This window comes from Andrographis paniculata, unplaced genomic scaffold, assembly GCF_009805555.1.
Source record: "Andrographis paniculata isolate CXL003 unplaced genomic scaffold, ASM980555v1 Contig66END, whole genome shotgun sequence".
NCBI classification, from domain to species: Eukaryota; Viridiplantae; Streptophyta; class Magnoliopsida; order Lamiales; family Acanthaceae; genus Andrographis; species Andrographis paniculata.
The window spans coordinates 3,294,117-3,355,064 of NW_026137602.1; the positions used below are offsets into that span (position 1 = coordinate 3,294,117).

The 60,948-nt window shown below is 32.3% G+C and overlaps 5 protein-coding genes across 5 annotated transcripts; 1 reads left to right on the forward strand and 4 right to left on the reverse strand.

The window, feature by feature from the left end:
• Nucleotides 1-5,126: 5,126 nt before the first annotated feature.
• On the reverse strand, nt 5,127-10,285 carry LOC127262980 (4-coumarate--CoA ligase 1-like). Its single transcript, XM_051291870.1, has 5 exons — nt 9,230-10,285; nt 7,993-8,191; nt 6,982-7,195; nt 6,281-6,383; nt 5,127-5,310 (listed from the first exon to the last, which is right to left on the reverse strand). Exons 1-5 carry the CDS (start codon nt 10,226-10,228, stop codon nt 5,188-5,190), a joined length of 1,638 nt encoding a protein of 545 aa, XP_051147827.1. The 5' UTR covers nt 10,229-10,285; the 3' UTR covers nt 5,127-5,187.
• An 18,994-nt stretch (nt 10,286-29,279) lies between these two features.
• LOC127263079 (uncharacterized) lies at nt 29,280-30,978 on the reverse strand. Its single transcript, XM_051292021.1, has 2 exons — nt 30,868-30,978; nt 29,280-29,759 (listed from the first exon to the last, which is right to left on the reverse strand). Exons 1-2 carry the CDS (start codon nt 30,909-30,911, stop codon nt 29,495-29,497), a joined length of 309 nt encoding a protein of 102 aa, XP_051147978.1. The 5' UTR covers nt 30,912-30,978; the 3' UTR covers nt 29,280-29,494.
• Nucleotides 30,979-35,626: 4,648 nt separating this feature from the next.
• On the reverse strand, nt 35,627-38,856 carry LOC127263063 (ACT domain-containing protein DS12, chloroplastic). Its single transcript, XM_051291999.1, has 10 exons — nt 38,480-38,856; nt 37,369-37,426; nt 37,169-37,294; nt 36,736-36,830; nt 36,570-36,654; nt 36,432-36,491; nt 36,302-36,357; nt 36,128-36,233; nt 35,876-36,031; nt 35,627-35,770 (listed from the first exon to the last, which is right to left on the reverse strand). The coding sequence occupies exons 1-9, from the start codon at nt 38,626-38,628 to the stop codon at nt 35,900-35,902; spliced, it is 867 nt and encodes a 288-aa protein (XP_051147956.1). The 5' UTR covers nt 38,629-38,856; the 3' UTR covers nt 35,627-35,770; nt 35,876-35,899.
• A 15,021-nt stretch (nt 38,857-53,877) lies between these two features.
• Nucleotides 53,878-56,279, forward strand: LOC127262863 (uncharacterized). The gene is made up of 3 exons (XM_051291704.1): nt 53,878-54,044; nt 54,117-54,221; nt 56,032-56,279. The coding sequence occupies exons 1-3, from the start codon at nt 53,976-53,978 to the stop codon at nt 56,071-56,073; spliced, it is 216 nt and encodes a 71-aa protein (XP_051147661.1). The 5' UTR covers nt 53,878-53,975; the 3' UTR covers nt 56,074-56,279.
• Nucleotides 56,242-60,553, reverse strand: LOC127262862 (chaperone protein ClpD, chloroplastic). Its single transcript, XM_051291703.1, has 12 exons — nt 59,546-60,553; nt 59,268-59,428; nt 58,944-59,173; nt 58,733-58,841; nt 58,523-58,653; nt 58,340-58,441; nt 57,996-58,277; nt 57,841-57,911; nt 57,451-57,745; nt 57,131-57,364; nt 56,816-57,052; nt 56,242-56,746 (listed from the first exon to the last, which is right to left on the reverse strand). Exons 1-12 carry the CDS (start codon nt 60,247-60,249, stop codon nt 56,435-56,437), a joined length of 2,868 nt encoding a protein of 955 aa, XP_051147660.1. The 5' UTR covers nt 60,250-60,553; the 3' UTR covers nt 56,242-56,434.
• Nucleotides 60,554-60,948: the final 395 nt, after the last annotated feature.

Below are 60,948 nucleotides of genomic sequence, written 5' to 3' on the forward strand. Positions count from 1 at the left end.
ATTTGTTTTTTCATAAATAATAATAATAATAATAATAATAATAATAATAATAATAATAATCCCTTCATTCTATTATTAGGTATCTATTTGTTTTTTCACGTAGTTTTAAAAATAATACTCCCTTCGTCCCAAAAAAAAGTATCAATTTGCTTTTTGCAAGTAGTTTTAGAAATATTAGTATTATGTTGAGATATAGTAGAAATAAAGTAGAAATGACTAAAATAACTTTGTTAGAATGTGTGATATAAAGGTAATGGCATTTGTGTAATATATTGTAAGTTGTAAGGGAATTTGTAATGTTAGATAGATAGTACAGTTACTAAAAAAAAAAATGAATACTTTGATATGAGACGGACTAAAATAGAAAAATAGATACTTTGCTATGGGACGGAGGAAATAGTATTATATTGGGACGTAGTAGAAATAAAGTAGAAATGACTAAAATAACTTTATTAGTATGGTGTGATATAAAGGTAATGACATTTGTGTAATATATTGTAAATTGTAAGGGTATTTGTAATATTAGTTAGATAGTACAATTACTATATAAAAAAAAAATAATTGGTGTGTTTAATTTTGATTTCAAATCCAAATCATAATTATACGTTATATATACGATTTTTAATAAATAATCACATCATAATATTATTTAAACCAAAAGTAAAAATTTAATCTTAAATCAAATCAAATAAATCCAATATATTTCAATATATATATATATATTAATATTGATTGTATACATATGTATAAAAACAAGATTGAAATACAAAGAATATGTTATATAGAAGTTTAGTTTAAATTTTTTTACTAATTAATAATCGCATTTTTTTACAAAAAAAAAAATTATATATTTTTCTCAGGTAAAATATAATATTCAAACCATTAGACAAATTAAAAAATAAAAAAATAAAAACAAAATAAAACAAAACCAACAGAAACATTAAACACACTAGATAAAAAATTTTGGTTTTGAGTTTTGATTTTGTTAAAAAGAGAAAAGAGTATATATTTTTTCTTCGAAAAATACAAAATTTAAATAATAAAATTTGAAAATTTTTGGCAAAATAAACACATCCATAGTTCCATAGTAAAATTATGATGATAATGACACAAGTAAACATACCCTAAAAATATAAGATAATGATTTACTGTATATTTTTTTATAACATTAATATTCTCTCTATCCTACTTAATTTGTCAATTATTTTTATTTTCGTCTTAATTTGTCAATTTTTTATATTTTCGTCTGTTCACATAATTTGTCATTTTTTTTTAAAAATATAATTATACACTTTAATTATATTTTAAAATTCATAATTTATAATTTTTTACTTCAATTAAACTATTTAAGTAATCTTAATTTTAATTTATAATTTTTTTATTAAATCATAATTATTTTTACTAATATATTTCTTAACTATTTACTAATTACACAATACCTAAAACTTCGTACCATTAACTTGGACAGAAGGTGTATAAATTATAATACTCTAAAAAACAAAAATAAAAACAACTTAGCTTGTATTCTTCTTGCGGAAAAAAAAAATATATATATATTTATTATATTTATATTATTTATATAATTTCTTATACCTTAAATAAAAAAATATTATAAAACAAACACTTTTGTTTTAATAACACTAAAAAAATTACTAGTATAAGTCTATATGATAATGATTAAGTGTATTTTTTTAGTATTAATATAAAGGGTAAACTGTTTTTTTAATCCCGTAACTGGACCCCGTTATCATTTTAGTTCCGTAAGTGGAGTTTGTCGCAAACTAGTTTCATAAGTGAAAAATTTTCCCTGTTTTAGTCCTCCGGCGCCTGAGACGTCCGTGTGGCTCGCCGGAGGTGACGTATCCGCCAGGTGTCCCGCCAGGTCAGCGACACATGGCGGACACGTGGATTTATATTTTTTTTTCATTTCTTTTAATTTTTTTATATTTTTTTTAATTGGACCAAATAAAAAAAATTAAAAAATACAAATAAATTAAAAAAATTTAAAAAAATAAAAATAAATAAATAAAATAAATAAAAGATCCACGTGTCCGTCAGGTCAATGACACCCGACGGACAAGTCACATCCGGCGAGCCACGCGGGTGTCTCCGGCGCCGAAGGACTAAAACAACGAAAATTTTTCACTTATTGGACTAATTTGCGACAGGCTCCACTTACGAGACTAAAAAAACAGTTTCCTCTAGTATAAATTATACTACTCCCCGAATCAATTATGTACGTTTACCTTTACTTTCTGTTCACAATATTTTTATAATTCTTTTTTTTAAAAAAAATTATGTGTCTATAAAGAAAGATTTGTAGTGTTTTTAGGATATTTTAAACTTAAAAATAATAGCAAAAGTTTTTTAAATTTTGGTATAAATCTTAGGAAAAAAAAAAAACATTGGGGCTATGTTTTTTACCCAAAACTTCATAACATGTTTTCAAAAAAAAAAATTAATATATTATATATATTTATTATTTTTATATTATCTAAATAATTTTTTATAGTCATTTTAAAAAAAAAATAAATAATAATAATAATAATCTATCGAACTAAATAAATTAGTAGGCCAATTAAGTTTGGGCTTTAGCCTGCATTATAAGATAATGTTTTCTGGAACTTAATAGGGATCCAATAATGATTTAAATATGTATATTTTTATAATTTCAATTTTTTTTAAAAAAATACTCACTCTATTTAGGAATAATTGAGTGTTTAATTAGTGATATAATATTTAAAATAATAAATATTAACTAATAAGTTAATAATAGTTTTATCTTATTAGTTGTTTTTTTTTAATTATTATTATTTGAACGGTGTTGTTAATATTTTTAAAATAGAAAATAATACATATGATTAAAAAAAATTATAATATGTGATTCAATATTTTAAACACTATATTTTAATAATATATATATATTATACATATTATTTTTCAGAAAATAAAGTTTCATAATATAAATAAAAAAATATTATTTTATTTATTTATTTATGATTCATATATATTAATTTTATAAAAAGTTAGACAGTTATAAATATAGATAAAAAAAATATTTATTTATTGTAAAAAATAGTAGAACAAATGAATTTTGAGTGTATCTTAGATGTGAGATGGCAAAAATTTAACTAATTTGATTTATATTTATTAATTATGTTTAAAATGAATAAATTTATCAAAATTAAAAAATATATCTATTGTTATAGATTAGATTAAAATATAAAGTGTGCCAACTATTATGGAAGTATATAAGAAGAGATTAATATGATCTATATATTTTATTTTATTCTTTTAAATATAAATTATATTTAAGTAGAAATATATTTTTTCTACTATAACACATTAAATACTTAATTTTTTTTAATATAAATTTTATTTATATAATTTTTTTTTAAAAAATTATCAGACCAAATATATTTCTTCGTTTGTAGCATATATATATATATATAAAACTTCACCACAAGTTCTTCAAAATTCATCGCACAAGCATATATCACACACATACGTAGATCCAACGGCTAGAAACAAATCATTTCATCCAATGGCTCATATTTGATCTCATGATTTAATGGGCCAATATTATGCGGCATGGCTTTTTGATTGGGCTTTAAAATACATGGGCCTCAACATAAACCATAGGCCGAAACCCGATAGGAATAAAAAAAGTTAAAATGACATCGAAGCTAGAGCTGTTAACGATCCGATCCGATCCAAGCCGAGCCAAATTTTAAGTGTTCGTTAACGTTCGCGAACAAGGTTCGTGTTCGTTCGTTAAGCTTTCGAGCTCGTTCGTAGTATTCGAGCTCGGCTCGTTAAGAATTTTTGTTGTTTGAGCTCGTGTTCGTGTTCAGCTCGTTTAGGCTCGATTAAGCTCGTTCGAATTCGTTCGAGCTCATTTGTCTTATTTTTTAAAATTTATATATAAATTATAATGAAAATTTAAAATTATTTTATTTATATATTTTAAATTAATATTTTATTTATTTATAAATTATAATTTTATATGTATATATAATATTTATAATAAATATATTATTTAAACGAATCGTTCGCGAACAAAGCTCGGGCTCGTTCGTCAACCAAACGAGCCTGTTTATGTCGTTCGGCTCGGCTCGTTAACATTCGCGAACGAGCTTTAACCGAACCGAGTTCACGAACGGCTCCATTCGATTAACAGCTCTAATCGAAGCGTTGAAAGTGAACAAACAAACATGTTCTTATAAAAAACAAAAATCACTTACAAAAAAGTCGAACTACTGATTCAAATAAAAAATCAATAATTCTCTTCATAGTTTAAAATAAGTTAGAAACTAAAATCGAGCATTAAACAAAATAGAATTGACAGGACAACTTTGCCCGACGGAGTTTCGAAACTAATTCCGTCACTAAATATCCATCAACTTCATTAATTTTGGATCTCCTAGAGCTACTACCGTCAAATCATGTGTTCTTTCATAAAAAAAAAAAAAATTAAAAAACTTCTTACCATTTAGATTCATTAGGGTGTGTTTGTTTGGAGGTTTGAATTTTAAGCTGGGATTTGAATAGTAAAAAATTTTGAATTTGAATAGTTGTATGATGAGAATAGTACTTGATTATTAGTATAATATAAAAAATAAAAAATAGGTGTTTGATTTGATATTTTTTGAAAGAAAAAATTGGATAAACAGTAGAAATCTAATCCAATCCCTCAAACAAAGACACCCTGAGGGACTTACGTCGTGCATGCTGAAATATAGATAGCTTATCATGATATATTATTATGTGCTTTGTTCAACATTTCATTTTGAGATTGTCTATTCATTTTTCATGGATTAGCTTGCTCGTAATAATCAACAAAATTTGATACTTCTTGATTAAATACTTTTTGAATTTGATACTTCTTGATTAATTTTATATCTAAAAATTTTACATTAAGATATACAGGCATACTATATACTGACTGTTGCTTTGTCATATATTATCACAAATATATTTGAATTTTTTCAATCAAGACAGCAACCACCATATATCAAATTCACATTTAATGAAAAGATTATATTTTTTTTAAAAAAAATAAAAATAAAATCCAGAAATAAAGTTACAGTAACCCTTTGGACATAGTATGTAATATAAATAGTAAATTCTGTTTATCGTTTTTTTTTTTTTTTTTTTTTTTAAAATAAAATTATATAAAATTATTTGTTAACTGAGGAACTCGCCAGCTGACAATCTTGTCCTCAAGTCTTTTCTCAATATTTTCCCTGATGGCGACTTCGGAATCGCGTCAATGAAGAAAACACGATTTATCCTCTTGTAAAACACCACCTGCACCAAATTATGTATAACAAATAAATAAATAAATAACATTTACTAGAAATAATAATAATAATAATAATACAAATATAATATAGGCCAAACTGTTTGTAATTTATATGTGATTTAAAAAATTGGTACCATACTCCTTCCTAAATTTAAAAATTGCATAAAATTATTTCATATTTTTAAAAAATATTGCACATAATTCATTAAAAATTATATAAAACTATATTGTATTTTTTAAATTATTGTATAAACTCCCCTCAAAAGAGAATTCTGTGTAATATTTCGAAAAACACATGCAAATTTTAAATTATAAGAAAAAATAGTGCCGAATTTTCGAACCACAAAGAAATCATAAATAATTTATCTATAATATATAAACTAACACATATGATAATAATATACTCCATCTATCCCAATACAATAATCCTGTTTACTATTTTTATCTGTCCCAAGACAGTAGTCTTATTTCTATAAATAATCATCTCACTGTAAAATTACCCTTACTTTTTCATTATTATTACACAATTGCCACTACTTTTTATGTTAATACACTCACAAAGACAAAAAAGTCTTTTACTCGTACTTTTTATCAACTATCAATATAATATTAATATTCCTTAAAAATCCCGTGTCAAACACAACCCAAACTATAATTTTTTGTGACGGAGGGAGTACAAAATAACGTTGATTTAAATATAGTCGCTAAGTAGTTGCAAATATATTGACTATGACTAATGCAACCGCACATTTTAAAAATATTTTTAAAATTTCATAAAAAAATAAAATTTTAATGTAAAGCAAATATTTGTTAAATATAATATTTTTAATGTAAAATATTTTTTTTTATGTAATAAATTTTTTTTTATAAGTAATCAATTAATAGTAATATATATATATATTTGCAAAATAATGCCAAGAAGTGTTTGAAAATATATGTAAATTGAGGAAGTATATGACGTTGACTTTTCATTACCTGTTTGGACACAAACTGTTTGACTTCATCTTCAGTGATGGTTGACCCGTTTGACCTTACAACAAAAGCCACCGGCACTTCTCCAGCTTCCTCATTGTTCATTCTGCAAGTAATTACACACACAATCATAAATATTTGATTTATTTACTTTTAATAAATTTCTATATATAATTTTAAGAACATTTTACTGTTTTTTTTTTTAAAACAATTTTACAAATTATATTTAACAAAAAAATATATATATATCACGCACATCCATTATTAACAAAAATATTAATATATTGCGCATATTCATTATTTTTATATTTTTTACACTATTTTTTATACCTCACAAAAAAAATTATTTATATATAGACTTATCATGATTTTATTTTTTTAGCATTTTGAATCAAAATTAACATTATTTATCATGTATAGCTTTAAATAAATAATTATTATTTTTTCTCACAAAATATCGTATCAAAATATTGTTTAAACAAAAACTCAGATCAATACTTTCTATTTTAAATTAATTTCAAACTATAACTAAACAAACCCGCTTATGCACATTCAAGTTATTTTACAATTTGATGAACATCATATTAAATATTAGTATTTTTTATATTTAAAAATTTTAAAATTTCAAAATTTATCTAAATTGAACCTATATATTTCAAACATTTTAATTATTTGATTTAATTAAAAGTAAATAAATGGCTTACGGGACGACGGCAGCGTCGGAGATATGGGGATGGTTGACGAGAAGGGCCTCGAGCTCGGCTGGTGCAACCTGAAAGCCTTTGTACTTAATTATTTCCTTGAGTCGATCGACGATGAAAAGCTCATCCTCGCCGTCGATAAATCCAATGTCGCCGGTGTGAAGCCACCCGTCTTTGTCAATTGTGCTCGCCGTCGATTCCGGATCGTTCAAATAACCTGTACACGAGTACGATCAAAACTTTATTACATAAAACCATAGTTAAAGAAAAAAAAAACTCGTTTAACTCAACGCAACTAAAATTCCTTTTAAGACACTAGCGGATCATACCACGGTGTGTATTGCTTTAAAAAGCCGCCGCGGTTACTATACTAAATTTTTATAATTCAGTATAGTGCTGACAACGGATATAGATCAACTGTTGATCCGAGTCGGCATGGTGTTGATTTGACCGAACTAACATATATTATAGAAATTATTAACATACATTTATACATATTCATGGTACTTATAATACAATATACTCTCTCCGTCCACATACAAAGTAAACATTTACTTTTGACGCGGTGTTTAAAAAATAATAGTATTTTAATTACAGTGAATAATTAAAAGTATTAAAATGACATTTTTGCCCTTGTTTTTTTTTTTTTATGTAAAAGTAATAATGTGATATAAAGTAAGGATATTTATGAAACAAAAAATGAAGTATTTAATAAAATATTAATTATATAAATAAATATCATGTGTTTTTTTTTTATGTAATTATTTATTTTATTTAAAATAACAAAATGTATAATTTAAATATAGTTGGTGGTGGAGGAGTCGAACCGCATAAGAAATTAAATAACGTTGGGACAAAAAAGGACGCCTCTATTTTAGGTGACCAAATTTAATGTTGGCCTAACTCTAACGAAAATGTGACATTTTCATTTCCCAAAATAATTGAAATATTATTATAATCACAATAATTATTATAATTTTAAAAAATATATGTATAATTGTGGTTCTCACGTACCTTTCATTATTTGGTCACCTCGGATGCAAATTTCTCCGGTCTGATTCCGGCCAAGCGACGCGCCGGAGTCGATGTCGACGATCTTCATCTCAGCGTTGCGGACCACTGTGCCGCATGCGCCGGATTTTATCTCGAACGGTTCTTTTGCGAATGCCAAACACATCGATAGCACGGGCCCCGCTTCTGTCATCCCGTATCCCTGTATAAATTTGCATCGAACAATTATTTTATTTTTATTTTTTTAAAATTCAAATTTGAATTAATTGAAGAAAATAAATATGTTTCGAAACATATGTTACATTATTGTTTGTCATTTCTCTGAAAGACAATTAAATAAATTTTTTTTTTTTTTTTTTTTTTGTATAGATATACAGCATTTTTCTATTATTATTAACTTAAAAAATAAGGCTGAGATTGCCTATGAAAGTCAGATTTTGATTTCCCAGCAAATTGGAGACGAGAAGATTCCAAATTCTCTTGGAAATTTCACTTAATAATTATTTTTATAATTCAAAATTTAAAGTTTACTTACTAATATTATATTTGAATATAATTTAATTTTTTTAAATATAATTAAAATTAAAAATATTTAATTTGTTTCTATACTATTATTTTTTTTATTTTTTATTTTTTTTATAAATAACAGAAAAAACAGTAAAAAAAATTCGAATAAAAACATCATTCATGTTTTCTAATGTAATTTTACATTAAAATAATAAGGAAAAAAATTCATCCGTTGAATAGACCATAGTTTGTTTGTATTTTTTTTTATACGCTTTACAATTAATTTGAAGCTAAGTTTTGATTTTAAATTTTCTTTGAATAATATTTTGTAAAAAATTATTTCCTTCGTCCCTTTTGAAAGGAACTATTTTGCAGTAGATTAAGTAGTAACAGAAGGGTGTAAAATATTTTGATATTTTTGTCATTTATTTTTTTATTTAAAGTAATTGTCTATTTGTAATTTAAGTAAAAATTAAAGGTATTTTGATATTAATATATCATTATTTTTCTAAAATTTGAAATATACACTTTGAAATGAGACAGCCTAAAAATTGTAAAATTGATACTTCTAATTAGAATGAAATGTGTAGTATATTTCTATTTGAAATTATATAAAGTGAATAGTGTTAATTTTGATTACTAAGGGTAATTATTTATAATTTTTTTTAAAGGAAAATAATTTAAAATTATATAAATATTTAATTTTATTATGGTAACAAAATAAAGCAGTTACCTGTCCAAGCTTAGCTTTCGGAAGTTTACTTCTAACGGCGTCTTCCAACTCCTTTCCCAGCGGCGCCGCGCCGGACATGACCGTACGGACGGAGGAGAGATCGTAGCGATCCACCGCCGGACTTTTGGCGATGGCGAGGACGATCGGCGGCACGAAGGGAGCGATCGTCACTCTGTATTTCTGAATCAGCTCGAGAACGCCGACGATGTCGAATTTCTGCACTATCAGCACCGCCGCGCCGGCGCGTAGGCCGCAGAGCAGTACGGAATTCAGGGAATAGATATGGAAGAGCGGCAGAACGCAGAGGATGACGTCGCCGGAGTGAATATACAGGTTAGGATTCTCGCCGTCGACCTGCTGAGCGACGCTGGTGACGAGTCCTTTGTGCGTGAGCATCACGCCCTTCGGCAGCCCCGTCGTGCCGGAGGAGTACGGCAGCGCCACCACGTCGTCGGGGAGGATTTTCACCGCCGGCGTCTCGCGCTCGTCGGAATAGATCAGATCGGAGAACGGAAGGCAACCTTCCGGCGCCGGCGCGTCGACGCACGCGATTTTGATTCCTTTCTCTGCGGAATATTCTAGAACCTTCTCGACGTAGCAGGTTTGGGTTACGATGAGCTTCGCGGCGGAGGCGGCGGCCTGTTTGATGACCTCGGCGGCAGTGAAGTACGGATTGGCCATGGTGGCGACAGCGCCGGCGTAGGAGGCGGCGAGGAAGGCGAAGACGAATTCCGGCGAGTTTGGGAGGAGGAGCATGATCGTTTCGCCTTGATTGATTCCGAGCTTGTGCAGGCCGGCGGCGACTTTTCTGGCCGTCAATTCGACTTCTTCGTAGGTGAAGACCTCGTCGGTCCGGCCGTTGATTAGGCAGGGACGGGAGCTGAACTCCTGGAGATTCTCGAAGCAGTAGGAATGGAGAGGGTAGTGTTTGGGGATGTAAATGTCTGGAAGCTTCGATCTGAAAACGACGTCGTCTTGCTTCTTCATCGTCTCCTCCATTTTTAGGGATTTTGAAGCTCTCTGCAAATTTTTTTTTTTTTAAAACAATAAAATTTTAAAAATGAAGCCGAGGTTGTCTGAGTATAAATACGTGGGGAAGTTGGTGGAGTCGATGGGCGGCTTTGGTTGTTCAGGGGTAAAATAGTCAATTCATAATTGATTGATAATTTTATTTTTGTAATATTGAATATTATCTGAGTGTGGTTGGTGGGAAAAAAGAGGTAGCGTGGGTGGGGCCCACTGAGGGGTTAGGTTAAAATGAAATAGGAGTTGACCTTTTAATAGAAGTTTTGTTATAATTATAGGGGTGCGAGAAATCTTGACCGTCGGATTTTATCTGGAAACAACTGGATTGACGGTCGTGATCTCGCCTGGTACATATCATTGCATTTTTGTTTAAATCACTGTTGGATAATAATTAAAAATATTTTTTATATTTAATATTTTTTTATAATTTTAATATATATAATAAATTTTAGTAACTAAAATTTATATGAAAAAAAATACATTAGATAGGAATAAATTAGTCGTATTTTAATAAATATATATTTTAAAAATAAAATAATATTAAGATAAATAAAAATAATTTCAATTATTTTAAATTTGTAAACTCAAAATTAGATTTCGCAGAAATAGAAATATACTCAATAGTATTTTAATATTTTTGTATATTTTACAAGTAATTAAAATCATTGACATATAAAAGAAAAGACTTTAATTACTTTAAATTTGCAAAATTAAAATTAGAATTTCAAGAAAAATAGAAATACATTAAATAGTATTGTAATAAATTTATATATTTTACAAATAAGATTACATATAAAAGAAAATATTTTAATTACTTTAAATTTGTAAAATTAAAAGTAGAGTTTCAAAAAAAATAAAAATAGAAATACATTAAATAGTATTGAAATAAATTTATATATTTTACAAATAAGATTATTTACATATATCAAAGAAAATAATTTCAAATTTTTAAATTACTAAAATTAAATTTTTAGCAAAAATGTAAATACATTAAAATACTTACTAATGCAAAAAAAGTTATCACATAATTATTATCACTATTTCTATGTTATGAGAATTGAGAATTACAATTAATATATATTTCCATATATATATATATATATTTAAAAAGCATAATATAATAAATAATAAAGGTAAAGTGCAAGGACAATTAAAAAAAAGAAACAAAAAAAGAAACAAAAAAAATTAACGAAAATCAAAATGCTAATGTAAAATATTGGTATATACTAGTTTTTTAAAAATTAATTTTCAAAATTAAATAAATTTTCTAAAAAAAAAAAATTAATTCATCAAACACAAAATAAAATTACATATTACTTTTGAAAAAATTAAATTACATATCACTTTCTAAAAATAATTTTGCACACTATTACTTTTGAAAAAATAAAATTATATTTAAATTATTTTAAAAAAATAAAATTACACATTATTGTTTAAAAAATAAAATTACCACAATATACTTTGAACAAATAACAAAATTACAAAAATACAATTTAAAAAATTGAGTAACACTCTACGATACTTTATTTTTAGAGTAGGAAATGAGGTTGGTTAGAGCCTCAAATTAACGCCGGCAACGGATCGATTCGTGTCGGGTTGAGTACTTTAAACGGGTTAAATTATTCAATTTTAACCTGACTCGTTTATTATCGTGTCGGCTTCGTGTTAATCCGTTTATTATTGTGTCGGGTCTGGGTTGATTTGTGTTGACCCGTATACATAATTAAATATAATTTTTTGATTCAAATTAAATAATTTTTTATTTTGTTGTCGTGTTATGTTAGTTTTTATTGGTTTGAACGTAATTTAAGTTGAATTATTTAAAATTGAACTTAGTTTAAATTAATTTATGAAAAAATTATTAAATTATGATTATTTTATATATATAATAAATATATTAATCAATATTAATATATTATAACCGGATTGTCGTATCGAGTTCGAATTAAGAGCCTCAACCCTAACTCCACCCGTTTATTATCGTGTCGAGTTCGTGCTAACCTGTATACATAATCAGATTGAAATATTTGACTCAAACCCAACTGAGGACCCAAAGATTGTGGATCAAAGTCTGCTCTGTGAAGCTTTATAGGCACTTTCATGCCACCTACTCATCGGCTAATTTCAAGTCATTTAACCGCATTAAGCTCTGCTCCGGTGATGACTATCAACGCTTCAAATATAGAAGATCAACTTGCAGCATTGGCCAAAATCATTGAAGGGATGTCAACAAGACGCTCTCATCGAAAAACTTCTCATAAAACTGGACAAGCATGAAGAAGCTGGCCATGCAACCGAAAAGCAACCATCTTCCCCAGTCGCCCAAAATAAAACAGAAACATCCGCGGAGCAGCGTCATGACAAAGAAAAGGTGGCGGAACCAAATCCATTTCAAAGATCATCCAACTCCTTCATCCATGTATCTCAACTTGACAAATACATCAAGGGGGCAATCAAAAGAGAATTCGAAGGGAGTTCAAGGCCGACGCACACTTACGCAAAGCCTTACACTGCAAGAATTGACGCCCTCAAAATGCCAACGGGCTATCAACCACCAAAGTTTCAACAATTTGACGGCAAAGGCAACCCAAAGCAACATATAGCGCACTTTGTCAAGACATGCAACGATGCTGGAACATATGGAGACCTCCTAGTCAAACAATTTGTGCGGTCACTAAACGGCAACGCCTTTGACAGGTACATCGACTTAGAGGCTGGTTCCATCGAAAATTGGGAACAACTAAAGTACGAGTTCTTGAATCGGTTCTACAGCACAAAGAGAACCGTCAGCATGACCGAACTCACTAACAGCCGCCAATGGAAAGATGAACCAGTAATTGACTACATCAACCGCCGGAGAAGTCTAAGCCTCAACTGCAAAGACCGTCTGTCCGAGGCTTCCGGCATAGAAATGTGCATTCAAGGGATGCAATGGGGCTTGAAATACATCCTACAAGGGATCCGACCCCATACTTTTGAAGAACTCGCCACTCGCGCTCATGATATGGAATTGAGCATGATGTCTAGTGGAATGTATGGACCGCCTACTGAAGATTTCTCAGAAGACGAAAAATACAACACTCCAAACAGTGGTGGCAGTCATACCTTCAGCCCTCCTAGAAACGAGGATAAACTTTTTACAATCTCCTGAAAACGAGGATAAACTTTCTTCAATCTCTGGGAATCCTCTCTTCAATCTCCTGGGAATGAGGATAAACTTTCTAACAAGACTCCTTAACATAGAATAAACTGTTTACAAAAACAAAAAAATTCAATTTGTTTTGAACTACGTTATGACTTGATTCCTTAACCGGATATGTAGGCAACTTGGAATATAACTCCGAGTTCAGTCAATTATGCCAAAAAAAAAAAAAAGTCCTAAAAAATAAATTGGACAAAAAAAAAGTCCAAAAAAAAATCGAGCTTTAAAAAAAATCAATTGGACAAAAAAAATCTCATCAAAAAAAAAAAGAAAGAAAGAAAAAAAAAAGCCATTTGAAAAAAAAATATTGGCTAAAAAAAAAGGATAGCCATAAAAAAAAATCAATCAAAAAGAAAAATTGACTTATGTTTCGAGATTCATTCACGCCTTAAACGCTTTGCGTCGGCTTAAAAGAGTCTCGAGGGGGCATTTTGTAGACACTAGAGATATATGTCTAAAATCAATTAAATATTATGTATTTTGGAAGAAAATAAAATTCCAATAAAATAAATATATGGTATTTAATATGCACATATGTTAAAAAATCAATCAAAAAGAAAAATTGACTTATGTTTCGAGACTCATTCACGCCTTAAACGCTTTGCGTCGGCTTAAAAGAGTCTCGAGGGGGCATTTTGTAAACACTAAAAATATACGTCTAAAATCAATTAAATATCATGTATTTTGGAAGAAAATAAAATTTCAATAAAATAAATATATTGTATTTAATTATGCACATATGTTAATTTTTGTACAATAAATATCAAGCATTAATGCAAAAAATATGCTTAAAATGGAAGATATCGTACAAATATTACGTGCATAAATAGAGCCATAATAAATTTGGCAGCAAAATAAATTAATATTGTCAATAAAGGAAGTATATAAATTAATATCTTCCAAAAAAGACAATGATATAAAGATTTTGGCGAGAAAGGAAGGTGCACAATCAAATCCGTCAAAAATGGAAAACAGCATCGGATGGAAAATGAAAGATTATAAAATCATTCCATACACGTGGCACCATCTGAAAAGGAAGCCAATGCCACCCATACCCTATAAATAGGAGTCATGACCAATTCATTTGAAACACCGAAGTTGCATCGAGGATTCAACCAAAGGGGTAAGCCTCTAGACTGTTTCTGTATTGTTCTTCATGTTCTTCATGTCCTTCGAAGCGTTCTTCGTCGAAAGTCACTAATTTGGACAAATGATCCAATATTGGTTGACGAATTGATGAAGGTAACGTTCTTCGTTGTATGTCCAAGCCGGTGGAAGGATCAAAGCTCTCAAAGCCGTCGAGGAATCTATCAAAGCCAAGGAAGAGCATCCAAAGTTCATCCCAAAGCTTCGAGGTGTTCATCGCATTATTCACCAAAGCAACAATTCGGCCCTCTTCGATCCAAAAGTCAAAGGGACATGCCGCCAAAAGCGTTACGAAGCACCAAATCTACCTCCTCAAAGATCAAAGTCCGGATCGTCGAAAGAAGACATCAAATCCAAAGCCGACGATCGAATCGCCCACGCGGAGACCGAAACTCTCCAAGAGGCGAAAAAGACAAACCAAAGATCAAAGTTGCGGGTCGTCTAAAGAGACATCAAATCCAAAGTCGACGATCGAATCGCCCACGCGGAGACCAAAGTCCTCCAAAAGTGGCAAAGCCAAAGCAAAGGTCAAAGTTGTGGATTGTCTCAAGAAGACAACAAATCCAAAGATGATGATCAAATCGTCAATACAGAGACCAAAGTCCTCCAAAAGCGACAAAGCCAAAACAAATGTCAAAGTCGCGGATCGTCCAAAGAAGACAACAAATCCAAAGATGATGATCAAATCGCCAACACGGAGACCAAAGTCCTCCAAAAGCGGCAAAGCTAAATCAAAGATTAAAGTCTCGGATCGTCTAAAAAAAAGACATCAAATCCAAAGCTGACGATCAAATCGCTTGCACGGAGACCAAAACCCTCCAAAAGCCGGCAAAGTCAAACTGAAGACCAAACTTCTTCGGATCAAAGAAGCCATCGAAAACCAAGTTGGAAAATAAATCGACCCGGAAGGAGAATCAAAGGACCCATTTATAGAATAGAACCCCGTTTTAAATTCAAATCAAATACAATTTGTACAAATTTTGTGTTTATTAAAAATAACACAATTTTTTGTCCATAATAATGTATAATTTTAATTTTTGAAAAGTGACATATAATAATTTTTTTTTTTTAAAAAAGTAATGTATAATTTTATTTGTTTAAAAGTGATATAATTTTATTTTTTACAAAGTGATATATATAATTTTATTTTTAAAAAATAATGTGTAATTTTATTCTTTTGGAAAGTGAAAGTATATAATTTTATTTTTTAAAAAATAATGTATAAATTTATTTTTTGAAAAATGATATATCATTTTATTTTTTAAAAAGTGAGATATAATTTTATTTTTTTGAAAATGATATGTAATATTTTTTTTAGTAACGTTTTAATTTTACTTTGTAAAAGTTATGTGCAATTTTTTATTTTGAAAAACAAATTAAAGTTGAGGTGAAATTTATGAATAAATTCTATAAAATTATATAAAAGAGAAATATATATATAATACTTTATTTGTCTTAATACAATAGTCTTGTTTACCATTTTTGTCCGTTTTAAAATTATATAAAAGTATTTCTGCTTCACTACTGGAATTTTGGGCATTAGCCTTGAAAATTTGTATCGGAAATTGTATGTAAATCCGAACCTATTTTTATTTAGCATTGGACATTGTCTCGGATTCTATTTCGCCATGTCCCACATAATTTATTGTTTTTTTTTCAAATTTTTTTTAATTAAACTATTTTGTTATATTAATTTTAATTTATAATTATTTTTATTATATAATAACTATTTTACTAGTATATTTTCTAATTCTTTATCAATTATATTTTACCTAAATTTTCGTATATACAGTAAGATGGACAATTTAACCGGGAGATGGAGTATTTTATAACTAAACAATTACTCCCTCTGTCTCATATCTATATATCAATTTGCTTTTTAAACTGAGTTTTAGAAATATTAATATTATATTGAGATAAAATAGAAATAAAGGTAAAAATACTAAATTAACCCTATTAGTATTGTATGATATAAAGGTAATGACATATGTGTAATATATTGTAAATTGGAAAGGTATTTGTAATGTTAGGTATATAGTATAATTACTAAAAAAAATTGAATACTTTGTTATGTAACGGACCAAAATAGAAAAATGGATATATTGTTAAGGGACGAAGAGAGTATATTATAAATTTTACAATGTTTATAAAGTTATAGGGTCTGTTTGTTCAACTAAACTGATTTTTCAATTCCCACAATTGGATTATATTATCATTTCAGTCTCGCAATTGAAATTTTTTTTGCAATTTTAGTTCTCCGGTGTCAAAGATGTTTACGTGGCACCCGCGTGGCTCGCTGGAGGACGCGAGCAACACCTGGCGGAGACGTTGATTTTTATTTTTTTTGTAATTTGAAAAAATAATTAATTTTCAGAATCATTTTGAAAATTTTAATGTTTACAAAATAATAATAATAATAAAATTAATTAATTAATTAAAAAAAAAAACTCCTGGTGTTCATTGGGTGTCACTGACTTGGCGGAAACATGTCCTCCGGCGAGCCACGTGGGTGTCACATAGGAATCTCCGGCACTTAAGAACTAAAAGTGCGAAAAGTTTCCACTTACGAGACTAGTTTCCGACATGCTCTAATTATGAGACTAAAATGATAAAGGAGTGTATAATTACGGAACAAAAAAAAATTAATATTCAACACACATTATTAATTTTTATATTATTAACACAATTTTATATACCTTACATGAGAAAACATCTCAAACTAAAAAATTAAATAAACAAACTCTAAATTTTTTATACCGAAATTTTCAAATAAACTTGAGGAAATAATTTATGGATATTATTTATTTTACTATTTTACTATGCAAATTTATATTCACTCCAGTCCACTTAAACTTTAAGTTAGACACAAAGTTTTAGGTATTGAGTAATTAGTAAATAATTAAAAAGTATATTTGTAAAATAATTACAATTTAATTAAAATAATTATAGATTAAGATTAAAATTAAGATTAAGATGACTAAATAGTTTAGTTAAAATAAAAAAAACACAAAATTATAAATTTTAAAACATAATTAAAATGTATAATTATATTTTTAAAAAAAGAATGAACAAATTATATGAGACGAACGAAAGTAAAAAAAAAAAAACAAAAAAAAAACAAATTAATTGAGACAGTGGAATATAAAAAAAAATACCGTTTTTATTAGGTCATCCACGAGATAGACATATAACTTTTATTTTTTTAAATTAAAACAATATTTTATGCAAATTTTAATTTAGCAAAATAGAATTTTATGTAATGTAGGAATATATTTTTATTAAAAAAAATTAATACTAAGGATGAATTATATGTCATTTATATAATAATATTATTTGTGACAGTTTTTGAATCGTGATTATTTTATTTTATTGCTCTTAATCACACTATATTTTAATCTATTGGTACACATTAAGTCACGTATTTTAATATTATAATAGTGATTAAAAAATTTAAATCTATAGATAATTAGTCAGTGGCATTTGTATAATGCAATTCATTATTGGACAAGCTTGTAGTTGACTATACAAAATATTTATTATTATTATTATTATTATTATTACTATTATTATTATTATTATTATTATTATTATAGTAAATTATAATATTATTATTTATATATATAAATAGTGTTATTGGTACATATTTTTTAAGGGTAACCTGTTTTTTTAGTTCCGTAACTGGACCATTTATCGTTTTAGTCCTGTAAGTGGAGCCTGTTGCAAACTAGTCCCATAAGTGAAAAATTTTGCTGTTTTAGTCCTCCGGCGCCGGAGACGCCCGCATGGCTCGCCGGAGGTGACGTGTCCGCCAGGTGTCCTGCCAGATCAGCGACACCTGGCGGACACGTAAATTTATTTTTATTTTTTTATTTTTTTAATTTTTTTTTAATTGTATCAAATAAAAAAAAAAAAAAAAAAATTTAAAATAAGTTTTAAAAAAAAATTTAAAAAATGAAAAATAAAATAAAAAATCCACGTGTCCGCCAGGTCAGCGACACCTGGCGGACACGTCACCTCCGGCGAGGCACGCGGGCATCTCCGGCGCCGGAGGACTAAAACAGCGAAAATTTTTCACTTATGAAACTAGTTTGCGATAGACTCCACTTACGGGACTAAAATAATAAAGGAGTCCAGTTACGGAACTAAAAAAAACAGTTTACCCTATTCTTAAAATAATAATTAATATATATGATTAAAAAAATTAAAATATATATTTAAATATTTTAAATATTATATCTCAATAATATAGAATAGATATAATTTTACAAAAACTAAAAATTTATATAATATAATTAAATATAAAATATATTTAGTTATTTATGATGAATATAAATTAATTTGATAAAAATATTTATTTATTAAAATAACTTAAAGATCATGTAAGAGTTTAGAAATTTAAGTAAATTAATTTATATTTATTAAATATATTTACGATAAAGAAATTTAGTAAAAATAAAAGAGTTGGTGTCAATTCTTATAGGACATCCTGAAATTAAAAATACGTTAATTATTATAAAACAAAGAGAGTAATATTTTAAATATTTATATATTATTCGTAGGATGATAAGAATTTGTTTGTTTTGTATTTTGCTTTGAAGATAAATTTATACTTAGTATAAAAAATTGAGTAAATATAAAAATAATGAATAAAAAATATATATCACTATAAAACTACTATTACTTTTTTATTATTATCACACACAATTGCTAATATTTTTTACACTAATATACTCACAAGGGCATAAAAGTCTTTTACCCGTACTTTTTATCCACTACAATATTCCTTAAATTTCGCATACAATACAACTCATACTATAGTTTTGAAAGTGAGGGAGTATTATAATATAAAATATGTTACATTATGTAGAAATACATGTTGATTATCTCTATGACATATGCTGATCTTGATCGGATCGTAATGCGATCCGAGCCCATTTTTTATTGTCACATCTAAATGATTGTTTAATCACACCTTTAATTATATTTGGTTGACTATATAATTTATATATATATATATATATAATGTGAGGATTTCTATATGTGTTTAAACAGTGATTCCAAAAAATATCATTTTTTAAAGAGATTTTTTTGTCTTTAAATCCATTTTTTCTGTTACTAATGATATTAGAGACGGAATTAATGATGGAATTACGTTAGCTACGTGATCTTTAGAGACGGAATTTCGTTACAAATATATTATTTTTTTTTGTAGTGATTTTGATCTTTATAAAAAAAATAAAAATAAAAATAAAAATAATAATAATGTATTATAATATATTGTTATAATAATTACATAATAGTAATAATAATAATAATAATAATAATAATAATAATAATAATAATAATAATAATAAAAATTAAAAAATCAAATAAAAAATTATAAATCTTATTTACTTATTTACTAAAGAGACAAAAGAATACAACATCGTAACTAATTTTTATTTTAAGAAAATACTGAAAGTATGTGAGAAATTTTATTTATTTATTTATTTATTATTATTATTATTTTCTTGAAGGCAAAGTAAACAAACCCTAATTAATAATGAAGTTGTTATGTTTGGTGTAATTCCTATGTCATCATTTTTTTTGTCACAATAATTAAATAAATAAAAACTAAAATAAAATAAATAATTGTGGCTATATTTAGATGAATCAAGTTGTCAATACATTTATTTAATTTCAACTAAATTTTTTTGCTGCCAACTTCACTATGAAAACTACGTCGACTACACTACAAAAAGAGACTCTCTTTCCAATACAATACTCTTATTTACTATTTTATCTGTTTTAAAACAGTAGTCTTATTTTCATAAATAATCATATCACCGTAAAATTATCAATATTTTTTCATTTTTATTACACAATTACCACTACTCTTTACACTAATACACTCGCAAGGACAAAAAAATCTTTTATCCATATTTTTTACAAATTACCAATATAATATCAATATTCCTTAAATTTCGTGTTCAACCCAATTAAGACTATAGTTTTAGGAGGGAGGGAGTATAAAAATTTGGTTTTTTTGTTTTTTTTTTTAATTTTAAATATTATGTTGTATTTTTATAAAAATAAATTCAAACTAAACTATTATTTAAATAAAAACATAAAATACAAATGCAAAACCAAAATAATCAGAAAATAAAAAGGTTATTGTCGATTTATGTGATGTATTTGTATTATATTAATATAAATCATGTATTATTTATTACTGTGTCTTGTGTGTTGATGTGATCATATCCGTTTTGTTCTTTCAGCAACATTTTTCAATTTCGATTCTCCAAATATAATAATAAAAAATACAAAATATATTATACAAAATTTAAAGAGTTGAATTTAAAAAATTTCAAATAATCATTGTAAAAAGTCAATAAGTCATTATAAAAAATCAAAAATTTAACATAAAATAATATATTTTATATTTTTATACAATTGATGGTATAACACATCAATAATTATTTCATTAAAAACCAGTGGGTGAACAGAGCCATATATGTATTGAATTATGTCAAATTTCGAATGTCTCATTTGTATTTTTCTTCTCCAATTTATTACATCCAATTTATTAATTTCATAATTTTTTCACTCATTTATTTGTGATATATGATTTTGTGTGTGAGCTTGTGTTTTATTATTATTAATATTACTTTTTAGAGTAAATTTTATGTATAACATTTGTATGTAAACTGTTTTTTCAGGCCGTAACTGGACCGTTTTATCATTTTAGTCCTGTAACTGGAGGCTTCTTAAACTAGTCTCGTAAGTGAAATTTTTTTTCAATTTAGTCCTCAATGCCTAGGTGGCATGTCCGTGGCAGACTGGCCGACGCATGTCGGCCAGATCAGTGCCACGTGAATTTTTTAATTTTTTTAGTTTTTAATAGAAATTAAATAAAAATTAAATTAAATATATAAAATATATAAAAAATAAATTTTAAAAATATAAGAAAATAAAATACAAAAATTAAAATTAAAAAAGTAAAATTATCCACATGTTCGTTAAATCAGCGCTACGTGGCCGCTATGTGGATACTTTATATTTTTCATATTAAAAATAAAAATAATATATAAAAAATATAATTAAAAAATATACTAATATATAAATTATTAAAAGTTACATAGTGTTGACTTGATGTACATATGGATAATTTTATTTTTATTTTTATTTTTATTTTATTTTTATAATTGTAATTTTTTTATATTTAAAAAATAAAAAAATAATCAATATGTTAGCCACGTGGCGCTGATCTGGCCGACATCGCGCGGATGGCACATAGACATTGAGGATTAAATTGAGAAAAAAATTTTTATCTATGAGACTAGTTTAAGACAGCCTCCAGTTACAGAACTAAAATGATAAAGAAGTTAGTTACGGGACTAAAAAAACTAAAAAAATTTACCCTCCAATATTACTAAAGAAATAAAAATAAAATAATAAAATCAAACTCCAAAAAAATAATTTAATTTTTTTCTTAAACTTGATGAATTGTTTAGTAAAATCATCATAGTAATCTATATTTAAAAATAAATATTTCTTCTGTCATCTAAATTTATTATTTTTTTTATTGTCATTAAAATTTATTCTTAGTTGACTTTCTTTTTACTAAAAAAGTAAAAGTTTTATTTCTACATATTTTTTCTAAAATTCGTGTCCGATCAAATAAGCACACAATTGGACAATTCGTAATATAAAAATATTTGATATGTATTGCGAGAAATTATACTACTACATAATTTATTAATAATGTATTAGACATTTATTTATTTATTTTTGGTTACTCATTCACATTATATTCACATTAATATTTAAATTATTTTTTTTAATACTTATATTATTAATACCTTCACCTCGTTACATATATTATTTCATTGAATCCTCGATAATTTATTATTCTCTACATATTTTTAGTGTATATTAATACATAAATAATGTTTATTATATAACTTCAATCAACACATATATAATTGAAGATGGCAATGAAAAAAACATAGTACAACTTAAATGTATAGTTAAATATATAATTTTTTTAATTGAAACGTTTTCTTATAAATATTATTAAAATATATAAAATACATAATTATTTTAAAAAAAAATAAACAATTCAACAAAATATTATTTTTATTATTATCAGTACAATGTCTCATATTTAACATAAAAAACACATTCATCCAAAAATATAAAATGAATAAACCCGAAGTGAACAAACCTTTCGTTTGCTTAAATAATTTTTTATTGATACAATTTTCAATATATACCATATATATTTTATTTTTTCATTAAAAATCAAATTTTAATATAAAATATTAATTTTTTATATTAACAGTATGATTTTCGGTACCTTAAATAAAAAAAAAAAGTATGTCAAACAAAAATACTAATAAATATATATTTTTATTCAATTTTAGCTTAATAGTATACTAATTGATATCTTGTAAGAAATAATAGTTTATACTCCCATCAACTAGTAAAATTTTTATTGAACTTTTGCAATTGAATTAAGGTAATTTAATATGTTATAAATACATAATATAATAAAGTAATACTGCATAATACTCTCTTCGTCTCCATAAAAAATAAATATTTTTTTTGACATGATGTTTAATAAATAATATTTTAATTATAGTGAGTAGTTAAAAGTAGTATAATGATATTTTTTGTTTTTATTTTTGGTGTAAAAATAATAGTGTGATATAAAGTAAGGGTATTTGTGAAAACAAGTGAGATATTTAATGAAATATTTACTTTGTAATTAGATGTCCTAGAATAAAAATATGTATATTTTCTAATTGGACGGAGAAAATATTCATTTTATCCTTAAAAAATAATATATAAAAAAATGAAAGTATTTTGATATTTAAATTGATAATTAATTTTACTAAAATAAAAAAAAAATTGACTTAGACAAATATATATATATATATAAAGGTAGAAAGTTTTAAGTGGAGAAAGAGAGAAAGTATTTACACCATCCGTCCCATAATTATGTATCAATTTATTTTTTATACGAGGTCTTAAAAATATTAGTATTATATTGAGATATTTTAAAAATAAAGTAGAAATGACTAAAATAATTTTACTAGTATTGTGTGATATAAAGGTAATGATATTTGTATAATATATTGTAAGTTGTAAGGGTATTTGTAATGTTAGATAGATGGTATAATTATTAAAAAAAATGAATATTTTGTTATGAAACGAATTAAAATAAAAAAATAATAATTTATTATGAAATAGAAAAAATATTATAAATATACGACTAAATAATATATTTTTATTTAGAGTAAACAAAAAACATTAAATATCTCAAATAAGCATATGTAAAATGTGAATTTGTGGAAAAGTGGCTATAAATCTGCCACGAATCTCAACAAATAAATAATGTGTTGGAGATGTTAATTAATTTGGACATATTATTGATTTATTGTCAAAGGATTTTAATTGAATTTATTCATATTTGAGCTACTGTACTGCCATGCAATTAATGAAATGCACGTTGTTGTATAAATATTTGAATGGTAAACTGTTTTTTTTTTATTCCGTAATTGGACCCCTTATCATTTTAGTTCTGTAAGTGGAGCTTGTCGCAAACTAGTCCCATAAGGTGAATTTTTCGCTGTTTTAGTCCTCCGGCGCCGGAGATGCCCGTGTGGCTCGCCGGAGGTGACGTGTCCGCCAGGTGTCGCTGACCTGACGGACACGTGGATTTTTTTAATTTTTTTTCCATTTTTTTAATTTTTTTTTAAACTTATTTTTAATTTATTTTAAATTTTATTTGTATATTTTTTAATTTTTTATTTGGTCCAATTAAAAAAATAAAATAAATAAATAAATCCACGTGTTCGCCAGGTGTCGCTGACCTGGCGGGACACCTGGCGGACACGTCACCTCCTGCGAGCCACGCGGGCGTCTCCGGCGCCGGAGGACTAAAACATTAAAAATTTTTCACTTATGGGACTAGTTTGCGACAAGCTCCACTTACAGGACTAAAATGATAAAAGAATCCAGTTACGGGACTAAAAAACAGTTTACCCATATTTTAAGGACCCTAAAAAATTTCACATTATTCGTGGCAGGAGTGAATTCGTGATAAAAAAAAAATTATACTACCTCCGTCCGGCTCTAAGGGTCTCATTTACTTTTTGCATGTTGATTTTTTAATATTAATTATTAAAATATAATACAAAATTAAAAAAAAATAACAAAAATATTTCTACTAATGTCTTATAATACTATTATAATGATATTTGTGCAAAATATCATACAAATATCAAGATATTTTTAATATTAAATATAATTACACAAAAGATAAATGAAACTCCTAAAACCGGGAGAGGGAATAATTTTTAGGTCATAAAATAAAGCCCTAAATAGTTATGTTCAAATATATGTTGAAAATATTTTACTATTAAAGTTAAATAAAATCTAAGTTTATGCTTTTTAAGAGTAAGATTTTATTATTATTATTATTATTATTATTATTATTATTATATATTCCTTCCGTCTGGATCTTTAGATTTTATAATAGAATTAAAAATAATACTTCATCCCTCTAACTACAAAGTATACATATTTCTATTTTGGGACGTCAAATTACAAAATAATCATTTCATTAAATACCTTCATTTTTTTACAAATACCATTACTTTACATCACATCATTACTTTTATACTAAAAAAGCAATGACAGAAGTATCATTACATTACTTTTACCTACCAATTATAATTAAAATACAATTATCTCTTAAACTCCGCGCCAAAAATAAATGTATACTTATTGCTTGGACGGAGGGAGTACTAATATTTTATTAATTAGTAGAAGTTTGTATTTATAATGGTATATTTGTAATTTAGTTTAAAATTAATATTATTTTGATATTAATATATAATTATTTTTACTAAAATAGAAAATAGATAATTTTGAGTGAGACGTATAATAGTGGTAAAAATGATACTTTTGGTTGAAACGAAGGGAGTAATAATTATGATTTCTTATAAAAATTATTTTTGATGTCACTTAAATTTATGTATTTTCATTTTTTTATCTATCATCTAAAAATACTACTCTATCCGTCTCAATACAATAATTTTGTTTATCATTTTTGTCCGTCTCAAAATAATAGTCTTATTTTCATAAATAACCATATCACTATAAAACTACCCTTATTTTTTCATTATTATTACACAATTGTCATTACTTTTTATACTAATATACCCACAAGGGCAAAAAAGTCATTTATCCTTACTTTTTACCAACTATTACTTAAATCTTGTGTCTAACACAATAACACTATACTTTTGGGACGGAGAGAGTATTATTTTCTTACTTAGTAAAATATTTATATTGTTTTTTTTTTGTAAATTTTATATTATAAAAGGCAAAAAGTACACACTATTAAAATTTGCATAAAAAAATTTCAACATATTTTTCTGTGACGGAAAAAGTATTATATTATCTCACAAAATATTATATTTAAATTACTATCCAAATAAACATTTTTTAAAAAAATAAATCAAATTCAATCTTAAAGAACATACATATTTGAGGTGATGAAATACAACATACAATCTAATAAAATAAACATTTTTGATGTGATATACATATATATATATATATATATGATATTTTGAATATAAAATATTTTTTATAATATATATTGAATACAATGTATTTACTTTTAATAATTTTAGATTACTTATTATAATCCTTATATTAATTATTATGTAATATATTTTTTTTTTCTACAAATATCACGTATGGTTAAAGAAGGGATTCGCACATTCAACTTAAAACTAATTGGTGATAGGTGGACTGACTCTTCACCTATATATATACCAATGTGAGATAACATTTAACACATATAATCAATATTATATAATTTTGTAAGGGATGGCCCGGTGGTGTGGGGATTGGATGTGTGATCTTGAGGTCATGTGTTCAAACCTTCGGCGCCGTAATATATTAATTTTTTAGAAGAATTGTTTTCTTATATACTTTATAATTTTTTTTTTTGTCTGTCTCGTATACTTAATTGTTGACTTTTGTGGGTAAATAAAGTATACATATTATATATATTGAGTGTGTTCACTTCGTTTTTTAGATGAATATGTCTTTTAAATTAGATATGAAGAATTGTATCGATAATATAAAAAATAATATTTTATATTGAATTGTTAACTTTGTTGAAAACTCGGTTAATTATTTAATCGATGTAATTTTATTTTAAATTAAATTTATAATTTTCGAAATTGATTATTCTGTAAGTTAAAATGGATGCGGACTGTATGATGGTTATTGATAATATGATTAGACATATGAATATTGGTAAGCCATAGACGTATGTGTCACTTGCCTGAACCAGATAATGACACAACTACACGACCAATAGTGACTTGAGCTTGAGTTTGGTGAATACTATACGTGACAAAGTCTATTATGCTTCAAAGTCAAATCGGAACAAAAAATATTTTGTTGAAACCCAAGAAAATATACTTTTGTATAATAAAAATATAGTCCAAAAATTATAATTACATGCATATATGATAAATAATTATATAAAATTTGAAATTCAAATAATATACTTATGATTGACATTAAATTCAATGCTTATGGCCGAAAGTTATCGAAATTATGATTGGCGGTTACCGACCATTAAAACGGCAACGATTTTGACCTAAAAAATTTATTTCCCAACGAGAGTTTTCTCTCTAGCTCCCTCTCTAATCCTCTCATCTCCGGAAAAGTTTTCGGTGATTTATGCGGTTAAGTTTTTCGGCATCTTTTATAGCTTTAGTCTCCCGATACTGTGTGTGTTTACCTCATTTTAATTTGTCGGAGCTCTGAAATATTGGGGTGCTATCTAATTCGGAGGTGAATTTCATTTTATTGGGAACGTCGCGTCACAAACTGGAGATACTGTCGAGGCATATTCGTTTTTACAGATAGAGATTCTACTTTAACTCGACTTGATTATCGAATTTATTTTGATAAATTATTTGATATGCTTGTTATATAAAAATTTTCTAACAAAATGAATATAATAATTTTTTTTCATATTTATAAAAAATCATATCGCTAAAAAAATAAATTGAGTGGACAAAACTTATTATATGAACCTAATTTATCCAATCTAGGTCAGATTGTTAGGAATATGGAGTCATAAATACACGTAGTATTAATTTAGTTCAATAATTGAGGCTATTAATAAATTTAAATAATTTCCACTAAATTATTAATATATACTCGATTTGTCTACTCTAACGCTCATATTTACTTTTTTGTCTCAGTGTATTTAACATTAAAAATATTTTTATATTTGTATAATTTTTTTTTGTACAAATGTCCTTCTGTTAGTACTATAAGACACTAATTAAAATATTTTTGTAATTTTTTCTTAATTTGTACTATATTTTGATATAATAATTAATATTAAAAAATCAACAAGAAAAAAATAAATGAGACATCGAGCCGTATATTTTTTAAATTATGATTTCATGCTCACTATTTGTCTCTATTACACACACGCATCACATGAAATGTAATAATGTGTGGTTGACTTAATTTAAGAAAGTATATATATGTTAATACAACACGTTTATTTGTAATTTAAATATTTGTAATTTTGGTTTTTTTATAATACATATAGTTTTGATTTTGATTTTGATTTTTTATTTTTTAATATAGAACATACGAGCTTTACTTATTTATTAATTAATTTTGAATAAAAAATAATTATTAAATTTAACATTTTTTATAAAAACTAAGTGCAACATACCTAAGGGTGTGTTTGTTTGGGAGATTGAATTTAATTTTTACTATTCATCCCATTTCCTCCCCCCCCCCCAAAAATATCAAATTAAATACCTAATTTTCATTTTTTATATTATACTAAAAATTAATTTTATATTCAAAACATCACATCAATATCTATTTATATCACATCATACAACTATTCAAATTCAAAATTTTTACTATTCAAATCCCAATTCAAAATTCAAACCCCCAAACAAACACACCATAAGATAATATATACTTCATCCATCGTAATACTATTTTTTGTATCATTTTTTATCTGTTCCACCTGAAGTATCAATTTTCTATTATAATTAAATTAATTATATTTTAATATTCAAATTATCCTTAACTTTAATATATATTAGAAATATATCATTATACGTACATATAATATAAAATAAAAAAAATATTAAAACTATATTTCACATTTTCACTAATTAATAAAATATTATTATTTTCGTCAGCTTGTAAAGTATATACATTTCTATTTTAAATTGTTTAATTAAAAATAATCATTTAAAAAATACCCTATTTTTTTTATTGCAAATATCATTATTTTACTATTTTATCATTACTTTTATATCAAAAATAAGAGTAAATTTGTCTTTATATTACTCTTAACTACCTACTATAATTAAAATACTATTATTCTTAAATTTTATTCAAAATAAATATATGAGGACATATACATAGTAAGTTAAATAGTAGAAAATTAATAATTTAATTAAAAGTAGAATTAAGAAGGGTGTGTTTATTTTGTAAGATTGTTGGAAATAATTTTTTTATTTATTTATGGTATAAAAATTATGTAAAAAATATAAAAATAACAAGTGTATATAATATATTAATTCTTTTGAGAAAATGTGTGAGAAAAATAATATAAAGAATAAAGCTGAAATAAATGAGCTTCTCATAAATTTGATTTGATTTGACTTCATTTAATTTTGATGACAGCTTAATCAAAAAATGAGTTGAATACGAATATAAATTTTAAATTGTCACATATATATAAATTTTTTAAATAAAATTTATCCACATGATTAATTTTATAAAATTATTCATAATAATTATATATATAGCGGCGATTAAAGTGCTGAAATTCAATCAAACCAATTGATGGTTTGAAATTCCTTCATTGCCCCTGATGGCACATCTTCCATGACTTTTTCTTGTCCTTTTGGATAATAAATTCCCGTTCGATGATCTTGCATCCACCAGCCGTTGCCGGTTCCGCTGCCGTTACCGTTACCGTTTCCGGCTGCCGGATTATGCTTCGCCGCCTCATCACCATTCAACTTTATTGTATGATCCGCAACGGTGTCCGGAGAGCCGGTTTTTCTATGATAAGCCTTTCTTAACATTGGTCTGCAAGGTTAAATTTGTAATTTAATAGTTAAGAACGTTCCTATTTTTTTTTTTTTAATTATTTGTTTGTATGTAAAATTGTAAAATAAATAGACTGTTTGTAAATTTGGGTTTATTCAATTTGTTAAAAACTTTTTTCACAAATTAAAAAAAAAAAAATTTAAATTTGAATATAAAATTCCTATTTGTCATATTTCCGAACGAGTCCGAATTTTGTTAGCAAATGTTCACAGTGTATTCCTTATAAAAAGGTTACTTAGCATGTTTAATCGAACTTGCACAAAAGAAATCATTTAACAACTCAAATTTAAATATATTCTCCCCGTCCCATTGAAAGGTTGTCATTTTTCATTTTTGTTCGTCCAAAAACAAAGTTACCATTTCATAATTTAGTAATTGTACTGCATACTAACATAATAAATACCATTCCAGCTTACACTATATTACACAAATGCCGTTACTTTTATATTACACAATACTAATAAGGACATTTTTGTTTTTTTCACTACAACCCATTATAGTACTAATATTAAAAAAATCTACGTGCAAAAAATAAACGACAACTTTGCACCGGGACGGAGAGAGTATTAAATTTGAAAATTGAAAATTTTATTTTGACTTGAAAATTTGTTAATAAGCCAAATTGAATTGTGATTACTTTTTATTTTAATTTTGAATTTGGATAGAAATAGTGATTGAATGTAATGTCTTATGAAATATATAGAGTAAATTGCAAAAAATATCCAACACTTATACCTTATTATCACTTTTGTCATGTATTTATCTCCTTGGCAAAATATATCACACATGTTTACAAAAATCGTTATTTATGTCCTTTTTTCGCGCGTGAAATTCACACCACGCGCCCTTACGCGCAATCACGTGCAGTCAAATGATAGAAATAACGACTTTTAAAAACATGTGGAATATATTTTACCGGAGAGATAAATACAGGATAAAAGTGATAATGAGGTATAAGTGTGAGATATTTTTTTCAATTTTCCCGAAATATATATATATATATATATATAATTTGCAATTATGATATATAAATGAAATTTAAAAAAAAAAAAATAAATAAATCAAAGAAAACATAAGAAAAACTTACTTAAAATACATAGAATTCATGGATTGTGCTCCTCTTGATGCCATTTTTTTGGGGAATGTATTTATGGAATAAATTTGTTATGACCTAAATGCTTCAACTTTTTATAGTGAGTTCATCCAAGTGGAAATTTATTATTATTTAGAAAAAAAAAATCGTTAGAAATAAATTAAAGAGGATAAGATAATGGGCTGTTGTGTGTACACATTGAAATTGAGTGGAAATAATGATTTTATTTTTCGATAGATGTATTTTTTATGTTAGGTATATAACATTATATTAATAATATAAAAAAAAAATGATATTTTATGTTGAATTGTTGATTTTTGTGAGATGATAAAATATATATTATATATTGTGTTAATGTGTGTATATTATAGTTTTAAATACAGTAATATTTATGAGGAATCATTCTGGCAAAAAAATATATATATTAGGTGAACAAACTAAATAGAATCCCCATTAAATAGATATTTTAAAATTTTTTAAAATAACAAAAGTTAGGTATTTAATATAATATAATGTTTTTTATAAAATTATTCTTGATAAATAATACTCCCTCTGTCCCAATACAATAGTCGTATTTACCACTTTTGTCCATTCCAAAACAATAGTCTCATTTTCATAAATAATCATATCACCGTAAAACTATCCCTACTTTTTCATTATTGTTACATAATTGTCGTTAATTTTTACACTAATATACTCACAAGGGTAAAAATATTATTTATCCTTATTTTTTATCCACTATTAATATAATATCAATATTCTTTAAATCCTGTGTTAAAGACAATAAGACGGGATTATCAATATTTTATATATAAATGAGCCATAACAATTTGTTTTTGATGATTCAATTGAGACCAAAAAATTTAAAGAAGGCATGGGTTGGATGTGCCCCTCCATACCAATATATATATATATATATATGCGTATTTTCTTTCTTTTAAATTTTTTTTGGTATTATTTTTTAATTTTAATTTTAATTTTCTTAATAATTTTTATATTTACATACAGCTTACCATTTTACAATTAAAAAATATATATAATTATTATGAGCAAAAAACAAAACTAGAATAGCAAAAAAAAAAAAAAAAAAAAAAGAGATAAATCAAAATTATGCTATATAAAATAAGTTTCAAAATCAAACCATGCAAAAAAGATATGAGAGATCAAAGTAATATTTAAATTTTTTTCTTTTATTTCAAATTAAAATTAATATTATTTATCTTATACAATTGTAAGTAAAAATACATTATTTTTTTATTTTTACAAAACGCATACAAAATATTATCTAAATAAAAATGCAAATAAATATTCTATTTCGAATTAATTTTAAACGACAACCATACAAACCATAATAGTGTGATAGACTTGAGAATTATTCTTCAATGTATAGTTGTTCTACTCCCTCCGTCCCATGTAATATGAGTGTATTACTGTAGACACGAGAATTTAAGTAAAGTATAATTAATAAGTAATTAAGAAGTGTATTAGTAAAAATAATTATTATTTAGTAAAAATAATTATAGATTAAGATTAAGATAAGTAAATAGTTTAATTAAAATTAAAAAAATTATAAAATTTAAAATGCGATTAAAACGCATAATTATATTTTCAAAAATAGAAAGAACAAGTTATGTGGGACGGACGAAAATAGAAAATATGGACAAATTATATGGGACCGAGGGAGTAATATATTTATATTATAGTATAATAAATTTGTACTAGAGTAACAATACAACATTTTTATTAATATTTTTTATTGTTTAATTGAATTTTCAAATATATTTTGTTTTATATAGTTCAACTAACTTTGAAGTATTTCTCAAAATAATTGTTGAAAGTATCATACTTATTTAATAAAATAAATTTATATGAAAGTATATATATACATATGAAGCAACCCATTGTATTGTGACTCAGGTTATACTTACAATTTTAAGTTGTGTTTTTTATGGGTTTTAACACAAACTTTTATTATTGAAATTATTCTCTTTTAAAAAATATCAAATCAAATAATAATTTTTTTTTTATATTATACTATAAATTTATTTTACGTTCAAAACATCACATCAATATCTATTTATATCAGTTGAAACAACTATTATAATTATATTTTTTGCTATTTATAATCCAAAACCAAAACCTTAAACTCGCAAACAAACACGCAGTTAGAGTTTTTGACAATGTTTATTTATAATAATAATTTTTTTTAAAAAAAATATTATATCAAATATATGTACATATCTTTTTATAAATATCAAATTAAATACTAATTTTTTATCATTAATTTTTTTTTTTTTACCAAAACCTCAAACTCACAAACAAACACGCCCTTATAGTTTTTGACACTGTTTATTTATAATAATAATTTTTTAGAAAAAATATTATATCAAATATATATACATATCTTTTTATAAATATCAAATTAAATATTAATTTTTATCATTAATTTTTTTTAGACTCTAAAATTATCTGTCTAAACAAAGCCTATATATATCCAAGTATGAGTATAATGGCCTTTACGCACAATGCGAATTGGGAAGTTTTGAGTTTTAAATAATAAAATCTAAAATTTAAATTTATTTAATGTGATATAAATATTATTTAATATAATATTAATTTGTAGTATTATATAGAAAAACACAAAATATATATATTCTCTCCATTTCTTTCTTATTTTAGAAAATGTAATCTTATACTTATATTAAAATACTTTTTAACTTTTACTTAAATTACAAAAATATAATTACTTTGTACGTAAAGTCAAAAGATAAAACTCTCAAAAACTTTTACATACTTTCAATGATCAATAAAATACTATTTTTTTTTCGGTTTCTAAATTAACAAATCAACATTTACCTATTATCCTCAATTCAGTATTATTTAAACCAAATGTCATTACATTTATTACCTTATCTCTATTTTACTTTTTTTTTTTTAATTTATAACTAAATTTTCAAAAAGACTCGTAACTATGTTTTTTTACTTTTATCACATTTATAATAAAATATTTATTTAATTTTCGTGTCGGAATCAAATATTTTAAATTTACGGAAGAGAAGAAGTATTATTTTTTAATCTATCCGAGAATATTTGATTTTTAATAAAAATAAAATAAAAATAATATTAATGGTAAAAGAATTACAAATAAATCTCAAACAAACACAATAATAATCTAAACTAAAAGGAGGCAGTCTTAAAACGATGATGTGCACAGAATTAGTGATAGAATTGCAACTGTCCTTATCTCTTATATCAAATCCAATGGACCATAAAATTCCCACGAGATTGGCTTCCCCATCATCCATTATTGCATCCCCCAACCCCCCACCCCACCCCACCCCACCCTCATGTCCTTCATACACGTCCATTGATATGGACTTCTCATCGACGTGACAATTAGGGTATTGGTTAGCTTTTACGAATATTGGTCGTTTAAATATATGCTTACCTCTTTTTTTTTTTTTTTTTTCTCTCTATTTTTTTTTGTTTTACTTTATTGTTTACTTAATTGTTGTTAGTTTTTTTTATTTTTTATTTTTTTTTATTATTATTGAATTTTTTTTTTGTTGATGTTTGCAAGTTTTTTGGATATAGAATGAACTGCAGCTAGAGATTGAACCTTTGCAATTTGAGCCCAGAGTTTATTAAGATTCATATTGTTATTGTCCTCAGAATTTTGTTTGTGATGATGGTGAACCCAAAATCGTCTAACAGATTGGTGAAACATCATCGGAGAAAATCTAAATTGTAACTAATTTGGCAGCGGAGCAAATTAAATTGTTAAGGGATTCTGGAGTTTCCAGTAGAGAATGAAATGAGAAAAAATCAAAAGTTGAAAATGAGAGGTTTGTGGGATAGGTCGAGTACGAAAAATTATCAAGAAATGGTAGATAGATTTTTTGATGGTAGATAGATTTCTTGAATGTATAGCTCGATTGTATCCACACATCATGTGCTTCAATAATTTCAATAGTGAGTTTCGCTTGGATTGGAATCCGCCGGATGTAGACTGGTGCAGTCGAATTGGGCTATCATTTCGTTGTGTTTCTATTGTTCTTCGTCACCGGTATGTTCATTCGTAATTCGATCGTCCGATGAACAAATAGTCAGTGCTGAGGATTTTTCTGCGTTGTTTTTTTAAGTTTGTTGCTGTTGTGCGTGAGTTAATCAATTTTCGGGCCAACAATAATTATGACTAATTGTTATTAAAATTTATGTTCAAATATTTAAGAACTTAATTAGATAATGCAAGGAGTATTTGGCTGTATGGCTTGAATTAAATTAGCATGTATGGTATTCATTGTTATAATGTATTGTCAATTGAATATATACATATGTATTGTATCAGCATACATCTTGATAAAATTCGTGACATGTAATATTTTATTATTATTATTATTATTATTATTATTTTATAATGTGAAAATCCGCCGCTGTTATTCGAAAATGAGCACCGGATAAAACCATGGTTAACCTAATATCCTGCAAACTAGGTCAATATATGACTAAATATATTGTTTGTCACATATAATTCATTTAATATTACTTATTTAATTCAAATTTACTCAGAGAACACTAGCAACAATTACAAATTTTCAGTCACTAAAATCATATTGAAACCGTGTCTACTGTTAATTCATATGTTGTATTTATATTAACGGCACCCTTACGTTAGAATAAAGCACCATAACCGCCGCCATCGTCGAACCCATCTCATTTGCCCATACAACAACAACAATGCAAACTCATGAAAAAAAAAAACAAATATCCAGACAATCGAACAATCTATGTAAGAATTGCAGCATCATTAGGACAAGGACGACGACCACAACATCGTCATCGTCCGTTGATTGATCGATCGCCTATTTATTCGCAAAAACAACGACCGGCGTCATCGCTGCTGTCGAAAACATAACAGTTAGCTTCCTTAAAGTTTGTAATGATTTTGCTATGGGGATCGATGAATGTATGTATGTACTTATGTATGTATGTAAGAATGTACGTTTCGAAACAATCCCCCGTCTCGCTAAAAACTCGCTTCCTCGGTGCTCGGCCGGCGCAAGAAATACCGTAAACTATTCCCCAAAACCTGTTGCAGAGGTTTGATCAAAGCTTTCCCCTTGTAGTTTACATGGAATTTCGCCTTCGCCAGCAGCCCCTACGATCGATCATCGATCGACATTTATGAGAGCTCGATAAGAATTTTTATTTCTACTTTTTTCAAAAGTTTCGAATACGATTGATGATTGATTACCTCGGTATCGAATTCCCCGGATTGAACGGCGATGTTAATGTCGGTAATGATCTTCACAAGATCCACCAGTAATCCCGGACGATCCGCCGTCTCGACGACGAGCAGGCTGCGACAATATATAGCAAAACATTGGGAAACAAATTAATCCATCGGCGCGTATGAAAAAACGTATACCTTTGGTCGGGGCTATCCTCGTAGACGTGAACGTGTGTAGCTATGTCGACATCGACCTGTTTTCGAGAAAAATTTGGAGTAATTAAGGATATAGTGTCGCGACAATGTTCGAATTCCATCGATTTAGTACCTCTTTGCTCGGTGGCGTTAGGCCAAACGCCGCCCCTAAGGCTAACTGACCGCTCGACTCCTATAATCAACACGACGGTGTAAAATTGACGACGAAAGGACCTAACGTGAAAATTTCAAAAAAAGGCGTAAAATTTACCGGATGATACTCGATCATATTGTTGATGATTGTTAGACGGATCGCCTCTAGCAACTCCGGCTCGTCGACCTTTCTTCCAGTCGAGCTGGTTTCCGAAGAAAAAATAAATACATAATCGAAAGCTCAGAAAAGTAAGTGTATCTATTGTATGTCGGGACGAACTTACGCTTTAGTGATAGCGAATCTGTTGTGTTTTCCGGAAGAGTCGAGAACCACATTCGCCTTGACGACATTCAGTCCAAGGTTTTTCAGAGCGTTCATCTACATTCGGGCGTCGGTATTAATTAGAAATCATTATGAAACGTTTGTATTCGGAAAACTAAAACGTAAATACTCCCTCCGTCCAGCCACAAGAATTACATTTACCTTTTGCGTCATTTTTACTTATTATTAAAAATATCTTTATATTTATATAATTATCTATACAAATGTCATTGTATCAGTATTATAAAACACTAATAGAAGTATTTTTTGTCTTTTTCCCTTTAATTTGTACTGCGTTTTGGTATAATAATTAATATTCAAATATTTAAATGTAACTCTTGTATCAGGACGGAGGGAGTATATTTTTATTCAAAACGGGAAACGAATGTATTCACCGTGTCAAGGAGAGCCCCGAGACGATCCCCGAAGGTGATTTCTACGATAGTGGCGTCCGGGTCCGAATCTTGATCTATTACAACAACTGGCGTCGGAACTACATCGGTGTCCTGAGGACTTCCATCCTGTTTCGACAAATGTGTAATGACATCAAACGGATTCGGATCGTAAATTAAAGTATTAAGTTCAGAATTGATACCTCGACAGCTGGAACCGGCGACGCTTTTACAATAAATGCACTCATCGAAGAGCGTAAGCTGATGCAATATCGAAACAAAAGCAAAATAAACGACAGCCAGCCGCGAATAAAACAAAAAACAACCGTTACGATTTTCAGTTGGAAAAAAATAGAATACGAACGAGCGAAAAATGACGTTGCAACAATCCAACGAACTGTTTATCAAGTTACACATTCATCCCAACAATACGGAAAATTAACAAAATTAGCATAAAAACTCGTCGTAATTTACTAGATGTCCGCGAAGAAAGAATTCAACTTATGCTTCTCGTCGATTCTTACAAGACAGACGATTATCCGAAATGTAATGATGTCTTATTTTATTACAACAACGATCATCCGGCGATTGCAAAACACTAGAATTATGTTAGATTGTTTTGTCGAGTCTTCAAACCTATTTTTGCGCTATTCATCGTATATTATCCTTTAAAAAACATTGTATCCAACGAATGTCGTATACAACTATTTTTACATCCATCTATGGAGATCTTTTCGGGTTTTATTACTATGCAGATTCGTCGTTTTCAATAAAAATATACCTCGTTTTTCATACAAGATATCACATTCAACCACTATTTTAACCTAAAAGAACAAAAACCAAAACTTACCTAACATAAATAGCTTGTTTGGTTTAGTTTCAAATTCAAATTATTACTATTCAGTTTGCATCGAAATAAAAAAAAAAATACACTATTTTCTGTCACAAACGTCAAATCAAATTACTATTTAAATTTAAAAAATCCAATCAAAATCTCAATCTCAATCTCAATCTTGAATCAAAATCAACACAACCTAAAACCTAAACACAATTTCTCAATTAGTATCAACATACCAAACAATAAACATGAATATATATATATATAGATAGATATATAGACAAACACCATTAATGGCCATTCAAGCAACCAAAGTTTCTTCAATTTATTTTTTCAATAAAAAAATTCCAAGATAACAAAACTCATGTTTACTTTTTCACTAATATTCCAGATTCTGCATAAACAATAAATCATTCCTCCAGCCAAACCATTGCAAACAAAATTCAAAACCAAAACCAAAATCAAAATCTAAGAACCTGTTCCTGGAAACAATGCAAGAGAGCAGAGGTGCTGAATCGAGAGCAAAAGGACAAGCAAGACGAACACCAGATTGCTTCTCCACACCTCTCCAATTGCTGCAATAAAACCCTAATTTGCTGCCACTGGAAGCCATAGCCACAGCCATTTCTTCTTTGCCTTCAATCGAACAAATTAAAAACTGTTCCTCCTAAAAAAAGGCAAAATAATAATAAAAGGAAGAAAATCGAATATATTTCCCCCAAATTTTCGATTCGATCGAAGAAGAAGAAGAGGAGTGTTAGAGGAAGAAGATGAATGGGTGGAGAAAAGGGAGTGGTAGAACAACTGTTCTAGGAGTGTCCGCCATTGCTCACTTGTGATTATAAGCAGTTCGCCTTAAATATGTTCGTGGGTAATAAAAGGAAAATATTAAAATTAATAATAATAATAAAATAAAATAAAGAAATAGATGAGATAGATAATATATGGGCATGGTTGAATTGGATTGATAGCTTTAAAAGGCTTTATAGCCTCACAAACTCAATCTGCCCCTTCCATTATTTTTATCCCTTTTTTTCTTTTAATAAAATTGTCATTTAATTTTTCAGTCATTCTATTTAACATTAAAAATATTTTTATATTTAAATAATTTATTAAAAAATATTATTACATTTGTATTATAAGAGACTAAACATTTGTATTATTTCCATAAATAATCATATCACTATAAAATTACACTTATTTTTTTATTATTATTACACAATTGCCATTATTTTTTACACTAATACACTCACAAGGTAAAAAAATCTTTTACCCGTACTTTTTACTCGTGCCAAACACAACCTAAACTATAGTTTTGGAATGAAAGGAGTATTAAAAATCAACATGCAACCTTCTTAAGGAAGATATGAAGTATTAGTACTCCCTCTGTCCCACGTGTCCATATTGCCGTTTATGTTTGTCCCACATATCATGTCACTTTTTTTTTTGGAAAATGATCACACACTTTAATCTCATTTTAAACTTTTTAATTTTATTTTATTTTTAAATTTTAATTAAACTAATTAATTATCTTAATCTTAATTTATAATTATTTATATTATCGAATAATTATTTTTATTAATATATTCTTAATTATCTATTAATTACACATCTCATAAAATACTGTGTATACAGTGTAGCAACACAGTATGTGAGACGAAAGTAGTATTTTTTTAAGCTTTGTAAATGGACTGTGGAGTCCATTCGGACAGATCAGGTGCCTATCTCATTATTTATTTATTTTATTTAAGTTTTTAAATGTTGGTTAGATAATACTTTCTTTGTTTCAATTTTTTGTTAAATTATTTATATTTATATCCGTATCATTTATATTTATCATTTATTTTTAGAAAATATAATTATATATTTTAATTATATTATTTTTGTTACGTACGAAATTTAGAATTAGGTTAAAAGCCCAAGGTAAAAAGAATAGTGGGCCTGGCAATAGAGTTGATTGAACTGACTGAAGGGCACCATGAGGAAATCAAGGAAAATAGGTTTATTACTAAGGAAAGTCCTCAGGTCGGAAGGTCTTCAGGTCGGTAGGTCCTCAAGACGGAAGGACCTCAGGTCGGAAGGTCTTCAGGTCGGTAGGTCCTCAAGACGGAAGGACCTCAGGTCGGAAGGTCTTCAGGTCGGGAGGTCCTCAAGACGGAAAGTCATCAGGACGGAAGGACCTCAGGTCGGTAGGTCCTCAAGACGGAAGGACCTCAGGTCGGAAGGTCTTCAGGTCGGGAGGTCCTCAAGACGGAAAGTCATCAGGACGGAAGGACCTCAGGTCGGTAGGTCCTCAAGACGGAAAGACCTCAAGTCGGAAGGTTTTCAGGTCGGGAAGTCCTCAAGGCGGAAAGACCTCAAGTCGGAAGGTTTTTAGGTCGGGAGGTGTCCTCAAGACGGAAAGATCTCAAGTCGGAAGGTTTTTAGGTCGGGAGGTGTCCTCAAGACGGAAAGATCTCAAGTCGGGAAGATTGGCAGTCGGACCCATACTATTGTAGATTGGCAGTCGGGCCAAAAGAGCGGAAGGTTTGTGGTCGGCTCAAAGAGTGAAATATAGGGATAATTTTGGTCTGCTGGGGACGCGTGTCAGCATGAGAAGGGTTGGAAGACGGTTGGGAAGGAGACGTTGTAACCGTTCGGGTGACGGTTTTCGGTACGGTTTCCCAGAGAATATTTAAAGGCTTGGATAATCATTTGGCAAGGTATCTTCAATCAACTTCAACAAAGCAAAGTCAGATTTGGGGATCACCACTTTAAATTTCAGTCTTTTATTTTCCAGTTTATTTTCTGTACCATACAGTGTTTAGAGATTCCTAATCTCAGGCACTAATTAATCAAGTTTAAGGATATTTTCTATATCTTTGAATTTTACTTTATTTTTGTTGAAAAATTACATCAACAAATTGGCGACCACAGTGGGAGCAAAACAAAATTGCTCATTCCAATTCCGGCGATAATTACATACGTCTAAGATCCGGCCGTATCATCGGAAGGGTCCATATGGCAGGTTCACAACCTCAATCATCGTCGGCACCGGTGGGAGAATCCGTTCCACCACCTAATGTGCCAAATGCCGGGGAAATCCCACAACCACCAACAGATTGGTGGTCTTATGTTCAACAAATGTTGCGTGAGCAACAAACGAACATGTTGCGTGAGCAACAGAGCATGATGCAGACCATGATAGATCAAGCACTGTCTAGGGTTAGTCTTCAACCCACTCAAACTCCACCAGGAATATCACCGTCCAGACTACAGGCAAATTTCGCAGGGCCATCATTCGTGGATAGTACATTCCCAAGTGCCACTAATCCCAACCGAATGGATAGGGGAAAATCTCCTCTGACTTTTCCCAACACTGTTCCACTGGGACCAAGGATTACCAATCCGCAGACGAACAATACAAGGGAGGACAGGCCTGAAGGATATATACATGATCCTATTCATATTCCTGTGCAGGATCCGTTACATGTTCCTGATCATCAACGCTTTCATGTAGATCCTGATGAGCTTGCACATATATTAAGGGATCAGTATGGATTAACTCCTCAAATGGCTAACCGCCCTGCATATCAGAAACCTTTCCCAGAAAGGATCATTAATGAACACCCTCTCCCAAGGAATTTTCGACCACCCGATTTTCATGCATTCTCAGGGGAGGACGGATCTTCCACCATAGAACATGTTGGTCGGTTCACAGCACAATTAGGAGAAGTTGGCAATAACCCTTTTTATAAGTTACAGCTGTTTGGTTTATCTCTTACTAGAACAACGTTTTCTTGGTTTGTAAGTCTGCCTCCTGGACAAATTCAGACATGGGAAGGACTGGAGATGGCATTTCACACTAGATTCTTCAATCCTTTACCAGTTGTTTCTTTAACTGATTTACTTGAATTGAGACAGTATCCAGAAGAAACTGCTTCACAGTTTATAGAAAGGGTGCGATTGATGAAGGGACGATGTCCTACGGTAATCAGTGAGAAAGAGATGACCAATTTAGTGGTCCGGAATATGCATACTCGTTTAAGAAAGGCACTCACTGCCCTGGATGTTGAGGATTTGGCAAGTCTTGCATCCAAAGCAGGACGTCTAGAGTCTTTGTTCAGAGAGGAAGATCAGCATAACAGGCGTAATAGAGGCCAACATATGGCGAGTATGGGAACGGAAACATGTGATTTTGATTTTAATCAGTCAGAAGAGATGGCAGCCGAAATCCTTTCTGGAAAACCTTATGTATGCCCTAAGTTGAAGCCAGTACTAGGATCTGAAGGAAAAGAGCAACCGACGTTTGATAGTTCAAAAGCTGATGAAATTTTTGATATCTTGCTGACTGATGGGCAGATCCGTATTCCAAAGGGGCAAAGACTTGCCACTAAAGAAGAAATCAAAGGGAGACCATATTGTAAGTGGCATAATTCTTTCACGCATACTACAAGTCAGTGTACTCATTTCAGGAAGGAAATTCAAAAGGCCATCAAGACGGGTCGGCTCAAATACATCACTCTAGGTGTAGATCAGCAACCATTTCCGAAAGTAACAACTGCAATGGTTGACATCCAACCAAGTTCGGAAACAAGGAAAAGCTCGGCCAATGATGGACAAACAGGGAAACGAACTCAGGCAAGCCCCGGAACAAAGAAAGGAAATCAGCCAAAAAGCAGCCGACCTGAAGAACGACTCAAAGTTTGTGAGAAACCAGTCGCTGAAAAATGGGACCATCCAGACGGTTCTTTTAATGTGGAGGTGAAAGAAAGGGCGTTAGTGCGTGACCACCCGACCAGAAAAACAGGGTCAGTCGGGAACAATTGGGCTCGAAATAAAAAGCCTTTGCCAGTTGATATAGATCCTCGTTTCCCAGGTATGAATCGTACACAGATTCGCAATGCCAAACGCAGGTATGCTGCAAAGTATGGGAAACGAGTTCCTTCAGCAAAACAACTAACCGACGAACAAAAAGCAGCCGACCACTTGGCAGGAGATCGGTCCGTTAGAGTCTCCACAGAACAACCGACCAACGAGCAGGGAGCAGCCATTCAGTTTCCAATTGGTCGGTCCAGTCGGGTCTGGTCAGGAAAGCAACCGAATGACGAATCAGGCGCTTCCGACCATACCAAAAGAAGTTCGTCGGGACAGGGGAAAGGTAAAGGAATGGCAGATGAAATAATTAAAGGTTTTAGATGCCAACATTGTGAACGGATCAACATCAATCCATCTCTTGAAGATTTCCGTATAGAATCTTTGACGCTTCAACCTCAGAACAAGACGAAGGAAGAAATTCTAACTACAGAGGAAAGTTCAAGATCTGTTAAATCTCGTCTGGGACCACGCATCCCTTGTCGGATGACAGAGATTAATCAGATGAGAGATGAACCGATATGGGCGAGTCTGGTAGATGATACTATGGACGAACCGTTATGGGCATTCTTGGCAGATGATGAATTAGAGGAAACAGAGTGGGCAAAGACTTCAGATTCTGAGCCTCAGTCAGAAACACCTTCGATAGTGTTTCCTCCTATTCCAGAGGGTGCGATCTCCCATTTGAAACCTCTGTATGTTAATGCTCACATTTGTGGGAAACCAATCACAAAGGTTTTCGTGGATAATGGAGCAGTCTTTAATGTTATGCCATTGAAGACTCTCAAGAAGCTAGGGAAAGGAATTCATGATCTGTCTCCTGTGGAATTCGAAATGACAAGTTTTACAGGGCAGCCGACTAAGCCTGAAGGGATGATGGTTGCCACCATTGAAGTCGGACCAAAGAAGATTTCCACTGTTTTCTTTATTGTGGACGCAAATACTACATACTCTCTCTTGCTGGGAAGAGACTGGATTCATGCCTCCCAATGTGTGCCATCAACCCTGCACCAACAATTGATGTTCTGGGAAGGAAATCAGGTTCTCAAAATGGAAGCGAATGACAACCCATTCGATATATCAGAGCAAGTTGAAGAGTCAGTGTTTTATTCCAGTCATTTGGCTCCGATGTCTCAGTTGTATATGGCCAGGGAGTACCCATACAAGGGTTATAAAGTCACTGGCCAGAACTCGATGTTCTATTAAAAGAACACCTTGATTGTATGGCTCATGATAAAGCCACACCCATTCCCATATAATTTGTTTGCAATGGATGATACAAGTTTAGAAGTATGTAGTTCTCTTATTAATAAGTTCTATTTAAAGCAGTTATTACATAAAGCAGAAAATAGTAAAGAGATTCTTGATGTTCACCTCCAAGAAGATGAACAATTTCGTTGGCCTGATTTATTGGAGAAAACAGAACCAACAGCTTCATCACAAGACCCATTATTGGAGTTTAATTTAGGAACCGAATTGGTTCCAAAAGTGATCAGGTTAAGTGGTTATTTGTCTAAAGAGCAACAAACAATGATGCTCGAAGTTATTAGAAACAACATTGATTGTTTAGCATGGGATTATTCAGAGATGCCTGGTTTGACAAGAAGTCTAATAGAGTATCGATTGCCTATCAAAGAAGGTTGTAAACCTTACAAACAACCTCCAAGGCGAATGAGCCCGGATCTAATGCCTCAAATCAAGGAAGAAATCCAAAAACTTCTCAAAGTGGGTTTTATTCAGCCTTGCCGTTACGCGGAGTGGCTGGCTAATATTGTGCCAGTGGTCAAGAAAAATGGTAAGATTAGGATATGCATCGATTTCAGGGATTTGAATCTAGCTACCCCTAAGGATGAATATGTGATGCCTATGGCCGACATGTTGATAGATGCAGCAGCAGGGCATAAAATCCTTAGTCTGATGGATGGTTATGCAGGTTATAACCAAATATTTCTGGCAGAAGAAGACATTCCTAAGACAACATTCAGATGCCCAGGGGCTTTAGGTATTTATGAATGGACAGTCATGCCATTCGGGTTAAAGAATGCAGGGGCAACTTACCAAAGAGCCATGAATTCAATCTTTCATGATTTAATTGGCAGATCTATGGAGGTTTATATTGATGATGTTATTGTTAAATCTGCCAGTTTTGACGAACATTTGAGAGATCTTGAAGAGGCATTCGAAAGAATGAAGAAGTACAAGTTGAAGATGAATCCAACTAAATGTGCTTTTGGAATATCAGCCGGGAGCTTTAGGATTTTTAGTTCATGAGAGAGGAATTGAAATTGATGCCAACAAGGCTAAATGCATTCTTGATAGTCGGCCACCCAAGACGATTAAAGAAATCCAAAGTCTTTTGGGTAAGGTGAACTATTTGAGGCGTTTCATTTCTAATGCTGCTGGCAAGGTCAGACCCATCACTAAATTGTTGAAAGCTGGAAAAAATGCCTTTGAATGGGGTCCCGACCAACAGACGGCTTTAGATGCTATCAAGCAGGCATTGGTTCACCCTCCAGTCTTGATGCCTCCTAAACAAGGTCGGCCACTCAAACTTTATTTGGCAAATACATATGAAGTGGTTAGCTGTTTATTGGCACAAGATGGTGATGACGGGAAGGAAAGGGCAATCTACTATCTCAGTAAAACCCTTACAGGACCAGAACTGAATTACACTATGCCAGAGAAAATGTGTTATTCATTGGTCTTTGCTTGTACTAAACTCGAGCATTACTTGCTGCCCAGAAGAGTAGAGGTCATATCAAAGGTGGATCTCATCAAATTGATTTTACAGAGACCTACTATGAAGGGCAGACTTATGAAGTGGGCCATCAAATTGGCTCCTTTTGATCTTCAACATTCCCCTCTGAGGGCAATCAAGGGACAAGCAGTAGCCGACTTCTTAGCAGAATTCTCACAAGTCGGGTATTCTCTTTGTGATAGTGTCCGACCATTTAGTTGTTCATCATATTTGTATTTGGATAATCTACAGGTCGGATGTGTGCCTTATATAAGTACCAGAACATGGCTGATGTTCTTTGATGGTTCTACCTCTGGAAACAAATCAGGGGCAGGGGTCTTTTTGCAAGGACCTGATGGTCAAAAGATCAACTTACAATTACGATTGGAAGCCATGACCCATAATTCGGCAGAATATGAGGCTTTAATTTTGGGTCTGGAGGCTTTAATAGCAAGGAAGGTCCAGTCTGTAATCATAAGAGGGGATTCTCAACTAGTAATCAACCAGGTAAACAATCAATATGTTTGCAATTACCCTCATCTTCGCAGATACAGGGACATTGTGGGTCGGTTACTGACGAAAATCTCAGAAGTAATAATTGAGTTCATTCCGAGGAAAGAAAACCAACGTGCCGATGAGTTGGCTCAAAGGGCCTGTAAAGGAATTCTGGAGGATATGTGGTCGGAGGTCAAGTCGGGCATAGAAGAAAAGACAGACCCAATATGTGACCGAATGGTCGGGCAAGCGACGGTCGGTCAGGGGCCCGACTGCGAAGTTACGGTCGGGCAAGAGGCTATTGGACAGGAGCCCGACTGCGAGGTTACGGTCGGGCAAGAGGCTATTGGATAGGAGCCCGACTGCGAGGTTACGGTCGGGCAAGAGGCTATTGGACATGAGCCCGATTGTGAAGTTATGGTCGGGCAGGAGAGTGTCGGACAGGAGCCCGACTGCGAGGCTGTCGGGCAGGAGACGGTCGGTCAGGAGCCCGACTGCGAAGTTATTGTCGGACAGGAGTCCGACGGCGAAACAGTGCCCGATTGGAGAACAGAGCTTATCCTGTATTTACAGAATCCAGGTGCGAGTGTTTCAATTGCGACACGATTGAAGGCTTTACGTTTTCAATTGATAAATGGAATTTTGTACAAGAGATCATTTGAAGGTTTACTTTTGAAATGCTTGGGATCTAAAGAAGCTCTAGAGGTGATGACAGAAGTACATGGTGGGATATGTGGAGCTCATCGGGCAGGTCTGAATATGAGATGGGCCATTCATCGTTTGGGGTTTTTCTGGCCAAAGATTTTTGAAGATTGCATACAATTTGCCAAGGGCTGCCAGGAATGTCAAAGACATGGAAACTTAAACCATTTGCCAGTAACCGAATTGCAATTTTTGGCAAAACCATGGCCTTTTAAATCATGGGCTATGGATATTATTGGTAAAATACATCCTGCTTCATCGAAACATCATTGTTTCATTTTGGTCGCGACTGACTACTTTACCAAATGGGTAGAAGCAGTTGCTTTGAAAAATGTGGATCAGAAAGAAGTAACAGACTTCGTTTTGAACCAAATTATTTACAGATATGGTATTCCTCAGCCTTACCAACTCACGTTTGGCCAAGATGCTGTTTTACCAGCCGAAATCCGAGTATCATCTGGCCGAACAGAATTTACTGATAGTGATCTTACAGAGGAATACCAACAACTTATGTTGCAGCAGTTAGAAGATTTGGATGTTAACCGTCTCCATGCAATAGATCGAAGTGTGAAACAGAGTGAAATCAGAGCAAGGAGTTACGGAAAGAAAGTTCTTCACAGGACATTCCAAAAAGGAGACCTAGTCTGGAAGACCATTCTTCCTACATATAAGAAAACGGACCAATTGGGAAAATGGTCACCGAATTGGGAAGGACCATACATTGTTCAAAAAGATATTGGAAATGGCGCGTTCATTATTGTAAATCATGAAGGTAGAAGAGTACATGATTGTATTAATGCTAAATATCTGAAGAGGTATTATCCTGCCTTTTCAGATAACAAAACTGCCTGAAACAAAATATTATTCAGAACCCATTTATGGGGTTCGAACCTACTGAAAGGTTCATTTCTGTTAGTCATCGTGTAGTTGTGAGAAATTTTCTGCCTCTGAATCAGACTTTTCATCCCAGTGAGTGGATATTAGCTCTGGTTCTTCTTCAATAAGATCTTCCAAATCTGGTCGGTACCTTTCCCATTGGCTTTGCATTTCGTCCAAGTCTTGATGGGTACGTGCTTGCATGTCTGTTATGGCTTGATGTTCACGATCAACAATGGTCCGTAATCTTGAGAAGACTTTTCGTTGATTGGAAAAGATGTTATCCCAACCAAGATCTGGAAGTATAGTTGCTGCGTGATTTTCTATCATTTCCATGTGGTGATGGAGATCAGGAATGCGGCTAAGGATGTCACGAAGAGGTTCATACCCCTCAATGACTTTTTCCATCAGGCGGATGACGCGATGAATGGTTCTTCTTCCTCGTTGGGAGAATCGGAATTTGAAGTCTAGTTGCTTGAGTATATGTAACAAGTCTTCTGCATGGCCTCCAATAGGGTGATTACCCACAAAGAAGGGTTGAAGAACACCCTGCCAGTTGTTTGATGGAACATAAGGTCGGTCATTCGCCATGTTTGTTAACACTTTAAGTGTTGTGATTTTCAAAATATGCCTTGGAATGTGTTTCTTAAAATGTGAGAAACGATGTTCTTTTAAAGAAGGAGTTTGTTTCTATTCCTACAAAGTTGGAAATTGAAAGGTGATACTTGTTTTGAGGGACGAAAGAAAAAATGGATTACTAAGTCAAACGTTGTTACAGAGGGGGAAATATTACAACAATGCCCCTAGGGCAGTTTTTATATGGGTCCATTTGATTTCATCCCTGGATAGCCTTCTGGTATTGGCAGCCGTCTGATATCTTATGATGAATTGGGATCGGGCTTGGGTTTTCAGCTCTTGATCCAATTCAGCCTCATTTTTGGTATACTTCTCAAGTAGACGCTGTTCATTGGTAATTTGCTTATCCAGGGTAGACTGTTCCTTCTTTAGCTCCCGTAATTCTGCCTCCTTTTTCTGAATAGCTTCATCGACTTGAGCTTTCGTGCTAAGGAGACCACCCAGCCTTCCAGTAGTCTGCTGAAGGGATTCTCGGGTCTTAGCCAAAGAATTTTCCAGCGTTGTTTGATCGAAGTCGGGCTGGGGGGTTTCGGCTGACAGGAGTCCAATGACTAACACTTCAGTCTTGAGCTCTGTAAGTCTTTCCATCAGCCGATGCAGAATGGGGATGGCTGGCGATTCCGTTGGAGTGTAAAAAAGAAGGCCACCAACCGTCTGAATGAGTCTGTCCAATAAGTCGGATCCTAATTCTGACAGGGGATGGTTAATGGCCTCAGTGAATATGGTTCGGGCCTCCGCCGGAACCGGAACAGTCGATAGGACAGCTAAGTCCGAAGGCCCCTGCAAGTCCTACAATGTCAATAAATATTCCAAGGGAGGTGCAAATTTATTCAGATATGTGTTACCTCTGGGCGGACTGCTGTCAGTGAGGGGGGCAGCAATGAGGTCGGTCGAGTAGGGCAGACAGCTGGTATAACAGCAGCCGACTCGTCGGCTGCTGCGTATGGTCGCTGAGGTGCCGACCTGGGTCCCTATGGAAAATAGTATATAGAACAGTTAGTGTTTTCTGAAGGAAACATTGTAGCATGGATTGGTCTAATCTTACCAAATTCACAGAAGTCTCCGAATCGGATGAAGAAACTTCTTCCATTTCTGGATGTTGGGCTGCCACAGGTGGTTCTTCTGCCTGCCACTCAATTGCTGGAGGTAACGCTGCTGCTGGCTGGGCGGCTGCAGGTTGGGCGGCTGCATCTAGAGCCATTGCAGCCGGGATCTCTGGAGCACCTGAGATAGCCGCAGCAGGGACACCTTCGATTTCGGGATCAGCAGCATCAAGGATGTCGTCTTGAGGGTCAGTTTCGGCGAGGGCGGCTGGTTGTTCCTGCGGAATGGATGAGTCTGATGCCATGTATGGCGGTCGACCCATCTGGGAAGTAGTCCCCTCGCTGTCAGAAGAGACCCCTGCTGCTGATGCGATGGGTGAAGGTGTCTGTGAAAAATCATGGAAATGTTGTTGGTTAAATATATCAAGGTTGATCATTAGAATCCTAAGTATTGCTGATGAGGGAACTTACTGGTTCTTTAGGCACTATTGGTAAAGATTGCCTCCTGGTCGGGTGCCTGGCCCGACCACTCCTCGGTACGGGAGGAAGAGTTTGCCTCCTCGTCGGGTCCTCCGCCCGACTGCTCATTGGCAAATGGGTCTGGACCAAAGGCCCGATTGACTGGTCGGCTGGGGCTGGCGTCGGTTGTGTGGTCGGTGCTGCCAAGGTCGGTTCTGGTGAATGATATGTGAAATCAAAGTTAAGATATAGTGAATTGGTTCACGGTTGTAAGGAAAAAATTACCTATTCGGGGTCGGGTCCTTGCGGACATCCTTGTAGTTCCAAGGTCCGTTGGTGCTTGCTGGTCGGCCCCAGAGGTCGGGGGTGTTGGCAGCTGGGACGCTTTCCTTTTTCGCGTTGGAGCACTAGACCCGATCCCCGGGGCGGCTGTTTGTTGTTGAGTGCTAGTATGTCTAGCCGCCCCTAGAACCAATCCTTGGGGTGGAAGGAGTATGTTCAGCAACCGACCCTCATCAGGGGAAATCAGGGGCCATACAACCGACCACCATTCATTGAATGTTTCTACAGTCTCAGGGTTGGAGCGGAAAGGAATATAAGAATTGGAAGTTATATACGTGGTAAGCTGGGAGATATAAGAAGGGATTGAATTCGGTAGGACTCGTCGGTCAGGGCTTTGAAAAATTATATGCGGACACGCGACGGGTCCAGGGATACCTTGGCAACAGCCGAACTGGCGCGCCATGAATTGAGGTTCATAATTAAAAGTGTAAAAAGTTTTCTGCCCTTTTTTATCAAGTTTTTTGCTACTAAAAAGAGACCTGGGTTTGAGGGCAACGTCCCAGGCGAAAGGATAAGTGGAATGAGGACAAGGCTCAGGAGTCGGAAGCGGATTTGGTACTGGAAAAGGCCAAAAATGGTCGGGAGCATAGCCCGCATACTTTTTATACATAGAAAATCGAGAGTTACTGCGGGTATCTGTTAAAACTGCGATTATTATTGGATCGGAAGATTGGAGTTTATTGCGTCCTGAGCAGAGTCGGTTAAGGGCTAATCCCAAATGTTTTTCAGCTGTTGGCATAGTGGGCGGAGATCCTAAGTTAAACGCGTTGGGGAAGTAAAGCCGGAACCAAAGTTCTAAAAACCAAAAAGGACCCGACGCGGCAGTGTCTAATTTCCTACTATCATTATCTGTTAGACGAAGGCTAACTCTAGTAAGTCCTTCAAACAGGTTGGCTAAAAACAGGGTGCCAAGAGAGAAAAAACGACCTGACGCGATATGAATGGCCAGGTCGAGATGAGAAGGAAGAACACTTTTGGAAGGGGAAACAATGACATACCTACAAAGCCAAAAAAGGATAAAGGCAGTATGCTCCCGGTCGGTTACAGGGGTCCCTGGAGCCCTTTGCTGGTCGGTTGCGAACTTTGTCCAACCACATTCCTTCACACCTTGTAAAGACCACCCTGGATGGTCTTCTGATGGCTCCTGCCCATCTAGGGCTCCCATTACAGGGTCTTCACCCACGACTGGGAGATGCGCGATCATTGCAACGTCCATAAGAGTTGGGCCAAAGGGGCCTGATGGGAAGAGGAAAGTCCCATTTTCCGCATTCCAGAAGGCAGACATGGCCAACAACACCTTCTCATGCAGGTTGATAGGCATGGTGGACAGTAGTATTGCTTGGTCGATCTTTTGGGAACGCCATTGGGTTTGGAAGTGTTCTGCTACCCGTCGATACCAAGCGCGGTAAGGATCTTTTGGGTCCGTCAGATGGGTTTTGATGCTGTCTCGAATGCGAAGTGCTTGGTAGTTAGGGTTGTTGATAGCCAAGAGATTTCGGGATTCCAAGACTTCCCTCATCCGATTTGAATCTTCAGGAGTAGTGCAATATGGACGGATCGTCGGAGTTAGTACTTTCGAGGCTGAAAATGGGCCCTCCGGGAGGTTTCCGTCGAAGGGAAGGGCAGGAATGTATTGATTCGCCATGGTTAGAGTGCTTTGGGATTGTGATTCACAAAAGCTTGTATGACGGAGAAGGAAGTTAATCAGGAGTGTTGCAGTAACTGGTGCAGTTGCTAAGGGAGTTTTTCAAGAGGGTGGTGATTTATGAACTTCCAAACATTGATTGTTAAATGGCGTTTGAAAGTCCCTTGGCGGCGGGCAAGTTGTTACGTACGAAATTTAGAATTAGGTTAAAAGCCCAAGGTAAAAAGAATAGTGGGCCTGGCAATAGAGTTGATTGAACTGACTGAAGGGCACCATGAGGAAATCAAGGAAAATAGGTTTATTACTAAGGAAAGTCCTCAGGTCGGAAGGTCTTCAGGTCGGTAGGTCCTCAAGACGGAAGGACCTCAGGTCGGAAGGTCTTCAGGTCGGTAGGTCCTCAAGACGGAAGGACCTCAGGTCGGAAGGTCTTCAGGTCGGGAGGTCCTCAAGACGGAAAGTCATCAGGACGGAAGGACCTCAGGTCGGTAGGTCCTCAAGACGGAAGGACCTCAGGTCGGAAGGTCTTCAGGTCGGGAGGTCCTCAAGACGGAAAGTCATCAGGACGGAAGGACCTCAGGTCGGTAGGTCCTCAAGACGGAAAGACCTCAAGTCGGAAGGTTTTCAGGTCGGGAAGTCCTCAAGGCGGAAAGACCTCAAGTCGGAAGGTTTTTAGGTCGGGAGGTGTCCTCAAGACGGAAAGATCTCAAGTCGGAAGGTTTTTAGGTCGGGAGGTGTCCTCAAGACGGAAAGATCTCAAGTCGGGAAGATTGGCAGTCGGACCCATACTATTGTAGATTGGCAGTCGGGCCAAAAGAGCGGAAGGTTTGTGGTCGGCTCAAAGAGTGAAATATAGGGATAATTTTGGTCTGCTGGGGACGCGTGTCAGCATGAGAAGGGTTGGAAGACGGTTGGGAAGGAGACGTTGTAACCGTTCGGGTGACGGTTTTCGGTACGGTTTCCCAGAGAATATTTAAAGGCTTGGATAATCATTTGGCAAGGTATCTTCAATCAACTTCAACAAAGCAAAGTCAGATTTGGGGATCACCACTTTAAATTTCAGTCTTTTATTTTCCAGTTTATTTTCTGTACCATACAGTGTTTAGAGATTCCTAATCTCAGGCACTAATTAATCAAGTTTAAGGATATTTTCTATATCTTTGAATTTTACTTTATTTTTGTTGAAAAATTACATCAACAATTTTAATTTTAATATACATAATTATTTTTATTAATTATATTTTATCCAAAAATAAATCAAACCCAAAAGGTGGGACTAATGGAGCACTTCTTCGGCCAGTAATGTTTACGTGACTTTCATAAAAATTAGATAAATAAAAAAGTAAATAAAAATATTATATAAAATTTATTAAACAAATAATAAAAAATAATGATGTGATAAATAGAAAATATTGACATATGAGTTATTATGATTAAATAATAATAATAAAATTATAAAGGAATAAAATTGTTTTTTATACATAAATTTAACGGAAGGTTAAAAAAAATTAACATAATTATAACAGTAAATTTTTTTATTTAAATTTTAAAATATTGAATTTTAATATTTATCGATACAATAGATAATTGTTATAGTATTATTTTTTTATATATAAGTTGATAGATTTTTTTTTTACTATTTTCATCAATTTTATTCAAAATTATCAAATTTTTAATATTAATTTATACATAAAATACAACGTATAAAAATATTAAAATCATCTTACATGCAATATTATAAATAAAATGCTTATTCTTTTCCAATCCAAAAGAATATTTTAAATTTTTTAATAAATCAAAAAAATATTACATTTTTTATTTTCGTCCGTCCCAAAATAAGATTATTATTTTTATTTTAATTTAATTTAATGTTAATATTAAAAGAATTATGAAAAAAAAAAAAAATAAATATCACCCTTCCAATGGACGGATGGAACATAATTATGTGTATTATTAAAGACATAATGGCCAACTGTAATTGAGACGAAGCCTAGTGGATGTGGATAGTTTTGGACGTCATCTCCACTCTCTCCTTATCGACATCAATATCAATGGTGAACATTATAAATCCATAAATAAATCCGGGTCTTCTTTTCTTTAGTGTTGGCCCATTAAAGCCCATCAAAGGAAACGACTCTTTTTCTTCTTTCTTCTTCGCGAGGGTTTTACAGAAATCGAAATTGGGAATGGCGAAATCTTGCAAGGGTCTGGCTCAGGAGCTCGTGAAATGCTTGAGCGAATCCGACTGCGTTAAGGTACGGTTGTATTGTTTGTTCATAAGATTTTGTCGAAATCAGACCGATTAGATTTTTCGGTGATATCATCAGGTAGAGAATCGGCCGTACAGAGAATGCGCCAAGGAGAAGAGCCCTAAGATTTCTAGCGAGTGCGTTGGCCTTAGAGAAACCTATTTCAATTGCAAGAGAGGACAGGCACGTCTTCTTCTTCTGACTTTTGAGGTTTTCAAATTTTTAGGTATTTATTTATTTGATGGAAATTCTTGATCTGTAAATGGAAATGCAGTGGGTTGAATCATAGCCTTTGCTCATCTAATTTTGTTTTCGATTGATTGTTAGCGAAGTTTTGGATGTGTTCTTTCTGTTTTTCAATTAGATATAACATTTGAGGATCTGTTTATAGAGAAGTTTTGAAAAAAAATTGGGAATAGAAAAAGATTATGTATTCTACTTAATGTTTTGTGATAAGAAATAAGGAATTTTATATGATTGTTTTGAAAATTTAACGTTGACGAATAATGCTAAAAGTTGTAAAAGTATTTGTTCATATTGGTAAGTCCATACTACCACCTTGGTGAAAATTTTGGAATGTCGAAAATGTTGTTTTCGATATGGTAAGCATGGTGTATTAATATGTATGTACCCCATATAGAAAACATTGAATCATTTATACCGTCTACGATTTCGAACAGGTACTTAAAATTTTGGGTTCGGTGAAATATTGGTATTTTTCAATGTAGTAAACATATTGTATCGATATTTTCAGTATTTTCTCTATTTGTGTTTATTATTGTTGTACTTCTTTGCTTAAGGTAATGCAATTACTCCCTCCGTCCCATAAAAAATTTTCTATTGTAGGTACGGAATTTTAGGAGAAATATAATTAGTGAATAATTAATAAGTGTATTACTAAATAGTTTAATTAAAATTATAAATAAGTCGACATTTTATGTGAGACGGAGGGAGTATTAACTTAAAGTGTCTTTGTGCCTTTAGAAGTTTTGGATATGAAATTGTTTGAATGACAAATATGTTTGTTTTATGTGATGTTATATAATATGTTGTTGAATATCGTACAACACAGATTGGTGTGTTTATTTATGATCTCTTATGCGTTGAGTTGTTTTGAATTTGGATTTTTTGGAAGTTAAACTAGTGGTCGGATGTGATGTTTTGCATGAAGTTTCGTAGTTGAAAATGTATTTTTTAGCATGATTGTTTCTTGCGGTGTGCGAAAAAGATATTGAAAACATAAGTAAACAAGCTTACTCTTTTCATCTCGACTCAAAGCTCCAATGTTATTTTGATTCAAGGGTTGAGAATAGGCCCGGTAAAGGGTTCCAAGTTTTGTACGTTATGGTAGCTTGCCTAGAGTAGTTTTTCGACTCGAAGGTTTACCTAGGATGTGTTTGTTTGGGGGTTTGGATTTTGGTTTGAGATTTGAATAATAAAAATTTTGAATGTAAAATTGATTTTTAGTATAATATAAAAAATGAAAAATAGGTGTTTGATTTGATGTTCGGGGGAGAAAATTTGAGTGAATAGTAGAAATCTTACAAAATTTGCCTAACAAACACACCCAGTGTGCATTCGAAAAGTAATCACACACGATATAGAAGTTGGTAGGGAGGAAGGTGGGGTTGAGAATAGATTCAACTGATGGATTTGATTAGTTCGATAGACAATCCGAGTTCATTTGCTTGCATGACATTTTACTTCTAGATATGATCGATAATATGCTCGGCTCTTTTAGCTAATGGTTTGAATCCTATCGATATTGTACATTCTTGTGTTATGGCGAGAAGTAGAGATGCAAATTGCTATTCTTTCATTTCCCGGATTGATTTATTTTTCGTTATATTATCCTTATCGATGCTAAAATTGTTGGCACTTTCTTCTGGTTCCGGGATTTATTCATTTTTCATTATGTTACCCTTAATCAATGCTAAAATTGTCGGTACTTCGAAAGCTAAACTCAGTCTCCGATTTGCGTTGTTTCTTCCAGGTCGACATGAGAGCTCGAATTCGTGGAAACAAGGGATACTAATTCGCCAATTATAGTGAAAAATGAACCTCATAGCAAGAACAAAAACGATTAATTTTTTCGAGCATATTAGAGTTTTCGATTGAATGTACAGAAACGAGTCATGATCGTCGCTATGCCTATGTTCAAATTGTCGAGTTCTTGAAAACGACGACAAACTTCACCGATCACTGGTAAGCAATCCTACTAATCGACTTAAAATTTGAATCCGAGGTAATCTGTTGTTTATCGTAGGTATCTTCGAATGTTCGATCAAATGAATAATCAATATAAATACAGTGTAGGTATTCTTCGAATGAATAATCAATATAAATACAGCGTGTTCTGTACAGAAAACTTCTAACAATCTTTGATGTTGTAGCCCTTAGAAGTTGGAGGCTGTATCGGACAATTGGATTTTCGGGGTCGATCCGTTGGTGACGATCGGGTTCCCGGTTTCGTCGAGCTGAATTACGGCGACGTCACCGGGTTTGAACGCGCCGGAAAGTAAAGATTCGCTTACCGGGTCTTCGACGATGAGGGTAACCGCCCTCCGGAGAGGACGGGCGCCGTAGCTCCGGTCGTAACCTTGCTCGCATATGAGGTCCATTACGGATTCGGAAACCTCGAGACCCATCCCTAACGAGGCGAGACGATCTTTCACCTCCCGGAGCATGATGTTCAATATTTCAAGCATCTGAAAAGGAGATTATTTTATCCAATCTAATCACGTGTTTACTATCAGAAAGAAATTAAGGAGCCGAACCTGAGGCTTCTCGAGAGGGCGAAACACGACTACTTCGTCGATCCGGTTGAGTAATTCCGGCCGGAAGTAACCTTTGAGCTCTTCCATCAACAAAGCTTTCATTCCGGCGTACGACGACGTCGACTCGTCCTCGTCGGTGAAAAACCCGAAGGAGCTCCCTCGGCCCTTTGCGATGGCGGCGGAGCCGATGTTGGAGGTCATTACTATTAAGGCGTTCTTGAACGACACTCTTCGACCCTATATGATCCAAAAATCGATGCTCGTGAAGTTGACACGACCTTCAAACGGTAATATATCGGCGGGTAGAAACCAAACCTGCGAATCGGTTAAATGGCCGTCTTCGAATAACTGTAAGAGAATGTTGAAAATGTCCGGGTGCGCCTTCTCGATTTCGTCGAGCAGCACGACGGTGAAAGGCCGTTTTCTGATGGCTTCCGTAAGAGCGCCTCCTTCGCCGTAGCCGACGTAACCCGGGGGCGATCCGATCAGCTTGCTCACCGTGTGTCGCTCCATGTACTCGCTCATGTCCAATCGAAGCATCGCGGACTCCTGTACGGGCGCGAGAAATATTACATCGATTGACTCTAAAAACATAGAACACGCGAAATTGAGAATCGACAGTTTTGTTTTCTTACAGAACCGAAGTAGCTCGCCGCTAGAGCTTTCGTGAGTTCGGTTTTCCCGACGCCGGTCGGGCCGCAGAAGAGCATTGCGGCGATCGGTCTGTCGGGATCCTTCAGCCCGACGCGGGATCTCTTCACAGCCCGTGAAATGGCAGCGACCGCCTCGTCTTGACCTACGACCCGTTTCTTCAGCTGTTCGTCGAGCCCGACGAGAAGCATTCTCTCGTCGGCCGTGAGTTTCTTCACCGGGATTCCCGACCACAACGACGCAACGGCTGCTATGTCGTCCGGCCCGACCACCATTGGCCTACATTCGAAAAAAAAAAAAACAATAAATCCAGTTTTGGGTGACGGATTCGAATCAAGAAATTATCCAAATACGGTAAAAGACGCAGCACGTACTCATCGTTCGACAACGAGGTCGGATCAAAATCAAATTTTCCATCGTTCTCAGAAAGTTGCGTAGTCGACGACTGTTTAAACAAAAACCATCAGGGAAGATTAAGCAGGGCGTAAAAAGTCAATTTCGTGATCTACTAAAGGTAGAAATCGCATACCGCCTGATGCCTGGCCTGCGCAGCTCGAATTTCTCGCCAATAGTCGCTCGGGGGCTTCGAAAGTACCGATATTTGCTGCTCTTTCTTCTTCTTCGACGCTTCCATACAAGCTCGACTCCCAGCCTCGTCTACAAGATCGATAGCTTTATCCGGAAGGTACCTGTCGGGGATATATCTCGCCGAAAGCTGCACTGCAGCGTTTATTGCCTCCAAAGTGTATACGCATTTGTGATGAGCTTCGTACTTCTCCCGCAAGCCCAAAAGTATGTGAACTGCATCTTCCTGGAAAATGTTCGGAATTTTAGAGATATAACCAAAAAGTTCGACAGAGATTATCTCGGTACCTCGCTCGGTTCATTAATCAAGACGGGTTGAAACCTTCGGGCCAATGCTTTATCCTTCTCGAAATGCAACCGGAATTCATCCATAGTCGTCGATGCAATACACTGGTAAAGAATGAACGCAAATGCTTACGATACGACAATAAATGCATCGAATTACACGACAATATGGATAGAATTTTTAACCTGCAATTCGCCCCGTCCGAGCGCCGGCTTCAATAGATTGGCTATGTCCAAACCGGACCCCTTATTCCCGCGCCCGACTGTGCCGGAACCGATAAGCGTGTGGACTTCATCGATGAAGAGGATTATGTTTCCTGAAGGTAACAACAGCATCGATCACAATCATTAGGTTTGAATCCGAATTATTTTATATATACTGACAAAGATGCTCACCCGACTTCTTGATCTCCTTTATTATCGTCGTCACACGATCTTCCAGCTCGCCCCTCTCCTTCGCGCCTGCTATCAGTAACCCAACGTCCAACGACAATATGCGCTTGTTCTAGTGAAAAGAAACGATATTCAATACAAAACCAAAGAAATCGAACTCTCGAGATACTCAATATAATGAAACGAGTAATTTTGGATTGAAAAATCAACTAACCATAAGAAAATGGGGAACATTTCCCTCGGCGAGACTTATAGCCAAGCCCTCCGCAATCGCCGTCTTTCCCACCCCAGCTTCGCCAAGAAGTATCGGGTTACATTTCGTTCTTCGACAAAGAATTTCAACAACCCTTTGCACTTCAGTTTCGCGGCCAATTACAGGATCAATCGAACCTTTGCTAGCGCGTGCAGTGAGATCCACGCAGAATAGGTGGAGAGCAGTTTGATCTGTTTATAATTACTAGTCTAAGTTCAACATTTTTGCGCACACACTCAATATATCCATTCTCACGGAATATACGATAGAGACAAAGATTCTTACTTTTCGCCTTCTCGGGAGATCCAGCATGAGCAACCTCGGGAGAGAGGCTTTCTCGAGACCTTTTGAATGATGTCGAAGACGGTCCCCTTCCCTCTTTCGCAAGCTCGCCTTGCAGCCGAGAAACCGCCTCGTCCACCAAGTGATTGACATTCACCCCTAATCTGAAAATTATTTCAATCTGGTTCAAGAAATCATATAGGAATTGTTTCCTACAGTTGCATCATCGTCTTCATCTTGATTATTAGCACAGATCAATTCTTAGAATCGATAATTTATACCTTTTGAAGACGCGATTAGCGCCGCCGTCGTCGACGGTGAAGAGGCCAATGGCGATATGCTCCGGCGCTATGTAATTGTACCCCATGGTTCTAGAATATTCCACCGCCGCCTCGAACACGCGCTTCGTGCTCGACGAGAACGGCACGTCCGTCGCCGAGCTCTCCGATTGCTGCACAATTCCACCATCTCCGCCGCTCCCAATAACCTCCGGCCACAAACTCCGGACAGCTTCACGCGCAGCCTCGATCGTCACTCCGGATCCCAAAAAACCGTCGGCGGCGCGTTCCTCCGCCACCAGCCCTAGCAGGAGGTGCTGCGTCGACACGGCGTCGTTCCCCAACGCCTTCGCCTCCCTCTGCGAGAACATAACCGCTCTGATCGCTCTCTCCGTGAATCTCTCGAAGATTCCAGAAACCACGAAGAAGCTCCGCCTCGATTTCTTAACGGCGAAGGAACTCCTCCGATTCGAACTCCGAGCAATCGAATTCCCGAAAAACGACGACGTAGAGGCGCTGGAGCTAGCGGCGGCGCTTGTGCAGCAACCGGTGGTCGGCGGCGGCGGCGTTGTGGAGGGGAACCAATTTGGGGAAAACGCAACCGATCTATGGCACCGGCGGTGGGCGTCGGGGACGATAAAACGGCGTCGTATGCCGGAATTCAGGGCGGAATTAACCGAGAGCGGCGGCGAACACGATAACTCCATTGAAATTGAACAATTGACAACCAAAACCCTAGAAATTTCCCCAATTTCAGTAAAATCGAATCAAAGAACAGGAAGAACACAAAATCAAAAAATCCCCAATTCGGGAGATTATATGAATGGCGAAATTGAAGGAACGGAGAAATGAATGTTGAAATTCAAAGCATGATGAACATATGGGAAGGGAAGGGAAAAGCGTTTTGGGGAGCAAAATTCAAAGCGGAATCTCCTTGTCGTGTTGTGAATAGATACAGATAGATACAGAGAGAGATACAGACGTAGAAAGTAATGTAAGTTAGAAACAAGAGACAGTTCAAACCAAGACGCCAAAGGAAGGAATGGTGAATGACTTTTTCAGACAAGCTCCAACCCAATTGGAAATTCGACAAACAAAAGAAAAGAATTTTATTATTATTTAAAATTTTATTTGGGATTTGATTTTATATATTAATGCAAAAGCAAAATTGCACAAAAAGATTCACAAAATTGCGTTTTTATTTGCAAAATTGAGTCGAGACTTTTTGATAATTTTATAAATTTTGTGGCTAACATCATCAATCGTTCTTATTTAACAGTGTTTGATCTTTACACGTTCAAATTATGAGTAAGGTGAAATAAGTTTCAAAATCTTCATTTTTAAATCCTTAAATTACAAATGTATCTACTATTTTTATATTTAACCTAAAAAGATAAAGTAAATAT

Coding starts and splice junctions, on each gene's coding strand:
- LOC127262980 (XM_051291870.1), bottom strand. CDS start 10,228: ATGGAGGAGACGATGAAGAAGCAAGACGACGTCGTTTTCAGATCGAAG. Junction 6,384..6,981: donor TCCGACGCTGCCGTCGTCCC/GTAAGCCATTTA, acceptor AATTACTTGCAG/AATGAACAATGAGGAAGCTG. Junction 5,311..6,280: donor AACAGTTTGTGTCCAAACAG/GTAATGAAAAGT, acceptor AATTTGGTGCAG/GTGGTGTTTTACAAGAGGAT.
- LOC127263079 (XM_051292021.1), bottom strand. CDS start 30,911: ATGGCATCAAGAGGAGCACAATCCATGAATTCTATGTATTTTAA. Junction 29,760..30,867: donor ATGAATTCTATGTATTTTAA/GTAAGTTTTTCT, acceptor TTAACCTTGCAG/ACCAATGTTAAGAAAGGCTT.
- LOC127263063 (XM_051291999.1), bottom strand. CDS start 38,628: ATGGCTGTGGCTATGGCTTCCAGTGGCAGCAAATTAGGGTTTTATTGC. Junction 36,831..37,168: donor TCGGGGCTCTCCTTGACACG/GTGAATACATTC, acceptor GCCCGAATGTAG/ATGAACGCTCTGAAAAACCT. Junction 36,358..36,431: donor TAACGCCACCGAGCAAAGAG/GTACTAAATCGA, acceptor TCTCGAAAACAG/GTCGATGTCGACATAGCTAC.
- LOC127262863 (XM_051291704.1), top strand. CDS start 53,976: ATGGCGAAATCTTGCAAGGGTCTGGCTCAGGAGCTCGTGAAATGCTTG. Junction 54,045..54,116: donor GCGAATCCGACTGCGTTAAG/GTACGGTTGTAT, acceptor TGATATCATCAG/GTAGAGAATCGGCCGTACAG. Junction 54,222..56,031: donor TCAATTGCAAGAGAGGACAG/GCACGTCTTCTT, acceptor TGTTTCTTCCAG/GTCGACATGAGAGCTCGAAT.
- LOC127262862 (XM_051291703.1), bottom strand. CDS start 60,249: ATGGAGTTATCGTGTTCGCCGCCGCTCTCGGTTAATTCCGCCCTGAAT. Junction 58,842..58,943: donor ATGTTCCCCATTTTCTTATG/GTTAGTTGATTT, acceptor TCTTTTCACTAG/AACAAGCGCATATTGTCGTT. Junction 58,654..58,732: donor AAAGGAGATCAAGAAGTCGG/GTGAGCATCTTT, acceptor TGTTACCTTCAG/GAAACATAATCCTCTTCATC.